The 70896-nt window shown below is 46.3% G+C and overlaps 4 protein-coding genes across 4 annotated transcripts; all 4 read right to left on the bottom strand.

The window, feature by feature from the left end:
- Window positions 1-6222: 6222 nt before the first annotated feature.
- LOC149271115 (cytochrome P450 2C8-like) lies at window positions 6223-15664 on the bottom strand. The gene is made up of 10 exons (XM_089507615.1): window positions 15660-15664; window positions 13214-13397; window positions 12163-12325; window positions 9391-9537; window positions 9097-9257; window positions 8070-8243; window positions 7478-7619; window positions 6898-7085; window positions 6560-6701; window positions 6223-6419 (listed from the first exon to the last, which is right to left on the bottom strand). Exons 1-10 carry the CDS (start codon window positions 15662-15664, stop codon window positions 6223-6225), a joined length of 1503 nt encoding a protein of 500 aa, XP_089363741.1.
- An 883-nt stretch (window positions 15665-16547) lies between these two features.
- LOC149271114 (cytochrome P450 2C20-like) lies at window positions 16548-27340 on the bottom strand. The gene is made up of 10 exons (XM_089507614.1): window positions 27336-27340; window positions 24890-25073; window positions 24570-24732; window positions 20347-20493; window positions 19867-20027; window positions 18540-18713; window positions 17922-18063; window positions 17342-17529; window positions 16986-17127; window positions 16548-16744 (listed from the first exon to the last, which is right to left on the bottom strand). Exons 1-10 carry the CDS (start codon window positions 27338-27340, stop codon window positions 16548-16550), a joined length of 1503 nt encoding a protein of 500 aa, XP_089363740.1.
- Window positions 27341-28223: 883 nt separating this feature from the next.
- LOC149271113 (cytochrome P450 2C20-like) lies at window positions 28224-37034 on the bottom strand. Its single transcript, XM_089507613.1, has 10 exons — window positions 36955-37034; window positions 36568-36751; window positions 36248-36410; window positions 32023-32169; window positions 31543-31703; window positions 30216-30389; window positions 29598-29739; window positions 29018-29205; window positions 28662-28803; window positions 28224-28420 (listed from the first exon to the last, which is right to left on the bottom strand). Exons 1-10 carry the CDS (start codon window positions 37032-37034, stop codon window positions 28224-28226), a joined length of 1578 nt encoding a protein of 525 aa, XP_089363739.1.
- Window positions 37035-60781: 23747 nt separating this feature from the next.
- Window positions 60782-66665, bottom strand: LOC149271112 (alanine aminotransferase 2). Its single transcript, XM_089507616.1, has 11 exons — window positions 66564-66665; window positions 64431-64520; window positions 64219-64327; window positions 63870-64003; window positions 62943-63186; window positions 62730-62809; window positions 62100-62236; window positions 61843-62017; window positions 61578-61733; window positions 61258-61370; window positions 60782-60872 (listed from the first exon to the last, which is right to left on the bottom strand). The coding sequence occupies exons 1-11, from the start codon at window positions 66648-66650 to the stop codon at window positions 60782-60784; spliced, it is 1416 nt and encodes a 471-aa protein (XP_089363742.1). The 5' UTR covers window positions 66651-66665.
- Window positions 66666-70896: the final 4231 nt, after the last annotated feature.

The raw sequence follows: 70896 nt of genomic DNA, 5'->3' as shown, positions 1-70896 counted from the left end.
ATGTGTTTGGTACATTAGTGTGTCTGAGTATTCTAGCGTATATTTGGGTATGTTAGCATGTATTTGGGTATGTTAGCGTGTGTTTGGGTATGTTAGCATTTGTTTGGCTATGTTAGTGTGTGTTTGAGTATGTTAGTTTGCCTGAGCATGTTAGCGTGTTCTTTGGTATGTTAGCATGTGTTTGGTACATTAGTGTGTCTGAGTATTCTAGCGTATATTTGGGTATGTTAGCATGTATTTGGGTATGTTAGCGTGTGTTTGGGTATGTTAGCGTGTGTTTGGGTATGTTAGCATGTGTTTGGTACATTAGTGTGTCTGAGTATTCTAGCGTATATTTGGGTATGTTAGCATGTATTTGGGTATGTTAGCGTGTGTTTGGGTATGTTAGCGTGTGTTTGGGTATGTTAGCGTGTGTGGATGTGTATCAATTACTCATCTATTAATTTGTGACACCTCATACACATTTTGCTTTCCACTATAACCATTAATACTATTATTTATTGAAATATATATCACCATCATACTCCGCAGCGCTGTACAATGTGTGTTATTATTATTTATATAGCGCCATCATATTCCGCAGCGATGTACAATGTGTGTTATTATTATTTATATAGCGCCATCATGCTCTGCAGCGCTGTACAATGTGTATTATTATTGATTTATATAGCTCCATCATATTCCGCAGCGATGTACAATGTGTGTTATTATTGATTTATATAGCTCCATCATATTCCGCAGCGATGTACAATGTGTGTTATTATTATTATTGATTTCTATAGTGCCATCATATTCTGCAGCGTTGTACAATGGGGTAAATACATATAAAACACTAAAAATATGTTCTCTCGCATTTGTGATTATGATACTTGCTGCAGATCACATATCTCTTTACACTGCGTGCTACATGGTTAGGGTGGCCACCTGGCCGGTATTTCACCAGCGCAGCCGGTATTTAGAGCATGATTGGCAGGAGGGGGAGCACCCATTACAGCGCTCCCCCTCCTGCCACTCTGTCTTTAGCGCAGCTGAGCGCTGGGGGAAAGTGATATTTCATTTCATGACGTCACTTCCCCCAGCGTTCTGGAGTCTGGCAGCATCCGCAAGCTCATGGCCTCCTGCCTGCACTGATAAAGGTGAACTAAGGTAGGTGCACATTATGTTTCTGTGACAGGAAATATTGGGGGGGTAGGTGCACATTATGTTTCTGTGACAGGAAATATTGGGGGGGTAGGTGCACATTATGTTTCTGTGACAGGAAATATTGGGGGGAAGGTAGGTGCACATTATGTTTCTGTGACAGGAAATATTGGGGGGGTAGGTGCACATTATGTTTCTGTGACAGGAAATATTGGGGAGGGGGTAGGTGCACATTATGTTTCTGTGACAGGAAATATTGGGGAGGGGGTAGGTGCACATTATGTTTCTGTGACAGGAAATATTGGGGAGGGGGTAGGTGCACATGAATGAAGTAGCGTCCAGTTTCGGTACCTCTTTTCAAATAAAACAAGAGACACTTCTTTATTCTTAAATTTTGGTCAGATATGCAATTATTTGTCCGCGGCGCGGACTTAAAATAACTTCAGCACCGCGACACTCAACCTTTATTAATATGTTACAAAGTGTCAAATATTATTACCACAACCAATTTGACACAATATATATATCAATAATTTATTGTAAAATGAAAGCAAACATAACCAATTGTAACCATTTAATAACCACTTAATAACCAAATAAGTAACCTGCTGGTATGGGCGTAACCACCTGTATCCTTGCTGAAACTGCCGGCGTCCCCTAGCGCGGCAGTCACATGACCATACGATTCACAGGGGCGCATGCCCCTGGAGTGTCCTGCACTTACACCTCTGTGCACCACAAGTAACCGTACCTAGAGGGTTAACTCCTGCACCGTACCAGCTTAAAAACCAGAGTACCCGGCAAATGCCAAAATTAGGGGAGGGATGGGCAGGAAAATTTTCTTTAAAATGATTGCCCCTATAGGCCACGACCCTTCCTTATATACCCCCCAGGCAGGGTAATTACCCCCTCCCTTCTGGCCCTGCACGTGCCACAATCCTTAACACTTTCAGTGCCAAAATTTCCGCTTAGTCATGCCTTAACCCCTTAAACAGGCATGACCATGGGTACCTCGTCCGCACTACATTCATGTGGCCCCTCTGTCCAATTCTTTCCCTCCGGGGCTGTTCTTTATGTTTCTGTGACAGGAAATATTGGGGGGAGGTAGGTGCACATTATGTTTCTGTGACAGGAAATATTGGGGGGGTAGGTGCACATTATGTTTCTGTGACAGGAAATATTGGGGGGTAGGTGCACATTATGTTTCTGTGACAGGAAATATTGGGGGGGAGGTAGGTGCGCATTATGTTTCTGTGACAGGAAATATTGGGGGGAGGGAAGGTAGGTGCACATTATGTTTCTGTGACAGGAAATTTTGGGGGGAAGGTAGGTGCACATTATGTTTCTGTGACAGGAAATATTGGGGGGGTAGGTACACATTATGTTTCTGTGACAGGAAATATTGGGGGAGGTAGGCAGTGGCGTCGGCAGGGGGGGGCCAGAGGGGGCCACGGCCCCCCCTACATCATGCTGTGCCCCCCGGTGTGCCCCCCCAATCGAAACGCCGTCTTTTTTTTTTTTTTTAATAGACCCGGAGGAGAGAGTGAGAGGCGCCGAGCGGTTGCTGAGGAATAAGTTCTCAGCAACCGTTCGGCGCCTCTCACTCTTCTCCGCGACCGAGAGGCCTCTTCCTGGTTCGCAGTGCCGGCATTTCAAGCCGAGCGCCGGTATATGTCGTCATATCCGGCGCCCAGCAGTGAAGCCGGCAGAACCAGGGATACAGAGACCTCGCAATCTCACCGCTGGACAAGCCCAAGGTAAGTGAACTTCAAAGGGGGGGTTAGAAAGTTAGGGGGGGGTTAGAGAGTCAGAAGAGGTAGATAGGAAGTGAGAAGGGGTAGATAAGGATAGATTGGGAGGGAGAGGGGGTAGATAGGATAGATTGGGAGGGAGAGGGGGTAGATAGGATAGATTGGGAGGGAGAGGGGGTAGATAGGATAGATTGGGAGGGAGAGGGGGGTAGATGGGATAGATTGGGAGGGAGAGGGGGGTAGATGGGATAGATTGGGAGGGAGAGGGGGGTAGATGGGATAGATTGGCAGGGAGAGGGGGGTAGATGGGATACATTGGGAGGGAGAGGGGGGTGGATGGGATACATTGGGAGGGAGAGGGGGGTAGATGGGATACATTGGTAGGGAGATGGGGGTGGATGGGATACATTGGGAGGGAGAGGGGATAGTTAGGATTGATTGGGAGGGAGAGGGGGTACATAGGATAGATTGGGAGGGAGAGGGGGGTACATAGGATAGATTGGGAAGCAGATGTGGTAGATAGAGAGGCAGATGTGGTAGATAGGGAAGGAGAGGGGGTAGATAGGATAGATTGGGAGGGAGAGGGGGTAGATAGGATAGATTGGGAGGGAGAGGGGGTAGATAGGATAGATTGGGAGGGAGAGGTCTTTATGGGACAAAAACGGCGTACGTTCAGCTGTTTGGGGACAAAGTTGACATAATGTGTAACTTAGGTGCTGGTCAGGTTCTATGTGGGCAGTGTGGACACCAGGGTTGGCTTTGGGGTGTGTGACCAGTGATCTATGCCTGTAATTTAGGGGGTTTTATCTATACCTTTAATGCAGAGTTTATATGTAATTTCCAATTGATTTATATCTGCAAAGCTGGGTTTTGTGTCATTCTGTTCATCTGTATAGGCTATATTTCCATACATTATTAATGTTTACCTGCAAATATAGGATTTGCATGTCTTATTCAGTTGATCAATACCTGGAGTGCTGTTTCCATGTGTTGATTATTTGATCTAAACCTTCAGTGCTGAGTGTACATGTGATTTCCAGTTGATATATACCTGCAATGCTGGGTTTGTGTGTTCTGTTGGTTTATACCTGCAATGCTATGTTTCCATACATTATTTATGTATACCTGCAAATACAAGTTTTTTTTTATTCTCATTCAGTTGCATGTGCTGTTTCCATGTGTTGTTTATTTGATCTATACCTGAACTACAGGGTGTAAGTAAAAGAGCGCTATGGTTTAGTGAATGAGGGGACAAAGGGACTCTGGGGATGATTACAGGGGAGAGGACCTCTCAATGTAACGGTGCAGTCAGAAGGAGGGAACAGTGCGCTGACTCTCACTGTCTTCCCCTGATCTGCAGTCAGTGTGGCAAATATATTGGCAGCAGGGTCTAATATTAATATATATTGGCTACAGGGGCTAATATTAATATATATCGGAAGCTGGGACTAATGTTTATATATATCGGCAGCAGGGGCTAATATTTATATATATTGGCTGCAGGGACTAATACTATATGTCGGCAGTAGGGGCTAATATTAATATATGTTGGCAGCAGGGTATAATTTCTATGTATATCGGCAGCAGGGTATAAGATAAGTATGTATCCGCAGCAGGGGCTAATATTAATATATATCCGCAGCAGGGGTTAATATTAATATATATCGGAAGCAGGGTGTAATATTCCTATATATCTGCAGCAGGGTCTAATATTTATATATATTGTCAGCAGGGGCTAATATTGAATGAAAAATAACTGTCACTTTAGCTGTTATTTTGAAATCATATTTTAATCACAGTCTTTACTTCAAAGAGATAAGTGCATATTATGTAGTTAAAAATGCACGTCTAGTGTGTGTGTGTATATATATATATATATATATATATATATATATAGTGTATATATATATATATAGTGTATATGTACCGTTTTATAATTGGCCCCCCTACTTTGGTCCCTGGCCCCCCATGTGCCCCCCCTAAATATGAAACCTGGAGACGCCACTGGAGGTAGGTGCACATTATGTTTCTGTGACAGGAAATATTGGGGGAGGTAGGTGCACATTATGTTTCTGTGACAGGAAATATTGGGGGGAGGGAAGGTAGGTGCACATTATGTTTCTGTGACAGGAAATATTGGGGGAAGTAGGTGCACATTATGTTTCTGTGACAGGAAATATTGGGGGGGTAGGTACACATTATGTTTCTGTGACAGGAAATATTGGGGGGTAGGTAGGTGCACATTATGTTTCTGTGACAGGAAATATTGGGGGGGTAGGTGCACATTATGTTTCTGTGACAGGAAATATTGGGGGGGTAGGTGCACATCATGTTTCTGTGACAGGAAATATTGGGGGTAGGTACACATTATGTTTCTGTGACAGGAAATATTGGGGGGTAGGTACACATTATGTTTCTGTGACAGGAAATATTGGGGGGTAGGTAGGTGCACGTTATGTTTCTGTGACAGGAAATATTGGGGGGTAGGTAGGTGCACGTTATGTTTCTGTGACAGGAAATATTGGGGGGTAGGTAGGTGCACATTATGTTTCTGTGACAGGAAATATTGGGGGGAGGTAGGTGCACATTATGTTTCTGTGACAGGAAATATTGGGGGGGGTGGGTGCACATTATGTTTCTGTGACAGGAAATATTGGGGGGGAGGTAGGTGCACATTATGTTTCTGTGACAGGAAATATTGGGGGGTAGGTACACATTATGTTTCTGTGTCAGGAAATTTTTTTTTGGGGGGGAGGTAGGTGCACATTATGTTTCTGCGATGTCACGCATATGTAATTAATTATGCACATCTGGATCAACACAGTAGGGACACAATATGTATATAGGTTGAACTTGATGGACTTTGGTCTTTTTTCAACCTTATGAACTATGTTACTATGTTACATTAGCACGGCCGGTATTTTTTTGCAAGAAAGATGGCAACCCTATGCATGGTACATAACGATAATAATGTATAGTGGTGATCATATATATATTGCATATTGTAGCATTTTACTGTTATTTTATTGTTATTATTTTGGGATCGTATGTTTGATGCAGGGCTAGGGTCCATATTCTGATAATTAGAGCCAGATGAGGGAAAAGAGACCAGTCCTGGCTACATCAGCTGCTTTGGACTACAACTTCTATCATCCACACCCAGAGGTCAGCTGGGTAAAATGTCAATTGTATTCCAAAACGGCTAGAGTATCAGAGGATGCCTTCTGCCATGGATTATAACTCCCATTAAGATTATCCAGCCTTTGTGGTTATCTGGCTGAGATCTTTGGGTGACGGTGGTCTCTGGTGAGCTGGGGGCCTGTGGACAAGGTCATTTCGAGACCACCGAGCGAGGGATGGCACAGAACTCGGAGGTCCCAATGAGCGCTGCTTTTTGGCTTTTCAGAGATTTCCAGTCTTGGGTCTCAGAACCCGGGGGCAGGCGGAAGGTGAATCTCTGGAGCAGAGTAGTGAAGAAAAGGAAGAGCTCCAGCCGAGCCAAGGGCTCCCCGAGACATGCGCGCTTCCCTGGAGAGAGAGAGGAGAGAAAAACCGAAACCGAGACATTGATGACGGGAAAGGAGCAGCAGTGGCACCGCGATTTACACACCTGAAACATGTACACAGCTCCCTGACGTGTCCACTGATGTCTCACACGTATGACTCACCTGCAGAGAACGCCATGAAAGCCGGATTTGCCTGGAACTGCCCCTTGCTATCCAGGAATTGCCCTGGGTTGAAATCCTCAGGGGTCTCCCACTGGGTGGGATCAGACAGCACTGAAGAGAAGAACGGGATGATTGTGGTCCCCTGTCAGGGAAGAATAAGCCAACGCGTCACTGATTATGTTTTATTATTTTGAGTTGATTTATTTAAAACAAAGAATAAACTCCGTGCCAGCCATAAGGCTCTGGGTGTCCTGGCCACGTGTGAGATGTGTCGGTACCTAGGCCACTGGTGGCTCTGTGAGCTGAAACTCCTTTACCAAAATAATGTAGACCTTTACCTTGGGGAGGGTGAACCCTCTAAACTGAGTGTCTGTTGTGGTTGCGCGGTAAAGACCAATTGGTGCCAGATCCAGCACCCTCTGACACTCATGGATCACGGCGTTGGTGTACGGAAGCTGGGCTCTATCCATGATCCCAGGAAGACGCTGGGGACCGATGACCTCATCAATCTCTCTCTGGACCTTTTCTAGAGAAATGTACAACAAATACACTTAGACCCATGGGAAGGGTGTGTAAGGTATAAGTGGATGTGCAGTCTAATATTGTATCTGCCCCATATAGCATTTCGTATATCCACTTCTTTCTTTATAAAATATTTTTTGTAAAAAATGTAATAATTTATTTTGGTGGATGGTATCCTGCGAGCTTAAGGCAAGGAACTGCATTAACATTGAACTCACATGCCCTCGTCGGTAACTTGCAAAACTGAAAGTCTCATGCCCTCACAGAGAACTCTCAGATTTAGTGATCTGCGAACATTAGCATGTGAGGTCATGTAGGATTGTCATTGTCAGGAATGTCATTTTAATCACCCCTCGCCAGCCATTCAGCTTCTAGTGAGTTTAGAGCACCCCTTACCTTGGATATCGGGATAATGGGTCATAAGAGATAGGCAGAACTTCAAGGTACTGGACGTGGTCTCGGTAGCAGCTGCAAAGAGGCTACCAGACAACGTTAGGATGCTGGTCTCATTGAAGGGGGTCTTGGGGTTTCCTTCTTCCTGGTGGGCAACAACAAGTATACCCTGAGAACAACTTCCACGAGAACCAACATGATTAAATGGCAAAAGATTCTCCCAAAACACTAAGCAAGACAAGGTTCAACAACACAGCTCCGACAGAGCATTCCTCATCATCAACAACACATATAACAGTAACACGGCAGAGGCTGATCTCTCTGTACAATGTCTGAGAGAAGTTTAAATCACAGTTATTTATAAAACATGAAAAATATGTGAAATATGTAAATGTTAGACAATATGATGCTATCTGTGAAAAGAGTAGCACGGAAAGGTCAGTTCATGATACAGAGGAGGCAGGAAGACAATGGCTCTCCAACTGCCCTCTTTATGTAGATATAATCTCCATCCATCTCTTATTTACAGATAGCCTTTTAAACCCCCTCTCCCCACTATCTACCGTGCTCGTTTAAGAGTAAGGATTGAGTTTACCTCTTTAATTTTTGCAAGGAAGCTATCGATTAGATCCCTGGGGGCTGTCAGGTCCACTTTTTCCCGGTGGTGATTAATTTCTTTTCTGACAAAGTCAAGTATGTCGAACGTGTCTTTGTATAACTTCTTCCTGATGACCGGAAGCTTCATCAGAATTGGAAACGAGTTACAGACCTGAAGGAGCGGGAAATACGGGAAAATCTCACAGAGTTTACAGAATGTTAAAAGTTCAGCCGTTCTATAATATAAATAGTTTTTATGGGAAACGGCGCATAGAGACACCCAATTATATAAAAGTTATGGCATTTGGGCTTCTCTGCCTCCTAAAGCAGAAAGAAGCCCAACGTTGTATAGAAAGCTGACCCATGTGTCCTCTGTCTTTGGGGAAGACGAGGTGTGACATCCTTGCCACCCCAGCCAGTACTGTGGAAGGGGTTCCTGAACATGTTCCTACCGAAAGTTCTCCACCATCTTATTCCATTACAGAACAAACATCATAAATTGAGCAGAACTTTTCCTGAACTCTATAGAATAATCTCATGTCCTGTAGAAATTCTTATTGAGGATCTGACCATCTAAAGAAACTCAGACATTCATTTACTCTCCTGGCCAATTTATATAGGAGAGCCGACCACCAGCGGAGGTATTTCTGCACACTTTGGGATATTTCTGCTCTTAATCCCATATGGCGGTGGAGGGAATGGGGATAATGACAGGTGATAAAGGATACCTAGGAATGACTCCGGTCACACAGTACAATGACACACGAACCATATGAGACCTAAATGTCTGGTCCTTCCCGTGGACAATGAACATAACGAGGTGCGACTGAACCCCGTGTCTGGTCCCCATGCTGCGTTGGTGCGTTTTACTTACCGAGTGCGTTCTAGAACCACGGAATACCAGTAAAACACATATAACCATTCTGTTAATTAACCTCACCCAGGTAAGACCCGCGTCCTGAATTAACTATAAATGCCAGTATCCGGCCACATGTTCCCAACGGGTATGGTGAAAAATGCCATACCTGATGAAAAAGGGACAGCAAGCTATTAGCATGTCTTCTTGCGGCCAGTATAAGTTCCTTTAGTCTCCGGTCGTGGTATTCAAACCTCTCCCCAAACAGGATCGAGCTCACAATGTTATTTACTGCAGATCCGAGGAGTCCGATGGAGTTGAAGGTTTTTCCTAAAGAGACAGAGAATAAATGGAAGAGACTTTAATAAAATAACCGCCTGCGCCTAACTGTCGAGAGATAAAGCGATATGAGAGATTCTGCTGAGATTCTTCTCCAGAGTTTCTTTACTAAAGATCTGCTCACCTTTAGTTAAAGACATTGCAGAGATCAGCTGCTCGGCCTCCTCCTGGACTATCTCCTCCATTATCCTCTTCCCCATCCCGAAATTCCTCAGTGAGGTCAGAAGGAAGCGTCTGAATGGGCGCCAGTACCCACTCCCACTCATAAAACCTGTGGGCAGCAGGGACAAGGATCAGTACAGAGATAACCACTCACTTCCCTCCCAGAGCCACTCAAACTCACATCTCCATCTCAAGCAGGGCCACAAACAGTGTATGACCATTAAGCCTCATGTCCAGTGTTTAAACTCCTGTCTTTTCCAATCACCATTTATCCCCCCCCCAGATTTACCCTGTCCTTTTTACCCCCCCTCATTCTGTTTTTGACCCCTTGTCGCTCCTTCGATCACGTCCCGTCGGTGATTAAATAGAGAACTTCTGTGGGATGCAGTATCGCGGCCGCTGCGGCTTTCAGAAGGAAATCATCAAGTGCTAAACGCGCTAAACCTCCTTTACAATAAGCTGACATTTCTGCTGACATTATTAAAACTGAACAACCGAGGAGCAGATATCAGGATCTCATCATTAACCCACTAACGACCGAAGCATTTTCAGCATCAGCTGTGTCGCTAGGATCCCCTCCTTCACCTTTAATTTTCCGCACAAGGTATAAAGGATTCATGTTTTATCCCCCATTAAGTCCTAAGGAGGACCAGGTAATGGAGAAGTTGGTGATGGCGGACACCAGCCGTAACCAATAGTACTTTTTGAGGCTGCTTGGCCCATTTTGGTCCCATATGCGGACCTGGAGAGAGCAATGAAAATACAAACTTAAATCTTTACCCACATGGAAACAATAAAAGTGGCATTCTCTGAGATTCATCAAGGAATCGTAGAATGAAAGAACCACAATCCACTGGTTCATGATTAAAGCTGATACTACATCAGGGAGGGAAGATAGAACGGCAAAAAGTACTGACTTGTACTTATGGAAAGCAAGAAAGAATCATGGGACAAGGCCTCCATATTCTATACATGTAATAGCCAGGGCCATCTTCAATGCGAGCCATTTCACATCACATTAGCCTTTGGGATACATTAAGAAGACTGAGGTCCTACAGAGGCATGGGATCTAATTGCTGGACACGATCAGGGGGCCCCCTGGACGGTTAGGAAGGGGGAACATGACTGCTGGCCCTTTGACCGGGGTCAGTAGTTCACGGTCCGGTCACAGGTGTGGGTAGCAACATTGTTGCTATAATGTTCTTTGGGGAATAAGGGTGGGCTTACCTGAGCAGGGTTTCAGTCATTCCTGACACTCTGTACGAGCTTCCCTCCCGCCCTCCCCTCTTATCTATGTGTTCTGTATTTTTTCCTGTGCCGGTGTTGGTTTCTTTTATTCTCTTTTAGTCACAGCGGGAAGTCTCGGCCAGCACCTTTTATGTGGAATATCCAGTGGATGGAGAAGGCTTGGGGAGACGAGTTCTGTGGAGGCTGACGGTACCCAGAACGAGAGCTCTTGGTAAAGTGTTGGGTTATCTGCCTGTCGGTAACGCGACAGCTGGCAGGATGGTTATGTTTATGTATGGTTATGATGTGCTGGTTCATGACGTTAATAAAGCTGTGGTCAACGCCCTTACCCACAATGTTGTGTTGTGTATTTCTTGGGTGGGATGGGTTTTTTTGTGCCATAATTAGGTCCTGTGGTCTTGGTTTAAGCAGTCAAGTATCCCGTTGTACAACAATGTGCTTACAATCACAAGAATCCTTGGTTCTTCAGGATCTGTATTTAAAAAGCGAGGCTGTCAAATCAGAGTGTCCTCCATTAGAAGAGGTCATCCTGAAGAGGAAGGTGCCAGATTGGCTGCACCTGCTCTGTAAACAAGACTTGTGATTTGGACTAATTTTTCGTTTTGTTTTTGGTCTATTTATTTTCAGACAACAAATTCCATTTACTTCCCTTTCGATTTTGATTAAATTCGGAGTGCTTTTACCACTCAGAAACTTACTTTGTTGTCATTTGCCCTTATTCACTCTTTCTCTTGTTCACTTCCGCCTTCATTCACTCTCTCTTATTCTCTCTCTTAATGTCACCGTACCTTCCCCTCTGACCGCTTCTGTGTCCTTGTTTCCCGCAGCACTGCTTCTTCTCTTTTAGTTCTTCTGTCTTCTGTCCTCTTTCCTGCAGAAATGCTTCTCTTTCTCAACGACTCTGTCTTCATCATCATTCTGGCCTTTTGGAGTACTTCTGCAAAAGGGTGAAGCACAGAGAAATCCTCTCCCTTGTTCCTCCAAGTGGGAGAGAGAGTTTGCTCAGAGACTTCACCCTTTTGCGGAAGCACCCCAGGAGACCTGGTTCACGGAGTCGAGACCAGGGAGGAGTGGACGAAGAAAAAAGAAGGTAGCGAGACACTGAGAGAGAGTATGAGAGAGACAGCATGACGACTGTGAAAGAGAGTGTCAGAGAGCATCAGTAAGGGTGAAAAAAACAACAAAAGACAAATGTGGCCAGTCAGAAACAACAGCCATTTCCTTCTCAAATGGACTTATGGAGAACCCAGGGCTGTAGTGGAATTGGTGGGTACGTGAATAACAGAGGAAACTTCAAGGGGCAAGCTAGGTAGCCCACGAACAAGACCCTGCGACGTGACTCTGTATCATGCAAGCTAAAAGTTTTGGCAAAAGATCATCTTCTGAATGATCTGATGTAAGATCTCCAGATGGAGAAATAAATTGTCTGGGTCATTATGGTGTCAGCTGAGACTCTCTCAAAGTGGAATAAACACGTTCTACGTACTGTATCCTTTGGTGTAATGCTCTACTGTTGGTCGCACTGGGCGGCCGCTGAATTCCTCGCTGTGATTCACAAGGGCGTCCTTCACCACCTCGTAACCACAGAGAACCACAATGGGCTCCGTCATCTTCCAAATGGTGAAAACGGGGCCATATTTCTTACTGAGCTGCAAACACAGAAACATGGAATTGTGATGGCAGATCAGCCCCATTCGGCCCCCGTCTAGTCGCCCGTTTCTCCTGTTGTAAAGACTCAAACCTTATTCAGTCCTTGGTCTCGTGTTAGAATTGGGAACCATATGCCTGTCCCATGTATGTTTAAATCCCCTCACTGTATCACCCTCTACCGCTTCTGCTGTGAAGCTCTTCAATTTATCTACCACCCTCTCAGTAAAAGAAACCTTCCATACATCACATGAAGGCCTCTCTCCTCTATCATGTGCTTCTCTAATTCCCCTTTCCTCGTCTCTGACCACCACTTCCTATCATGCTCTCTAACCTTGCCACCTACTTGCTCCCTTACACCCCAACCTCGCCTAACCAGAGACCCCAGCTCTATTAACCTTTGAAAATTCTCAACTGATTTACTCAGTCTCCTCTCTCCTATCTGAAACATGTACGTTTACCGACCACCATATTTGTTTATTCGGTTTGAACAACGAAAATGCACCATTTGTGTTCGTTTTCATGTTCTCCTAAATACCGATGCACATACCTGGGAACTTCTGGGATCCGGCTACCCGGACACGGCCAGGACTGCCCACTGATGGGAAACACTCCCATTTTCACTAAAGGGAAACGGAGGATTCGGGTCTTGGACCGGAGAAGCAGTGTTCACCCAGGTATGCGGATGCACAAGTCTAAGTCCTAGGGAAACTTTCTTAACCCCTTAATGACAAAACCCATACATGTACGAGCTCAAAATGCATTGTTTTCAATGGGTTTAGGAACCGCCTATTGTACTTAAGGTGTTAAAGACATCAAAATATATTGAGTACAGAAGAGTAGGTTCCGTCAAGGTGCATACTCTGTGTGGGCATTGCAGAGGTACCTACCTCGGGGTAGTATTTGCAGGCCGCAGCCCTCGTCACATAAATGGGGTTCCCCAGCAGGGGCAGCGGGGGCGGCCCCGGGGGCAGGGAGCGGGATCTTTTTTGCTGCTTCCAGAAAGAGTTGACAAAGAGGAGGATGAGGAGCACGGAGAGGAAGGAACTCAGGATGAGGAAGACTCCCATGGCTCTGTAAGGGGATAAAACACACGTGGTGGGTACCCCTGGTTATAGCAGGTTCCACACACACAGGGGCAACCCAGCAAGGGGCAACAAGAATGCACTGACGAAGAGTCCCCCAAAGCACAGGTTGTTCCAGGTGTCATCAGCATGAGCCTTTTCATAAAGTGAAACCGGTCCTTAAAGATTTGTAGGCATCTCACCAAGGGCCGTCCGATATACATGTTGGGACTGTGCAGCAGGGACTCGTGCCTGCCATTTGTATTTAAAGACAAAATCTCAGTGTAAGCTGGGACTATGTGTGTGGTTAAGCTGGGACTGGGTGTGGTTAGAGGTGTGGCTGGGTGGGGCCATTTCTGTAACTGGGTGGGGCATTTAGAAGAAGGATAATGGGGTTTATTTATCCCATTGAATTTATAAAGCCGTTTCCTGCTGTTTCTATACACATTATTAGGGCTTTTAGGGCTGTAGAACCCTGCGATCCCCTCATACCCAGCAAACATTCTGACCTCCTAGAAAAGAGGGGCATCAGGGGAGGAGAGGGGCATCAGGGGACAACTGACGGACTGGCTAGAATAAACAGGGACACTTGCCTCCCTGCTTCCCTTTCACCCAAAAATCTTGAATCTCTGCCAGGTTCGTATCGAACAATTCAGTCTAAAAGTCAGATAAACACCAAGTGCAACCAAGGGAAATAACCGTTTCATGGCCAGCCTGGGGAAGTTCCTCATTTCTTTCAAGGGTTAAAGAGGTTTATTGCCCATGGGGCATTGTAATCTAAACACATTAGAGTGACACACAGTAAGTTTTCATCACGGAAAGTGGTTACATGGGTAATTCCAGTGCAATCATCAGGAACACTCTCCCTGATCCATACACCCCCTGGGACTTTACACTCTCCCTGATCCATACACCCCCTGGGACTTCACACTCTCCCTGATCCATACACCTCCAGGGACTTCGCACTCTCCCTGATCCATACAACCCCTGGTGACTTCGCACTCTCCCTTATCCATACATCCCCTGGTGACTTCGCACTCTCCCTTATCCATACATCCCCTGGGGACATCGCATTCTCCCTGATCCACTCTCCCTGATCCATACATCCCCCGGGGACTTCGCACTCTCCCTGATTGTCACGCTCTTCCCAGGCTGCGGAGCTGCATGTCTTTTGTTTCCCTGTCTTGCTGTGATCCATTTCTGGATTTCTGTATGTTCTGTCCTGAACCTCTGTTTCCTTGATTCCAGTCTTGCTCTTTGCTTCAGCTCTGTTTCCTTTATAAGCTGCTCCCCACCCGTGTGTTCTGTTTGTCTCAGTCTGCTTACAGAGGTACGAAATAAACTGAACATTGAATCTATACACATATCAGAGAGACATACCTGTAGACTGAGACAAACAGAACACACGAGGGGGGCGCACCTTATAAAGGAAACAGAGCTGAAGCAAAGAGCAAGACTGGAATCAAGAAAACAGAGGTTCAGGACAGAACATACAGAAATCCAGAAAAAGATCACAGCAAGACAGGGAAACAAAAGACATGCAGCTCCGCAGCCTGGGTAGAGCGTGACACTGATCCATATGTCCCCCGGGGACTTCGCACTCTCCCTGATCCATACACCCCGGGGATTTTGCACTCTCCCTGATCCATACATTGGCTGTGTGATGTAGCTCTTTACCTGCGTATCCCGTACGGCTCGGAGTGACTGCTGTGTTCTGCGATCTCCCGGGGCAGCTTTTGGGAGGTAATTATTATCCCGTGTTTATAGATGACCGTGACCTGTGCACACGCGGCGTCTGGGAAGGACTTTATTCTCTCATGGAGGGACAGGCACTTTACACCAAACAAAGAAGTGGGCAATCTAGCCTGGCTGTCCAAACAGCAGCCCGTGGGCCAGGTGCCCCAACCCACGCATGGTTTTCTTTTTGGCCCCAGAACAATCTAGAAAATAAACCCTCAACCACTGAATCAAAATGTGAGAAATCTCCATAACTCCAGGCTGTCGGAGCTACAATTCAGCAGCTTCCATCCAGTCTATCATTAAGCTATTCGCATTTATTCTGATACCAGAGAAATAGAGTTTTATTGGCTGAGATACAAAGATAACCGGACATTCACTCAAACGCCACAGAGAATGGAGACAGTGCCCCATTATGCGATATTATTATTACCAAATATCTTCTTACCACCATAACTTTTTTACCCACCATAACTTTTGTTATTGGTATTTCTCGTGCGTCCCCAAGCCTAAAGTATTAAGCCAGAATCCCAACCTCATGCTGACGAGTCCCATTAAGGACAAAACAGGTGTCTGGTGTCTGTAGATGAGTGTTTAATAATACTTCTATTGTCAGTATTATTATTAGTAGTAATATTATTGGTATTAGTATTATTATTAGTATTAATGGTATTAGAAGTATTATTAGTAGTAGTAATATTATTGGTATTAATATTAGTATTATAAGTATTATTGGTATTAGTATTAATGGTATTAGAAGTATTATTATTAGTATTATTAGTATTAGTACTGGTGTCTGTAGATGAGTGTTTAATAATAATAACACTTCTACTACCCCTTAATTTTAAGTGGAAGGGTTTTCCATCACCTTTACCCACCATAACTTTTGTTACAAATATCTTCTTACAAATATATAAAACCCCTAAAAATATATACTCAAGGGTTGTGACAAGACTAGAATCGACAGAGTAAGACAAACCGATAAATTAGGTGGAGAGAGCCATAGAAATTGTCATAGTGGTGAGGCAAGAAGGCAACAGCAAAGAAAAAGAAAGTCTACAAAGAGTTCAATATTCCAAAGGGTTTTGTGACGATACACTGATTTAAAACCATCCATTGCCAACTAGATGAGCAGTTGTTATAAGTTATACTATATACAGTATCCTGTTTCGTCTTTATTTTTTTACTGAACTATACTAAGTGATAGATTTGTAGTTTTGATACAGTCTCTGGATTACAAAACCCAGGACTCTGCGTGAAAACGTTTACATTGTAAGATGCAAGTTACATATAAATAAGCAATGTATCCTCTCTCTTTAAGCTCATCCAGCCAGTGTAGCGGTGTACGGATATAATTATGCTGATGCCTATGTGATCTTTGGGTGACGGTGGTCTCTGGTGAGCTGGGGGCCTGTGGACAAGGTCATTTCGAGACCACCGAGCGAGGGATGGCACAGAACTCGGAGGTCCCAATGAGCGCTGCTTTTTGGCTTTTCAGAGATTTCCAGTCTTGGGTCTCAGAACCCGGGGGCAGGCGGAAGGTGAATCTCTGGAGCAGAGTAGTGAAGAAAAGGAAGAGCTCCAGCCGAGCCAAGGGCTCCCCGAGACATGCGCGCTTCCCTGGAGAGAGAGGGGAGAGAAAAACCGAGACATTGATGACAGGTTAAAGCCATTGTGCCATCTCCTCTGCCAGTGTGTTTAATCTGGAGTTGGAGCATAATACTGCGGGCAGCTCAGACCTTGATATAGACCCCTCACCCACCTGCATGGAAAGGAGCAGCAGTGGCACCGCGATTTACACACCTGAAACATGTACACAGCTCCCTGACGTGTCCACTGATGTCTCACACGTATGACTCACCTGCAGAGAACGGCATGAAAGCCGGATTTGCCTGGAACTGCCCCTTGCTATCCAGGAATTGCCCTGGGTTGAAATCCTCAGGGGTCTCCCACTGGGTGGGATCAGACAGCACTGACGAGAGGAACGGGATGATTGTGGTCCCCTGTCAGGGAAGAATAAGCCAACGCGTCACTGATTACGTTTTATTATTTTGATCAGTCCGCGGAGATAAAGTTGATTTATTTAAAACAAAGAATAAACTCCGTGCCAGCCATAAGGCTCTGGGTGTCCTGGCCACGTGTGAGATGTATCGGTACCTAGGCCACTGGTGGCTCTGTGAGCTGAAACTCCTTTACCAAAATAATATAGACCTTTACCTTGGGGAGGGTGAACCCTCTAAACTGAGTGTCTGTTGTGGTTGCGCGGTAAAGACCAATTGGTGCCAGATCCAGCACCCTCTGACACTCATGGATCACGGCGTTGGTGTATGGCAGCTGGGCTCTATCCATGATCCCAGGAAGACGCTGGGGACCGATGACCTCATCAATCTCTCTCTGGACCTTTTCTAGAGAAATGTACAACAAATACACTTAGACCCATGGGAAGGGTGTGTAAGGTATAAGTGGATGTGCAGTCTAATATTGTATCTGCCCCATATAGCATTTCGTATATCCACTTCTTTCTTTATAAAATATTTTTTGTAAAAAATGTAATAATTTATTTTGGTGGATGGTATCCTGCGAGCTTAAGGTAAGGAACTGCATTAACATTGAACTCACATGCCCTCGTCGGTAACTTGCAAAACTGAAAGTCTCATGCCCTCACAGAGAACTCACAGATTTAGTGATCTGCGAACATTAGCATGTGAGGTCATGTAGGATTGTCATTGTCAGGAATGTCATTTTAATCACCCCTCGCCAGCCATTCAGCTTCTAGTGAGTTTAGAGCACCCCTTACCTTGGATATCGGGATAATGGGTCATAAGAGATAGGCAGAACTTCAAGGTACTGGACGTGGTCTCGGTAGCAGCTATAAAGAGGCCACCAGACAATGTTAGGATGCTGGTCTCATTGAAGGGGGTCTTGGGGTTTCCTTCTTCCTGGTGGGCAACAACAAGTATACCCTGAGAACAACTTCCACGGGAACCAACATGATTAAATGGCAAAAGATTCTCCCAAAACACTAAGCAAGACAAGGTTCAACAACACAGCTCCGACAGAGCATTCCTCATCATCAACAACACATATAACAGTAACACGGCAGAGGCTGATCTCTCTGTACAATGTCTGAGAGAAGTTTAAATCACAGTTATTTATAAAACATGAAAAATATGTGAAATATGTAAATGTTAGACACAGTAGGATGTGTTTTAACATGTTATCTGTGAAAAAGAGAGAAAAAGAGTCACATGGCGAATTAAGTTAATGATACAGAGGTGGCAGGAAGACAATGGCTCTCCAACTGCCCTCTTCTATCTATGTAGGTTTAATTTTACATCTCTTTTTTACAGATACCCATCAAAACCCCTCTTCCCGCTATCTGCCGCGTTCGCCAAAGAGTTAGCGTTGGGTTTACCTCTTTAATCTTTGCAAGGAAGCTATCGATTAGATCCCTGGGGGACGTCAGGTCTACTTTTTCCTGGTGACGATTAACTTTTTTTCTGACGAAGTGATATATGTCGAACGTGGCTTTGTATAACTTCTTCCTGATGACCGGAAGCTTCATCAGAATTGGAAACGAGTTACAGACCTGAAGGAGCGGGAAATACGGGAAAATCTCACAGAGTTTACAGAATGTTAAAAGTTCAGCCGTTCTATAATATAAATAGTTTTTATGGGAAACGGCGCGTAGAGGCAGCCAGTTATTTAAAAGTTATGGCATTTGGGCTTCTCTGCCTCCAAGAGCAGCAAGAAGCCCAACGTTCTATAGAAAATAGGTCATCTACTGAGCAAAGAAACACAACAAAAGAATTGGAATGTTTTGGGAAACAAGATTAATTCTGATTAGATTTTTTGTTATTTGTAGCCAATCAGTCAGAAGATGAGTAGATTTGGAATTATGGTCACTGACCAAAAAATGAACCAATGACAAAAATCTGCCTGCTGTGAGTCTTCGCCGAACTGGAGCAGAATAAAGAGATACATTTCTTGGAGGAACCACATTTTTTCTTCCTCCTGTACATGCGACACTTGGGCAGCTGGTCTGTGGACGTTACTGGGGAGGGAGGTTTTTGGAGACCTGCTTGTCCTCTGTCTTTGGGGAAGACGAGGTGTGACATCCCTGCCACCAAAGCCAGTACTGTGGAAGGGGTTCCTGAACATGTTCCAACCCAAGGTTCTCCACCAACTTGTTCCGTTACAGAACAAACATCATAAAGTTGGCACAACTTTTCCTGAACTCTATAGAATAATCTCATGTCCTGTAGAAATTCTTATTGAGGATCTGACCATCTAAAGAAACTCAGACATTCATTTACTCTCCTGGCCAATTTATATAGGAGAGCCGACCACCAGCGGAGGTATTTCTGCACACTTTGGGATATTTCTGCTCTTAATCCCATATGGCGGTGGAGGGAATGGGGATAATGACAGGTGATAAAGGATACCTAGGAATGACTCCGGTCACACAGTACAATGACACACGAACCATATGAGACCTAAATGTCTGGTTCTTCCCGTGGAGAATGAACATAACGAGGTGCGACTGAACCCCGTGTCTGGTCCCCATGCTGCGTTGGTGCGTTTTACTTACCGAGTGCGTTCTAGAACCACGGAATACCAGTAAAACACATATAACCATTCTGTTAATTAACCTCACCCAGGTAAGACCCGCGTCCTGAATTAACTATAAATACCAGTATCCGGCCACATGTTCCCAACGGCTATGGTGAAAAATGCCATACCTGATGAAATAGGGACAGCAAGCCATTAGTATGTTTTCTCACGGCCAGTATAAGTTCCTTTAGTCTCCGGTCGTGGTATTCAAACCTCTCCCCAAACAGGATCGAGCTCACAATGTTATTTACTGCAGATCCGAGGAGTCCGATGGAGTTGAAGGCTTTTCCTAAAGAGACAGAGAATAAATGGAAGAGAGTTTAATAAAATAACCCGTCACGGCTGGCGGTGACAGTACAGGGTTGTGTGTCCTCCATGTAGGGTTTGTATGTTCTCCGTCTGTAACTGGATATAAAAGACTTGTTGGCTGCTGGTATGACATTCATCCAGACTTTGTATGTTACTTTGTACCCAATTTCTAACGGTTTGTGTTACTGATTGTATTTGGTGGATAGTGACTCCCCCGATCTAGAGCTGAGACGGCCAGAGCTGCACCTAACTTTCGAGAGATAAAGAGAGTTTCTTTACTATCCTGACGATCGGCTCACCTTTAGTTAAAGACATTGCAGAGATCAGCTGCTCGGCCTCCTCCTGGACTATCTCCTCCATTATCCTCTTCCCCATCCCGAAATTCCTCAGTGAGGTCAGAAGGAAGCGTCTGAATGGGCGCCAGTACCCACTCCCACTCATAAAACCTGTGGACGGCAGGGACAAGGATCAGCACAGAGATAACCACTCACTTCCCTCCCAGAGCCACTCAAACTCACATCTCCATCTCAAGCAGGGCCACAAACAGTGTATGACCATTAAGCCTCATGTCCAGTGTTTAAACTCCTGTCTTTTCCAATCACCATTTATCCCCCCCCAGATTTACCCTGTCCTTTTTACCCCCCCTCATTCTGTTTTTGACCCCTTGTCGCTCCTTCGATCACGTCCCGTCGGTGATTAAATAGAGAACTTCTGTGGGATGCAGTATCACGGCCGCTGCGGCTTTCAGAAGGAAATCATCAAGTGCTAAACGCGCTAAACCTCCTTTACAATAAGCTGACATTTCTGCTGACATTATTAAAACTGAACAACCGAGGAGCAGATATCAGGATCTCATCATTAACCCACTAACGACCGAAGCATTTTCAGCATCAGCTGTGTCGCTAGGATCCCCTCCTTCACCTTTCATTTTCCGCACAAGGTATAAAGGATTCATGTTTTATCCCCCATTAAGTCCTTGTCTTGTGGGTCTGTAGTATAGGATACCTTGGTCGGATCCCTGATCATCTCTGATGCCAAAACAAAAGAGGAACTTTTATTTACTCTTCCCTACCTAGAGATTTAATTATCTCTTTCTGGCAGGAACCTCAGCTGACACTTTTCCAAACCAACCATGGAAAACCCATGAACAACGGACATAAAGAAAGGCTTCCATCACTGGCGAAAGGCCTACGAGAAAAGGATTTAACAGTAAGTTATGAATCCCTTTTTCTCACAGCCCTAGTCAATGCAGAACAAATGGGACATTCTGGAGCTGCCGTTAATGAAGAGCAAAGGATGCAAGAAGGACGAGGTAATGGAGAAGCTGCCCTCTATTCTGCCCAAGATGTCTACACAACCCAGGTAGAGTTGGCTTGCAGAGGAAAGGGAGACACTGTGCCCTTAGAGAAGAAAATGTAAGTGATTGTCGACACAACCAATGTGCAACAGTGCTTTCCAGGCTGCTTGCCTAGCAGAACTGGACAGAACGATGAACTTACTAGCGTAATGCTTAGGAGCTACAATCCTGCAACTGTGAGGCATTTTTCAGAAAGATACGGATTTAGTGACTTTCAGAACCCGATAAACTTCTGCATTTTTTAAATCAATCTATTCAGCTCCAATGCTGCATAGACTCTGTGACAGTGTTTGTTTCTGTAGACGTGGCTGGCTGTTGTTTTCCCTTTGTGCTGCTTATGCCTGGATTTTGTTGCATGTATGATTTGTTCTTTCTGGGACATTTTCTTTTCTTTATATATTTGGTGGTTTACTCATTTCTACTGTATGCTTTTTTGATAGGATGTCACATAATAAAAGTACTGACTTTCCTACCTAGAAAAAGACGCTCCAAAGACAAAACATAGAGCCTGCTCCAACTGTAAGAAGACCTTAAGCGAGTCATGCACAAAAATTGTCCGGGCGGATGAAGAACCAGGCTGTTCGTCAGATTCCTCTCATACCACGCTCCAATTTTCTTTCTGGTAATTTTCTGCCATTAGATCATTCAGGGATATGGAGGAAGAAGATACGTCCAGGAAGATTGGCCCTTTCCATGGACATGGAAAACCAAAACCTTCCCAGTCCAGTCTTCTGTTATAGCTGAGCATTTGTGACACGAGAATTGTGAGAAGAGACTAACACTCTCCAAGAGGATTAAAAGTCTGTTTCGCTTTGACCCCAAGATCCTAAGATAGATGCCTTAGTTGCCAAGGCTGCAAGAAAGACAACTATACCGTTGGAAGACACCTCTCACTTCAAGGATCTAATGGATACGAAGGCTGAGGGTACGTTAAAAAGATCCTTTGAGGCAGCAGCGGCTAATTTTATCCCTTCTCTACCAATTGCCTCTGCCTCCTGTGCTTTGAGGTTATGGCTTCAATGGATCATTGAAGATCTGGCATCTACCCCAGAACAGGTGGCTAGAAATAAGTTTGACATTTATTTGGCAGGGTGACAGCCCTTTCACGAGTATCCAGAAGGGCTCTTCGGCTGAAGTCCTGGACCGCAGACGAAGCCTCTAAGAATAATAGCTGCGGAATCTCATTCAAGGAAAAAGAGTTCTTTGGCAGTGAGCTTGAATCCATTCTGGAATGAACTATGGGCAATTTGAATCCAATTTAAGGATAACAAAGGGTACAGGACACCACAAAGCACAGGGAAAAAGACAAGGAATACACAAGATCCGACATGAACAGGACAGGACTCCCCTCTATAGGGGTTCAAGACAGGACACCCCTCTACCAGGGGTTCAAGACAAGACACAAGACAGGACAACAAAGCACAGAGCTGACAAGACTGACCAGGCTACATATGACAAGAGTACACAGAAACCACAGGACCAAACAGGACTAGCCTTGGACTATAAGATAACAATAGGAGATTCTGTCACATCTTATGGCCATAGTATGCTTAGCCCACCACTACACCAAAGTACTCCAATATTCGGTGGGTCCTAACACTAAACCCTGCCTACAGAGGTACTAAACAAACTAAACATGGAATCTAAACACATATCAGAGAGACATACCTGTAGACTGCAGACTGAGACAAACATAACGGGTGCAGCACACCTTATAAAGGAAACAGAAGCTGAAGCCAAGAACAGGACTGGAATCCAGGAATCAGAGTTTCAGGACAGAACATACGGAAATCCAGAAATGGACCACAGCAAGACAGGGGAACATCAGCAAGACAGGAACACACAGAGACATGCAGCTCCACAGCCTGGGTAGAGTGTGACACAGTCATACTATTCCTTTCAAGATAAGCCATCCAACCCCCAGAGGTCGCCCTCAAAGAAGGGGATAGGGTAAGGAGGATATGTACCCTAGGAAGTTCTGACTAGATTACCACCGGTAGGAGGCAGACTGACATGAGATGCTTGGATCCTTCCAATATTACAACACAGTTATCTATTGGAATTAACTTCACCATCTCCCCAATAAATCATATCTTCTAAAGCAAACAGGACTCTCTGTTATCATAAACAAATGAATCCACAAAGCAATCCTTGTTCTAGTTCCTGCTTCAGAACTTTCTCAAGGGACTTATTTTCAAGTCTTCATCATCCCGAAGCCGTGAAGCTGAGATTTGGTATCAACCTCTGTCTCATCAACCACTACATTGTCTAGAACAGGTTCAGAAAGAAAATTTTAAAATCCACAGTGGAGATCCTTTCATTCAGGTACTTCATGGTTTTCATAGATCTTCAGGATGCATGTCTTCATATTCCAATAGGAAAAGACCAACAAAGATTTCTACGGATAGCCATTCCCACCAAGTCTGGCATTCAGCACCTCCAGTTTCAAGCCCTTACATTTTGCATATTTACAGAAGTGATGTAAGGAGGTATGGCATTCCTCAGACAGAAAGGCATAAAAGAAGGCAAGGAAGATTCAGCCATCAGCCAGTCATCTAGATAGGGAATAGCCACGTCTTCTATCAAGCTTCTTCAGTCTCATCTTGACAGAACCTTGTCTCTTTTGAGAAACCTGGGATTGTTGGTCAAAACAGAGAAATCCCAGTTATTCCATTTTAAACGAAGGATTTTTCCGAGCATGATCCGGAGAAGACCTTTCTTCCTATGGATAAATTCCAGAGGCTCAGAGAATTCATTATGTTGCTAAATCAGAAGGCCTTCATTTGATGCACCATGTATCTTCTGGGTTTGACGACTTCTTCCCATTTTGCTGTTCAATGGGAGAGTCTTCAAAAAAAACATAATGGGAGCTCTTCTCCAGTAAGCTTTATTACTCAACACCAAAGAATTGAGGCGGTGGAATGCCTCACTAACAAACAGCGGCTGCTAGAGAACTGTTACGCTCCATCAAAGTGACCAAGTGGAAAGAAAAAACTAATTAAATAAATAAAAACTCCTGCAGGTGGCTTAAAGGACTAGAGGGAGACCTACCAACCGTCCAGAGCACTATATATAATAAAAATAGGCAGCAGGAGACTAAAACAACAAATTCAGCTTCTAATGGAATTTCTCCCAAAGATAGTGGAATAAACACGTTCTACGTACTGTATCCTTTGGTGTAATGCTCTACTGTTGGTCGCACTGGGCGGTCGCTGAATTCCTCGCTGTGATTCACAAGGGCGTCCTTCACCACCTCGTAACCACAGAGAACCACAATGGGCTCCGTCATCTTCCAAATGGTGAAAACGGGGCCATATTTCTTACTGAGCTGCAAACACAGAAACATGGAATTGTGATGGCAGATCAGCCCCATTCGGCCCCCGTCTAGTCACCCGTTTCTCCTGTTGTAAAGACTCCTAATCAGTTGTTGGTCTCGTCTTAGAGTCAAGGTGCATACTCTGTGTGGGCATTGCAGAGGTACCTACCTCGGGGTAGTATTTGCAGGCCGCAGCCTTCGTCACATAAATGGGGTTCCCCAGCAGGGGTAGCGGGGGCGGCCCCGGGGGCAGGGAGCGGGATCTTTTTTGCTGCTTCCAGAAGGAGTTGACAAAGAGGAGGATGAGGAGCACGGAGAGGAAGGAACTCAGGATGAGGAAGACTCCCATGGCTCTGTAAGGGGATAAAACACACGTGGTGGGTACCCCTGGTTATAGCAGGTTCCACACACACAGGGGCAACCCAGCAAGGGGCAACAAGAATGCACTGACGAAGAGTCCCCCAAAGCACAGGTTGTTCCAGGTGTCATCAGCATGAGCCTTTTCATAAAGTGAAACCGGTCCTTAAAGATTTGTAGGCATCTCACCAAGGGCCGTCCGATATACATGTTGGGACTGTGCAGCAGGGACTCGTGCCTGCCATTTGTATTTAAAGACAAAATCTCAGTGTAAGCTGGGACTATGTGTGTGGTTAAGCTGGGACTGGGTGTGGTTAGAGGTGTGGCTGGGTGGGGCCATTTCTGTAACTGGGTGGGGCATTTAGAAGAAGGATAATGGGGTTTATTTATCCCATTGAATTTATAAAGCCGTTTCCTGCTGTTTCTATACACATTATTAGGGCTTTTAGGGCTGTAGAACCCTGCGATCCCCTCATACCCAGCAAACATTCTGACCTCCTAGAAAAGAGGGGCATCAGGGGAGGAGAGGGGCATCAGGGGACAACTGACGGACTGGCTAGAATAAACAGGGACACTTGCCTCCCTGCTTCCCTTTCACCCAAAAATCTTGAATCTCTGCCAGGTTCGTATCGAACAATTCAGTCTAAAAGTCAGATAAACACCAAGTGCAACCAAGGGAAATAACCGTTTCATGGCCAGCCTGGGGAAGTTCCTCATTTCTTTCAAGGGTTAAAGAGGTTTATTGCCCATGGGGCATTGTAATCTAAACACATTAGAGTGACACACAGTAAGTTTTCATCACGGAAAGTGGTTACATGGGTAATTCCAGTGCAATCATCAGGAACACTCTCCCTGATCCATACACCCCCTGGGACTTTACACTCTCCCTGATCCATACACCCCCTGGGACTTCACACTCTCCCTGATCCATACACCTCCAGGGACTTCGCACTCTCCCTGATCCATACAACCCCTGGTGACTTCGCACTCTCCCTTATCCATACATCCCCTGGTGACTTCGCACTCTCCCTTATCCATACATCCCCTGGGGACATCGCATTCTCCCTGATCCACTCTCCCTGATCCATACATCCCCCGGGGACTTCGCACTCTCCCTGATTGTCACGCTCTTCCCAGGCTGCGGAGCTGCATGTCTTTTGTTTCCCTGTCTTGCTGTGATCCATTTCTGGATTTCTGTATGTTCTGTCCTGAACCTCTGTTTCCTTGATTCCAGTCTTGCTCTTTGCTTCAGCTCTGTTTCCTTTATAAGCTGCTCCCCACCCGTGTGTTCTGTTTGTCTCAGTCTGCTTACAGAGGTACGAAATAAACTGAACATTGAATCTATACACATATCAGAGAGACATACCTGTAGACTGAGACAAACAGAACACACGAGGGGGGCGCACCTTATAAAGGAAACAGAGCTGAAGCAAAGAGCAAGACTGGAATCAAGAAAACAGAGGTTCAGGACAGAACATACAGAAATCCAGAAATGGATCACAGCAAGACAGGGAAACAAAAGACATGCAGCTCCGCAGCCTGGGTAGAGCGTGACACTGATCCATATGTCCCCCGGGGACTTCGCACTCTCCCTGATCCATACACCCCGGGGATTTTGCACTCTCCCTGATCCATACATTGGCTGTGTGATGTAGCTCTTTACCTGCGTATCCCGTACGGCTCGGAGTGACTGCTGTGTTCTGCGATCTCCCGGGGCAGCTTTTGGGAGGTAATTATTATCCCGTGTTTATAGATGACCGTGACCTGTGCACACGCGGCGTCTGGGAAGGACTTTATTCTCTCATGGAGGGACAGGCACTTTACACCAAACAAAGAAGTGGGCAATCTAGCCTGGCTGTCCAAACAGCAGCCCGTGGGCCAGGTGCCCCAACCCACGCATGGTTTTCTTTTTGGCCCCAGAACAATCTAGAAAATAAACCCTCAACCACTGAATCAAAATGTGAGAAATCTCCATAACTCCAGGCTGTCGGAGCTACAATTCAGCAGCTTCCATCCAGTCTATCATTAAGCTATTCGCATTTATTCTGATACCAGAGAAATAGAGTTTTATTGGCTGAGATACAAAGATAACCGGACATTCACTCAAACGCCACAGAGAATGGAGACAGTGCCCCATTATGCGATATTATTATTACCAAATATCTTCTTACCACCATAACTTTTTTACCCACCATAACTTTTGTTATTGGTATTTCTCGTGCGTCCCCAAGCCTAAAGTATTAAGCCAGAATCCCAACCTCATGCTGACGAGTCCCATTAAGGACAAAACAGGTGTCTGGTGTCTGTAGATGAGTGTTTAATAATACTTCTATTGTCAGTATTATTATTAGTAGTAATATTATTGGTATTAGTATTATTATTAGTATTAATGGTATTAGAAGTATTATTAGTAGTAGTAATATTATTGGTATTAATATTAGTATTATAAGTATTATTGGTATTAGTATTAATGGTATTAGAAGTATTATTATTAGTATTATTAGTATTAGTACTGGTGTCTGTAGATGAGTGTTTAATAATAATAACACTTCTACTACCCCTTAATTTTAAGTGGAAGGGTTTTCCATCACCTTTACCCACCATAACTTTTGTTACAAATATCTTCTTACAAATATATAAAACCCCTAAAAATATATACTCAAGGGTTGTGACAAGACTAGAATCGACAGAGTAAGACAAACCGATAAATTAGGTGGAGAGAGCCATAGAAATTGTCATAGTGGTGAGGCAAGAAGGCAACAGCAAAGAAAAAGAAAGTCTACAAAGAGTTCAATATTCCAAAGGGTTTTGTGACGATACACTGATTTAAAACCATCCATTGCCAACTAGATGAGCAGTTGTTATAAGTTATACTATATACAGTATCCTGTTTCGTCTTTATTTTTTTACTGAACTATACTAAGTGATAGATTTGTAGTTTTGATACAGTCTCTGGATTACAAAACCCAGGACTCTGCGTGAAAACGTTTACATTGTAAGATGCAAGTTACATATAAATAAGCAATGTATCCTCTCTCTTTAAGCTCATCCAGCCAGTGTAGCGGTGTACGGATATAATTATGCTGATGCCTATGTGATCTTTGGGTGACGGTGGTCTCTGGTGAGCTGGGGGCCTGTGGACAAGGTCATTTCGAGACCACCGAGCGAGGGATGGCACAGAACTCGGAGGTCCCAATGAGCGCTGCTTTTTGGCTTTTCAGAGATTTCCAGTCTTGGGTCTCAGAACCCGGGGGCAGGCGGAAGGTGAATCTCTGGAGCAGAGTAGTGAAGAAAAGGAAGAGCTCCAGCCGAGCCAAGGGCTCCCCGAGACATGCGCGCTTCCCTGGAGAGAGAGGGGAGAGAAAAACCGAGACATTGATGACAGGTTAAAGCCATTGTGCCATCTCCTCTGCCAGTGTGTTTAATCTGGAGTTGGAGCATAATACTGCGGGCAGCTCAGACCTTGATATAGACCCCTCACCCACCTGCATGGAAAGGAGCAGCAGTGGCACCGCGATTTACACACCTGAAACATGTACACAGCTCCCTGACGTGTCCACTGATGTCTCACACGTATGACTCACCTGCAGAGAACGGCATGAAAGCCGGATTTGCCTGGAACTGCCCCTTGCTATCCAGGAATTGCCCTGGGTTGAAATCCTCAGGGGTCTCCCACTGGGTGGGATCAGACAGCACTGACGAGAGGAACGGGATGATTGTGGTCCCCTGTCAGGGAAGAATAAGCCAACGCGTCACTGATTACGTTTTATTATTTTGATCAGTCCGCGGAGATAAAGTTGATTTATTTAAAACAAAGAATAAACTCCGTGCCAGCCATAAGGCTCTGGGTGTCCTGGCCACGTGTGAGATGTATCGGTACCTAGGCCACTGGTGGCTCTGTGAGCTGAAACTCCTTTACCAAAATAATATAGACCTTTACCTTGGGGAGGGTGAACCCTCTAAACTGAGTGTCTGTTGTGGTTGCGCGGTAAAGACCAATTGGTGCCAGATCCAGCACCCTCTGACACTCATGGATCACGGCGTTGGTGTATGGCAGCTGGGCTCTATCCATGATCCCAGGAAGACGCTGGGGACCGATGACCTCATCAATCTCTCTCTGGACCTTTTCTAGAGAAATGTACAACAAATACACTTAGACCCATGGGAAGGGTGTGTAAGGTATAAGTGGATGTGCAGTCTAATATTGTATCTGCCCCATATAGCATTTCGTATATCCACTTCTTTCTTTATAAAATATTTTTTGTAAAAAATGTAATAATTTATTTTGGTGGATGGTATCCTGCGAGCTTAAGGTAAGGAACTGCATTAACATTGAACTCACATGCCCTCGTCGGTAACTTGCAAAACTGAAAGTCTCATGCCCTCACAGAGAACTCACAGATTTAGTGATCTGCGAACATTAGCATGTGAGGTCATGTAGGATTGTCATTGTCAGGAATGTCATTTTAATCACCCCTCGCCAGCCATTCAGCTTCTAGTGAGTTTAGAGCACCCCTTACCTTGGATATCGGGATAATGGGTCATAAGAGATAGGCAGAACTTCAAGGTACTGGACGTGGTCTCGGTAGCAGCTATAAAGAGGCCACCAGACAATGTTAGGATGCTGGTCTCATTGAAGGGGGTCTTGGGGTTTCCTTCTTCCTGGTGGGCAACAACAAGTATACCCTGAGAACAACTTCCACGGGAACCAACATGATTAAATGGCAAAAGATTCTCCCAAAACACTAAGCAAGACAAGGTTCAACAACACAGCTCCGACAGAGCATTCCTCATCATCAACAACACATATAACAGTAACACGGCAGAGGCTGATCTCTCTGTACAATGTCTGAGAGAAGTTTAAATCACAGTTATTTATAAAACATGAAAAATATGTGAAATATGTAAATGTTAGACACAGTAGGATGTGTTTTAACATGTTATCTGTGAAAAAGAGAGAAAAAGAGTCACATGGCGAATTAAGTTAATGATACAGAGGTGGCAGGAAGACAATGGCTCTCCAACTGCCCTCTTCTATCTATGTAGGTTTAATTTTACATCTCTTTTTTACAGATACCCATCAAAACCCCTCTTCCCGCTATCTGCCGCGTTCGCCAAAGAGTTAGCGTTGGGTTTACCTCTTTAATCTTTGCAAGGAAGCTATCGATTAGATCCCTGGGGGACGTCAGGTCTACTTTTTCCTGGTGACGATTAACTTTTTTTCTGACGAAGTGATATATGTCGAACGTGGCTTTGTATAACTTCTTCCTGATGACCGGAAGCTTCATCAGAATTGGAAACGAGTTACAGACCTGAAGGAGCGGGAAATACGGGAAAATCTCACAGAGTTTACAGAATGTTAAAAGTTCAGCCGTTCTATAATATAAATAGTTTTTATGGGAAACGGCGCGTAGAGGCAGCCAGTTATTTAAAAGTTATGGCATTTGGGCTTCTCTGCCTCCAAGAGCAGCAAGAAGCCCAACGTTCTATAGAAAATAGGTCATCTACTGAGCAAAGAAACACAACAAAAGAATTGGAATGTTTTGGGAAACAAGATTAATTCTGATTAGATTTTTTGTTATTTGTAGCCAATCAGTCAGAAGATGAGTAGATTTGGAATTATGGTCACTGACCAAAAAATGAACCAATGACAAAAATCTGCCTGCTGTGAGTCTTCGCCGAACTGGAGCAGAATAAAGAGATACATTTCTTGGAGGAACCACATTTTTTCTTCCTCCTGTACATGCGACACTTGGGCAGCTGGTCTGTGGACGTTACTGGGGAGGGAGGTTTTTGGAGACCTGCTTGTCCTTTGTCTTTGGGGAAGACGAGGTGTGACATCCCTGCCACCAAAGCCAGTACTGTGGAAGGGGTTCCTGAACATGTTCCAACCCAAGGTTCTCCACCAACTTGTTCCGTTACAGAACAAACATCATAAAGTTGGCACAACTTTTCCTGAACTCTATAGAATAATCTCATGTCCTGTAGAAATTCTTATTGAGGATCTGACCATCTAAAGAAACTCAGACATTCATTTACTCTCCTGGCCAATTTATATAGGAGAGCCGACCACCAGCGGAGGTATTTCTGCACACTTTGGGATATTTCTGCTCTTAATCCCATATGGCGGTGGAGGGAATGGGGATAATGACAGGTGATAAAGGATACCTAGGAATGACTCCGGTCACACAGTACAATGACACACGAACCATATGAGACCTAAATGTCTGGTTCTTCCCGTGGAGAATGAACATAACGAGGTGCGACTGAACCCCGTGTCTGGTCCCCATGCTGCGTTGGTGCGTTTTACTTACCGAGTGCGTTCTAGAACCACGGAATACCAGTAAAACACATATAACCATTCTGTTAATTAACCTCACCCAGGTAAGACCCGCGTCCTGAATTAACTATAAATACCAGTATCCGGCCACATGTTCCCAACGGCTATGGTGAAAAATGCCATACCTGATGAAATAGGGACAGCAAGCCATTAGTATGTTTTCTCACGGCCAGTATAAGTTCCTTTAGTCTCCGGTCGTGGTATTCAAACCTCTCCCCAAACAGGATCGAGCTCACAATGTTATTTACTGCAGATCCGAGGAGTCCGATGGAGTTGAAGGCTTTTCCTAAAGAGACAGAGAATAAATGGAAGAGAGTTTAATAAAATAACCCGTCACGGCTGGCGGTGACAGTACAGGGTTGTGTGTCCTCCATGTAGGGTTTGTATGTTCTCCGTCTGTAACTGGATATAAAAGACTTGTTGGCTGCTGGTATGACATTCATCCAGACTTTGTATGTTACTTTGTACCCAATTTCTAACGGTTTGTGTTACTGATTGTATTTGGTGGATAGTGACTCCCCCGATCTAGAGCTGAGACGGCCAGAGCTGCACCTAACTTTCGAGAGATAAAGAGAGTTTCTTTACTATCCTGACGATCGGCTCACCTTTAGTTAAAGACATTGCAGAGATCAGCTGCTCGGCCTCCTCCTGGACTATCTCCTCCATTATCCTCTTCCCCATCCCGAAATTCCTCAGTGAGGTCAGAAGGAAGCGTCTGAATGGGCGCCAGTACCCACTCCCACTCATAAAACCTGTGGGCAGCAGGGACAAGGATCAGCACAGAGATAACCACTCACTTCCCTCCCAGAGCCACTCAAACTCACATCTCCATCTCAAGCAGGGCCACAAACAGTGTATGACCATTAAAGCCTCATGTCCAGTGTTTAAACTCCTGTCTTTTCCAATCACCATTTATCCCCCCCCCAGATTTACCCTGTCCTTTTTACCCCCCCTCATTCTGTTTTTGACCCCTTGTCGCTCCTTCGATCACGTCCCGTCGGTGATTAAATAGAGAACTTCTGTGGGATGCAGTGTCGCGGCCGCTGCGGCTTTCAGAAGGAAATCATCAAGTGCTAAACGCGCTAAACCTCCTTTACAATAAGCTGACATTTCTGCTGACATTATTAAAACTGAACAACCGAGGAGCAGATATCAGGATCTCATCATTAACCCACTAACGACCGAAGCATTTTCAGCATCAGCTGTGTCGCTAGGATCCCCTCCTTCACCTTTCATTTTCCGCACAAGGTATAAAGGATTCATGTTTTATCCCCCATTAAGTCCTTGTCTTGTGGGTCTGTAGTATAGGATACCTTGGTCGGATCCCTGATCATCTCTGATGCCAAAACAAAAGAGGAACTTTTATTTACTCTTCCCTACCTAGAGATTTAATTATCTCTTTCTGGCAGGAACCTCAGCTGACACTTTTCCAAACCAACCATGGAAAACCCATGAACAACGGACATAAAGAAAGGCTTCCATCACTGGCGAAAGGCCTACGAGAAAAGGATTTAACAGTAAGTTATGAATCCCTTTTTCTCACAGCCCTAGTCAATGCAGAACAAATGGGACATTCTGGAGCTGCCGTTAATGAAGAGCAAAGGATGCAAGAAGGACGAGGTAATGGAGAAGCTGCCCTCTATTCTGCCCAAGATGTCTACACAACCCAGGTAGAGTTGGCTTGCAGAGGAAAGGGAGACACTGTGCCCTTAGAGAAGAAAATGTAAGTGATTGTCGACACAACCAATGTGCAACAGTGCTTTCCAGGCTGCTTGCCTAGCAGAACTGGACAGAACGATGAACTTACTAGCGTAATGCTTAGGAGCTACAATCCTGCAACTGTGAGGCATTTTTCAGAAAGATACGGATTTAGTGACTTTCAGAACCCGATAAACTTCTGCATTTTTTAAATCAATCTATTCAGCTCCAATGCTGCATAGACTCTGTGACAGTGTTTGTTTCTGTAGACGTGGCTGGCTGTTGTTTTCCCTTTGTGCTGCTTATGCCTGGATTTTGTTGCATGTATGATTTGTTCTTTCTGGGACATTTTCTTTTCTTTATATATTTGGTGGTTTACTCATTTCTACTGTATGCTTTTTTGATAGGATGTCACATAATAAAAGTACTGACTTTCCTACCTAGAAAAAGACGCTCCAAAGACAAAACATAGAGCCTGCTCCAACTGTAAGAAGACCTTAAGCGAGTCATGCACAAAAATTGTCCGGGCGGATGAAGAACCAGGCTGTTCGTCAGATTCCTCTCATACCACGCTCCAATTTTCTTTCTGGTAATTTTCTGCCATTAGATCATTCAGGGATATGGAGGAAGAAGATACGTCCAGGAAGATTGGCCCTTTCCATGGACATGGAAAACCAAAACCTTCCCAGTCCAGTCTTCTGTTATAGCTGAGCAATTGTGACACGAGAATTGTGAGAAGAGACTAACACTCTCCAAGAGGATTAAAAGTCTGTTTCGCTTTGACCCCAAGATCCTAAGATAGATGCCTTAGTTGCCAAGGCTGCAAGAAAGACAACTATACCGTTGGAAGACACCTCTCACTTCAAGGATCTAATGGATACGAAGGCTGAGGGTACGTTAAAAAGATCCTTTGAGGCAGCAGCGGCTAATTTTATCCCTTCTCTACCAATTGCCTCTGCCTCCTGTGCTTTGAGGTTATGGCTTCAATGGATCATTGAAGATCTGGCATCTACCCCAGAACAGGTGGCTAGAAATAAGTTTGACATTTATTTGGCAGGGTGACAGCCCTTTCACGAGTATCCAGAAGGGCTCTTCGGCTGAAGTCCTGGACCGCAGACGAAGCCTCTAAGAATAATAGCTGCGGAATCTCATTCAAGGAAAAAGAGTTCTTTGGCAGTGAGCTTGAATCCATTCTGGAATGAACTATGGGCAATTTGAATCCAATTTAAGGATAACAAAGGGTACAGGACACCACAAAGCACAGGGAAAAAGACAAGGAATACACAAGATCCGACATGAACAGGACAGGACTCCCCTCTATAGGGGTTCAAGACAGGACACCCCTCTACCAGGGGTTCAAGACAAGACACAAGACAGGACAACAAAGCACAGAGCTGACAAGACTGACCAGGCTACATATGACAAGAGTACACAGAAACCACAGGACCAAACAGGACTAGCCTTGGACTATAAGATAACAATAGGAGATTCTGTCACATCTTATGGCCATAGTATGCTTAGCCCACCACTACACCAAAGTACTCCAATATTCGGTGGGTCCTAACACTAAACCCTGCCTACAGAGGTACTAAACAAACTAAACATGGAATCTAAACACATATCAGAGAGACATACCTGTAGACTGCAGACTGAGACAAACATAACGGGTGCAGCACACCTTATAAAGGAAACAGAAGCTGAAGCCAAGAACAGGACTGGAATCCAGGAATCAGAGTTTCAGGACAGAACATACGGAAATCCAGAAATGGACCACAGCAAGACAGGGGAACATCAGCAAGACAGGAACACACAGAGACATGCAGCTCCACAGCCTGGGTAGAGTGTGACACAGTCATACTATTCCTTTCAAGATAAGCCATCCAACCCCCAGAGGTCGCCCTCAAAGAAGGGGATAGGGTAAGGAGGATATGTACCCTAGGAAGTTCTGACTAGATTACCACCGGTAGGAGGCAGACTGACATGAGATGCTTGGATCCTTCCAATATTACAACACAGTTATCTATTGGAATTAACTTCACCATCTCCCCAATAAATCATATCTTCTAAAGCAAACAGGACTCTCTGTTATCATAAACAAATGAATCCACAAAGCAATCCTTGTTCTAGTTCCTGCTTCAGAACTTTCTCAAGGGACTTATTTTCAAGTCTTCATCATCCCGAAGCCGTGAAGCTGAGATTTGGTATCAACCTCTGTCTCATCAACCACTACATTGTCTAGAACAGGTTCAGAAAGAAAATTTTAAAATCCACAGTGGAGATCCTTTCATTCAGGTACTTCATGGTTTTCATAGATCTTCAGGATGCATGTCTTCATATTCCAATAGGAAAAGACCAACAAAGATTTCTACGGATAGCCATTCCCACCAAGTCTGGCATTCAGCACCTCCAGTTTCAAGCCCTTACATTTTGCATATTTACAGAAGTGATGTAAGGAGGTATGGCATTCCTCAGACAGAAAGGCATAAAAGAAGGCAAGGAAGATTCAGCCATCAGCCAGTCATCTAGATAGGGAATAGCCACGTCTTCTATCAAGCTTCTTCAGTCTCATCTTGACAGAACCTTGTCTCTTTTGAGAAACCTGGGATTGTTGGTCAAAACAGAGAAATCCCAGTTATTCCATTTTAAACGAAGGATTTTTCCGAGCATGATCCGGAGAAGACCTTTCTTCCTATGGATAAATTCCAGAGGCTCAGAGAATTCATTATGTTGCTAAATCAGAAGGCCTTCATTTGATGCACCATGTATCTTCTGGGTTTGACGACTTCTTCCCATTTTGCTGTTCAATGGGAGAGTCTTCAAAAAAAACATAATGGGAGCTCTTCTCCAGTAAGCTTTATTACTCAACACCAAAGAATTGAGGCGGTGGAATGCCTCACTAACAAACAGCGGCTGCTAGAGAACTGTTACGCTCCATCAAAGTGACCAAGTGGAAAGAAAAAACTAATTAAATAAATAAAAACTCCTGCAGGTGGCTTAAAGGACTAGAGGGAGACCTACCAACCGTCCAGAGCACTATATATAATAAAAATAGGCAGCAGGAGACTAAAACAACAAATTCAGCTTCTAATGGAATTTCTCCCAAAGATAGTGGAATAAACACGTTCTACGTACTGTATCCTTTGGTGTAATGCTCTACTGTTGGTAGCACTGGGCGGTCGCTGAATTCCTCGCTGTGATTCACAAGGGCGTCCTTCACCACCTCGTAACCACAGAGAACCACAATGGGCTCCGTCATCTTCCAAATGGTGAAAACGGGGCCATATTTCTTACTGAGCTGCAAACACAGAAACATGGAATTGTGATGGCAGATCAGCCCCATTCGGCCCCCGTCTAGTCACCCGTTTCTCCTGTTGTAAAGACTCCTAATCAGTTGTTGGTCTCGTCTTAGAGTCAAGGTGCATACTCTGTGTGGGCATTGCAGAGGTACCTACCTCGGGGTAGTATTTGCAGGCCGCAGCCTTCGTCACATAAATGGGGTTCCCCAGCAGGGGTAGCGGGGGCGGCCCCGGGGGCAGGGAGCGGGATCTTTTTTGCTGCTTCCAGAAGGAGTTGACAAAGAGGAGGATGAGGAGCACGGAGAGGAAGGAACTCAGGATGAGGAAGACTCCCATGGCTCTGTAAGGGGATAAAACACACGTGGTGGGTACCCCTGGTTATAGCAGGTTCCACACACACAGGGGCAACCCAGCAAGGGGCAACAAGAATGCACTGACGAAGAGTCCCCCAAAGCACAGGTTGTTCCAGGTGTCATCAGCATGAGCCTTTTCATAAAGTCTTTAAAGATTTTTAGGTATCTCACCAAGCGCCTTCCCACATACATGCAGGGACTGTGCAGCAGGGACTCGTGTCCGCCGTATGCTTTTAGAGGCAAAATCTGCTCAGTATAAGCCGGAACCATGTGTTTAACTGGGTGTGGTTAGAGGTGTGACTGGGTGTGGCCATTTCTGTAACTGGGTGGGGCATTTAGAAGAAGAATAATGGGTTTATTTACCACGTTTTATTTATAAAGCTGTTCCTGTTTTTTCTATACACATTATTGGGGCTTTTAGGGCTGTAGAACCCTGTGATACCCTTATAACGTAACGGAGCTCTTATACCCAGGAGAGGAGAGAGATAGACTGTCTAGACTAAGCAGGGACACTTGGCAGGCACTCTGAGGCTGCTATCCCTGTCTCCCTTTCATCCAAAAATTATGAATCTCTGCCAGGTCCGTATCAAAGACTTCAGTCCAAAAGTCAGATAAACACCAAGTCCAAGGGAAATAACCCTTTCATTGCCTGGGGAAGCCCTTCATTTCTTTAAAAGGTTAAATGTCATAACATTTATCACCCATGGGGCATTATAACCTCTCCCTTATCCATATCCCCCCCCCCCCCCGGGATTTCATACTTTCCCTGATCCATATCCCCCCCCCCCGATCCATACATCCCAGGTGACTTCACGCTCTCCCTGATCCATATACCCCCCGGGGATTTTGCACTCTCTCTGATCCATACACCCCGGGGATTTCACACGCTCCCTGATCCATATACCCCCTCTGGATTTTGCGTTCTCTCTGATCCATACACCCCGGGGATTTCACACTCTCCCTGATCCATATACCCCCCCGGGATTTTGCGTTCTCCCTGATCCATATACCCCCTCGGGATTTTGCGTTCTCTCTGATCCATACACCCCGGGGATTTTGCACTCTCCCTGATCCATACATTGGCTGTGTGATGTAGCTCTTTACCTGCGTATCCCGTACGGCTCGGAGTGACCGCTGTGTGCTGCGCTCTCCCGGGGCAGACAGGCTTTTGAAAGGTAATTGTTATCCCGTGTTTATATATAACCGTGACCTGTGCACACGCGGCTTCTGGGAAGGACTTTACACCAAAGAAAGAAGTGGTCAACCTAGCCTGGCTGTGCAAACAGCAGCCCATGGGCCAAGTGCCCCCCCCCCATCCCTGGTTTTCTTTTTGGGAAACAGATCAATCTAGAAATCAGAGCATTACCGAACCCCAAAAAAGAAGCCCTTGTTATTGATACAAAATGTGAGAAATCTCCATAACTCCAGGCTGTCGGAGCTACAATTCAGCAGCTTCCATCCAGTCTATCATCAAGCTAATCCCATGTATTCTGGTACCAGAGAAAGGGGGAGTTCTATTGGGCTGAGATACAAAGATAACCGGACAGACGCTGGAACGCAGAGAGCCACAAACATCCACCGAGATTGCACACACTAACACAACAAGATACTAACACTCCCAAACACACACACTAACGCAACCAGACACACTTACTCATATGCACACAGACACAAACTAAAATATCCACGCTAACATACACGCACACAGACATTCACACTAACACACACCTGGACACTAACACACATGCACAGAGACACACACTAGCACAGATGTAATTGTGCTGATGCCTTTGTGATTATTAAGCTGACATCTTTGGGTGCTGCCAGTCTCTGATAAGTGGGACGCCTATGTACAAGGACACAGTCATTTTGAGTCCACCGGTCAGGGGGGAGGTCCAATGAGCGCTGCTTTTTGGCTTTTCAGAGATTTCCAGTCTTGGGTCTCAGAACCCGGGGGCAGGCGGAAGGTGAATCTCTGGAGCAGAGCGGGGAAGAAAAGGAAGAGCTCCAGCCGAGCCAAGGGCTCCCCGAGACATGCGCGCTTCCCTGGAGAGAGAGAGGGGAGAGAAAAAACGAAACCTAGACATTGATGACGGGTAAAAGCCATTCGGCCATCTCCTCTGTCAGTGTGTTTAATCTGGAGTTGGAGCATAATACTGCGGGCAGCTCAGACCTTGATATAGACCCCTCACCCACCTGCATGGAAAGGAGCAGCAGACACACTGGATACATCGTTGTTATTAGTACTATTACAACAGAGTAGTATGGTGAGATTTATTTTGTTATCCTCCAATTCTTGCCGCTCGACGCGTTGTTGCTGTGTGGATTGGGAAAAGTTCACAGGTTGGGTGCTGTTGTGTAAATTTTGGATATCATGAACACATTTTGGTGAACCTCAGATGTTTATGCAATCTGATTCAATCTATAGGTTGCATCATAATATGTGCCAAACCCATAAAGCCAGTGATTTATACCCATACCTGGGAGCTTGTGGGCTCTGGCTATGTCAGGGAACTGGGTCCATACGGACGACTGTAATGACCCAGCGCACCCGAAGATGGAGTTCAGGAGTTCAGTATGCAGTAGCGGAGTCTCAGGACAGGGCCTGGTGCAGGACAAACGGCACTCACCCAGGAGTTGAGCATCTAGGGTTGTGCAGCCAGATACCAGCGCCCTAATATCGCAGCGGATATAAACCAGAATGAAGGTAATTCCTGCAGGCACCCTGGAACAGGCATGAGACATAGCACAAGACTCATGTGCGGGATGCTGCAGGCTGGGAGTGTGGAAGCTAAGCAGAGAATATGGCTGAAACATAACAAGCAAGGGATAGGGAGACCAGGCAAGAAACATAAGAGACAGACGCACATGGATACAGGAACTAGCCTAGAACTATGAGATAACAATTGGAGATTCCGTCACATCTTATGGCCATAGTATGCTTAGCCCACCACTACGCCAAAGTACTCCAATGACGGTGGGTCCTAACGCTAATCCCTGCTGACAGAGGTACGAAACAAATCAAACATGTAAACCAAACACATAGCACTGAGACATACCTTAGACTGCAGACTGAGACAAACAGAACACACAGGTGGGGCGCACCTTATAAAGGAAACAGAGCTGAAGCAAAGAGCTGAAGCAGAAGCAAGGAATGGAAGATCAGAACAGAGCAACAGGAAATCCAGGAATGGATCGAAGTAAAAGAAGGAAACTGAAACAAGACAGATATGCAGCTCCGCAGCCTGGGTAGGATCATGACAGGCTACCCGGAGCTTACACTCCCCGAAATGTGCGGGGAGTGGTTTGCGTTAGGACCCTGCTCCTGTAACCTGGGTGTTGCACCAGAGAACTAAAGAAGCGGCACCTCTCAGGGCTCCGTAAGTGGAGTGTGTGTTAGTGATTATGAGTAAAAGTGTGTGTTATTTATGTGTTTACATATGTTGTATGTTGGAAGGGGGGCAAAGAAGGCACAGGCAAGTTGTTTGGGGGCAATGATGGCACAGACGAGCTATTGAAGTTGATGGGCTCTGGGGCAATTTTTGCACAAGCACTCTGTGGTTTCTAGTTATGCCCCTGCTCTTCATTTGATTAAGCGGTGCTTCTTCCCGAGTTCTCTGGGTCAAACCGGAGAGTTCCCAGGTATGAGTAAATCCAGGCTGTGCTCAGGCTGGTCTGTGAAGACCTTGAGTCTTGGGTGACTTCTCTTTCTATGGTGCTCGGAGCCTCTGGTGTTGTTCCCAATGCCCTTCTGAGCTGTGCTCATGTACTGACCCTTGGGCTCCTGAAGCTTGGTGGTTTGATGTTGAAACACAAACACACAGAAGAAAGCCCTGCGCTCAAACTCCCATCATTCTTGGGCGGCAAAATAGTTACCTGCGCACTCTCCCAAACACCTGTGCTTATTTAGACAAATGGAGGTTTTTAGTTTCACTCCAATGGCCATTCACATCACGCCAAACCTCTTAGAGTCCTACACTAAACAATTCACCTCGCTGCTGTGAGCTAAAGGTAAAAGTCTCTAATGAGACAAAGAGGGGTATTCTCTAAACCCCTACACATTTATTAGCCCTAAATAGGGTGCCGCCCACCCCATGTGGTCCCTATTTAGGGCTAATAAATGTGTAGGGGTTTAGAGAATACCCCTCTTTGTCTCATTAGAGACTTTTACCTTTAGCTCACAGCAGCGAGGTGAATTGTGTAGGGGTTTGATGTTGGGCAGGACATTCAGTGCTGGACACAACGTATGAGCTTCATAGGGCTGCTTGTTGTTGCCTTCCCCCTGACCCCGTAGAGTTAAAAGTTACCGCTGGGGCAGTATAGCGCTGTATATGCTGTATCAGGAGTCAGCGCTTCAATACGTTCCAGTATTAAATAATAAAGGAATGAAGAAATTATTGAAATCATACATTCAGAAATGAAATGGAACTTTGTACGCGGCGCCAACCTTTCCCAAAGCAACTGGAGTAACAAACGATGCTGTTTATGGATTATACATCGATTCTGGCGCAGAGCTTGGAAACGGCTCTTATCGCTATAGCAACCAGTGCAACGGTCCAGCCAGGAGGAATATTTCATTGGTTGCTGACGCTGCGTCACATTTCATAAATAACCCTCTATGTTTGCAGCGCGTTTCAGTCTTTTCACTTTAGTATTTAGCGGCAGGCGGGAGAAGCGGGTGTGAATGTGTGCGCTCGGCTATCAAGAGAAAGCCACGTGTTTCCAATTGGCAGCAAACATTTCGGGGCAAAAGCCACATAAAGGGACAATCAAGTTTCTATAAAGCATTTACCTTAGAAACACGCATCTCATCCAGGAGGCCACGGAAAATGGACGCGGCTGCACCAAGATGGAGTTGGGGCTGAGGTAAGGTGGAGGGGGTTATATATTAAGGAAAGGGGCAACTGCAGGGGAAGAGATCGCTCTCAAAGCTGATGGAGAGCCGAGGACTCTGGCATAATAGAGCCCATTTGAAACGGTGCACAGGACTCGCTGGCATCTTAATCCAGTTTGGGACCCAAACTAAAGCACCTTCTTTATGTGACTAAAGGGTGAGCCTAATGCCCAAACATCCCACGGATTCCAATAATTCACACCCGCCAACATTTCAGGGATTAATGGGGACACCTGTGCTGAGGGATGTGGAGAGATGCGGGGAGGGCCGGTCCCACCTTACCGAATAACCCACCTTGCAAAGCCATGTGGGAGATGCAATGGAGGTTTGTGCTGCCCAGAATAATGTGATAGATTAGTACTTGAGAGCAGGGTCATTAATCATATCCCACACTGATGTCATTTTAAAAGCCTACAATTTACTAGTCACTAATAATTAAATAAAATATTATTATTACTGGAAAAGGTGCGATTGTTGTGTACAGTGTCACCCGGATTGTGTTAATTGGGAGGTACAGAAAGTAGATTTGTGACATTTAGTTTTATTTGGGACATTCTTGTCTCCATATTTCAGAGTGTATGAAACGTGTCACGGTGTATGATGTCACAAGGGCAGAAACTGTATTGTGAGGTCACACCCACTCACAGCTCCCGGTGAAAACGGCATCCAGAGTTCAATAGAATTGAAGAGACAAAAAACCAAAAGTGTGTTTTGTTTCCTTCATTTATTGTGATTGTCATTGGAAACGAGAGATCGGGAGTCACTTGGCCGGGGCTCAGTCCATCCTTCAATTCATCCAGTCTGGGGTTACAAAGGTAAAGCCAGACAGTTCCTTTCTATCGGATGAAGAGGAAAAGCCAGACAGTTCCTTTCTATCGGATGAAGAGGAAAAGTTCTCTGGGATCCGCAGAACCGATGGATACATGCAGCGTTTATTCCGGTGGAGATCTAATCTTACTGTCGGCCGGTACGGGGGGGTCGCACGTCGGCTCTCGATGTCGTCCCACTTGATCTTTCGAAAGAACGGATGCCGTCTGATATCTCCTTTCAGTCCGAGGCGACGCTCAGGATCTTTCTCCAAGAGTTGCTTCAAGATGTCACGTGCTTTCCTGCTCAGGTTCTTGCTAAGCCGGGGGCTGCCATGCACGATATCTCTGAAGCGAGCCTCCCTGCATTTGCCGGCAAAGAAAGGGTAATCTTCGGTCAGCATGCGGTTAAGCAACACCCCGAAGGACCACCAGTCCACGGCAACGCCATATGCTTTCTTGAGATGTACTTCTGGGGCCATGTACATAAATGTGCCGCAAGGTTCTGTGACCTCTGCAGTCCCGAAAACATTTTCTGCAACAATTCCAAAATCGCAGATCTTTGCATGGCCTTCTGCATCAAACAAGACGTTGTCCGCCTTCAGGTCGCGATGTATTATTCCCCGAGAGTGGAGGAACTGGACGCCGCACACGATTTCCGCTGAATAAAAGGCAGCTGCGGACTGAGTGAAGGAGCGGTAAATCTTCAGATAGAACTCAAAGCTCCCTCCAGCCATATACTCCATGACAAGGACTGCGCAGGTCTGTGTTTGGAAGGCTGCGTATCCATGGCACAGGAATGGGCTGTTCCGAGCCACCTCCAGGGTCCTCCTCTCCTTCATAATGCTCTCGGGTCTCATGGCATTCTTGCTGATGACCTTAAGCGCTACCGGGGAGTCCCTGGCAGGGACAGAAGCCAACACGACCTTTCCAAAGGCTCCTTTTCCCAGCACGGAATGGAAGGTGAAGTCAAAGATTGACATGGGGAGAAGACTCCTAAATCTTTTGGCAGGGACGATACTCTCCTGCTGACTCCTCTGTCTTTTGATGGGGACCATTCCCTTCATCAGCATGCATTGCTTCAGGTGTTGATGTCCTTTTTGTTCCCCCTGCTGCCCCAGATCCTGGCTGCCATCATCTTTGTTATTAGCAGTTACTCTTCTCCTCTCCTTCATAATGCTCTCAGGTCTCATGGCGTTCTTGCTGATGACCTTAACCGCTACCGGGGAGTCCCTGGCAGGGACGGAAGCCAACACGGCCTTTCCAAAGGCTCCTTGTCCCAGCACGGAATGGAAGGTGAAGCCGGATTCTGACACGGGGAGAAGGATGCGAAATCTTTTAGCAGGAACGATACTCTCCTCCTGACTCCTGCGTCTTTTGATGGGAACCTTTCCCTTCATCAGCTTGCGTTGCTTCCGGTGTTCAGGTCTTTTTTGTTCCCCCTGCTGCCCCAGATCCTGGCTGCCATCATCTCTGTCATTAGCAGTTACTCTTCTCCTCTTCCTTCCTCTACATCTTTCTTCCTCTGAACTGCTACTCTCTCTCTTTCTTTTGAGTATGACTCTACTGGCCAAGTGCTCCGTGCTGTCATCTCTCCTCCTCGGCCGCCTTACAGCGTGTCTGAAAGCTTTTCTTACTCGTTTGCAGAATGTTCTCAGTTTTTTGGGGCAGCATCTCTTTAAACTCCACCGAAGTCCAGAAAGGAGGCAGCAATCCTCCACAGCGCTTACTTCGCTTTTCTCCTCCATAATGGTTTGAAATAGTTGGTAGCAACACTTTAAGTTCGCTATGGAATAGCACCTTAAGTGTCGAGCGCCCAACTGCACTAAAGGGAAAGAGGAGCGGCTTGCAGCTTTATAGGCTCACACCGATGATGTCACAGAGATCTATGATGTCACAGAGACCTATGATGTCACAGAGACCTATGATGTCACAGAGACTGATGATGTCACGGAACACTGAGGCTGCTGTGCTGCTGGTTTGCCAACAGTGACCATGAATAACCGAGAATTGCGTTTCACGCACAGATTTCAGTTTATTATTAGTTTTCATTTATTATTTGATGTATTTACACATTCATGTTTCACCTTGATAAGGGCGTTTGTTCACCCGAAAACGGTCGGTATTTCCAGAAATAAAAAAAGAACAGCTTTGACTGTTATCCTGGCTGATGTTGCTACTTTCTCCTCATTTATGATTGAGGGTGATACATTTGTATCCGGTGAGTACCCACTCACTCCTCTGTGTCCCCCGTCTCTCTCACTGAGTGCCTTCTTGTATATTCATTGTTGCTGCCTACAGAGTGGAGTCCGCTTTATAAGCAGCTCCGGTGATCCTTTGCTATTTATTATTTTATGTATTTCACCAGAAGCACAAACACCGCGTAGGTTGGGTAACCGCTGATATCCGCTGTTTATTAAAACTGTTATTAATTATTAATTCAGACAAATTAATCACAAAAGAAGAAAACTGACAATATGGAGAAAATCTTCAGAAAAAACAATCCTAAATTTCATAAAAAAAACTGATGATGAAATCTCAAACTGTCATTCCTAAAATCACTTGAAAGAAATAAAGAGAAATCCTGTTTAGATGCTAAATAACTAAATTATGTAAAATCTGGCTAAATATCCTGTTTTCTTTGATTTATGATGATATTTAAAAATGGAAATGCATTCTGTCACACAGCGCATGATTGTAAATGGAGATATGCATTATGCTGTATCAGGGCCGCTCTGATTACCCGGCGGCCAAGGCAGCCGTCTGGGGCTCTCAATCAGGCGGCAGCGGGCGAGGGCAGAGCGGGCCGGTTGGGGGGTCACAGAATGAAGGGAGCGCGAGGTATGGGGTTGCGCGTAGATGGGCATCACGCTGAATATCTCGTTTCCAACAATGTCGGGTTTTAGCAGAATTTCCGTTGGATGAAATGGAGCGTCTCTGAACACGGACTATTTATCTATAGCTATATCTGGAATGGGGTAATCTGATTGACTGGGGTAGTCTGACTGGGGTAATCTGACTGAATGGGGTAATCTGATCGAATGGGGTAATCTGACTGAATGGGGTAATCTGACTGAATGGGGTAATCTGACTGATTGGGGTAATCTGACTGACTGGGGTAATCTGATTGAATGGGGTAATCTGACTGAATGGGGTAATCTGAATGGGGTAATCTGACTGAATGGGGTAATCTGACTGATTGGGGTAATCTGACTGATTGGGGTAATCTGACTGAATGGGTTAATCTGACTGAATGGGTTAATCTGACTGAATGGGTTAATCTGACTGAATGGGGTAATCTGAATGGGGTAATCTGACTGAATGGGTTAATCTGACTGAATGGGTTAATCTGACTGAATGGGGTAATCTGAATGGGGTAATCTGATTGACTGGGGTAATCTGACTGAATGGGGTAATCTGAATGGGGTAATCTGACTGAATGGGGTAATCTGAATTATTTGCCTTTTTGGGGCAAAACAAATTCTCCCTCTAATGGGTTTATCTGCTCAGGCTAACCGTTAGGGCCACAGCATGATAAAGAGAACTGATGCAGCTGCGCAGGTCCGAGAGAACATGAAGTCTCCGGCCGTCAGCGATAACGTTTATTGCATCGACGTAGAGAAAGATGTAGAGTCGCAGAATGTTTTGGGGCCTCAGAGGTCTCTTGTTCAGTTGCAGTTAAATGCAGATGAATGGAAGGTGTTGACTTGAGGTATCCTATTCTATTTAATGTATTCGCGCGCCCGCCGGGAAGCAGCGTTATTTTCGTTTGTTACTCTTAGTGCTGATAAATGGATTTGTGTAATTGACAGACAGACAAATAATTGGCTTTTTTTAAAGGTGACAGTAATGGCAGAATATATGGCTGGAAAAAAATAACCTCTGTGAAAACAGGTGGGGGAGGGGAAATTTTCCGTTCTTTCCTCGTGCTTAAAAGGAGCAAGCTGCAGATCTGGGGCGCGCCGGCTCCTGGGCTGCTCCACTCGCCCTACTGGGTGACTGGGCTTACTGGGGGCTCTACGGCTCCCAATTGGCTCGTTGGGGAGATTAGAAATCTCCTTTCACACCAGACCAGATTCACTACCAAGGTCTGCGCAGACCTCCAATAGTATTGTTTGGGTGTGAAGTAATACAGAGCACCGGGGTATGACATCATACAGGACCTCTGCACAAGTAGATGATGAATAAAGGAGAAGGTCATCCTTGGTTTGGCTGGAATATTTCTTAAATGGGGAGAAATAATAGAGCTCATGATTTCAGATGTCTGTTTCCATGGTGAATATATATATGATTTCTGTGTTAATTCTGTAAATACGGTTTTGTTGGTTCCTATAGTGTACGGGTCTGTAAAAAGTGACGGATCTGCTGTAATTGAGCCACCGTTTCCATGTAACCTGAAAATACCGTAATGACTCCTGTAATCGTGGCTATAGTTTTAGAATACCGGATGTCATAGAGTTTGGATTTCTAAAGATTGCAAATTTAACATTTTCCAATTTCATCAATTCATATGAATCTATTGGACGGCCAGGGCCGAGGAGGACGTCCCATCTCCTGATTAAAGAATTGGGGAGAGGTTGTCACTAGAAGCTTCGTCATCTTGCTCTATGATAGCTGACATAACTTCCCGGCGAACTTCCACCAAAATGATGGAACATCTGGTGATCTTCTCTCCCATGATTGGAGGATGGGGAGGGAGTAGAGGAAGTGATGCTCCGCCATTTTGGCAGAAGTTTGACAGGAAGTTAAGTCAGTTTTGATGAGGATGAAGAAAGAAGGAAGAAAAGAGGAGAGAGGAGAACAAGAAGACATGGAGGCAGAAGTGTTCGGCAGAGAAGGTGGGAGACGCTCTGTCAGGACCCCAGTGGAACTCACCTTTTTTTTTTTTATTTATATTTTTTATTATTTCCGTATTTTCACAACAATTAGAATCCATCTCGAAAACATCATCTACTGATGAAAAGATGGATGAACTACAGAACCAATTCATTCTGGGATGCATTCAATTTATCCTAACACATAATTATTTTTTGTTACATCTGGTCAAATAATCCTTTTGGTGCAAATCTGGTTCTCTGGAAACGCTATATAGACGACGTTCTTATTATTTGGCAAGGTTCTATGGAAGAACTGAATGCTTTCATCTCTTATTTAAACCACAATACTTACAATTTGAAATTCACTTCGAATACTGATCCCTATTCTATCGATTTTCTGGATCTAACTTTAAGGGGGACAATGAAAAAATCAATACGAAAACGTATTTTAAACCTACAGATGCGGACGGGTTTATACATTACTCCAGTCGCCATCATTCACAATGGCTGAATAATATCCCTAAGGGTCAGTTAGCCCGTATTCGCAAAGTGAACACCTTATAAGTAAGTTTAAGGAAAGACATTATCCCGAAAATCTTTTAACAAATAGCTTTCGGGAAATTAAGAACAAAAAAAGAGATGATTTTTTAAACGGAAATAAGAGACAAAAAAGAAATGAGGATTTTAATTTTGCTTTTTTTTGTTTAATGACAAAGCGTACCATATAAAAAAAAGCAATAAATAAGTGTTGGCCTATACTTCAGGGTGATGTCATACTCCAAGACCACCTCCCACAAAAAACAAAAATAATTTATAAGAAACTACATAATTTGAAAACCATTTTAGCTCCCAGTGCTCTTCCAAAAGAAAATCCTACCAGAGACGAATCTTTTTTACCATATAAACCCTCTGGTTTTTTCAGATGTGGTAGATGCAAATTTTGTAATACATGTGCTCTACAGAAGAAAAAAACAAATTCTATGGAACGTGATATTCTTGGCTTTTTATTTAACCAAACAAATGAAAAAAAACATTTTTTCAAATTGATTTAAAATTTTTATAGGCACTAAGAGTGGGATAGTTCTAAACAAATAAATTAATCTAGGTATGACTTATGATTTTAATATATTTAGTCTTCCAAGCCATGAAATTTCTAGTCTTTGCCAAGCCAATAAATGGATTTTCAAATCTTCAAGAAGACTAATATAGTTGTTTTTTATTAAGTCAGGAAGATTGTTATAAATTTTAATTCCTAGATAATTAATATAAGTTTGCGTTCCAAAGAATGCTATCTTATTTTTTAAGTTTTGTAATTGAGGTATTTCCATATTGAAGTTGATAATTTGTGTCTTGTCTATATTTAGTTTATAATTAGAATATAGACCATATTCCTTTATACGTTCTATCGCTTCCGGAATTGAAGACTCTGGGGAGGTAAGAATAAGGAGAATATCATCCGCATATAATGCAATCTTGTGTTCCAGTGGACCTGTTATTACTCCTTTAATTTTTATGGATTGGCGAATTATTACTGCCAAAGGTTCAATCGAGAGAATATAAAGCAGAGGAGCTAGTGGGCATCCTTGTCTCGTACCATTGTTAATATTGAAAATATTGGAGTCTGAGTTAGCTCCTGATATATCGAAGGCCTTTTCAGCGTCTAAAGCTATTAAAGTGGCGGATGATTTGGTATTTTGTAATTCGTAGATAAGGTTTAAAATTCTACGCGTATTATCTTCCCCATTCCTCCCCTTAAGGAATCCCGTTGGGTCTGGGTGTATTAATTCCCGCATTACATCGTTTAATCTCTCGGCTAAGCTTTTAGAGAAGATTTTAATGTCTAAATTTATTAGTGAAATGGGGCGATAGTTTGTAACTTTAGTTAAATCTTTACCTGGTTTGGGGATGGGGGTTATCGTAGCCTGTAACATTTTGCTTGGAAATGTTTTCTTTATTGGTATCTCTATAAACATTCTTAACAGAAGTGGGGAAATAACTTGGTCCAGGAGCTGGTAAAAAGGGGCGGAAAACCCATCTGGGCCCGGAGCTTTGGATTTAGGTAAATTGCGTATCGTATTCCTTATTTCTGAGAGTTGAATAGGAGAATTTAATCTTGTCAATTTCGTTACAGAGAGTTTAGGTAAATTCAACCCATCCAGAAAAGAATTTATCTGAGTTGTTTTTGGTTGTATCTGGTAAATTATACAGTGAAGTGTAATATGACCTAAAAGCTTCTCCGATTTGTTTTGGAGTTGAATAAATTTTACTACTAAACACAATTTTGTTTATTCTGTTTCTATTCGTTCGATTTTCTATTTTATTTGTCAAATTCTTACTAGCTCTATTGCTGCTGTAATGCCAGTCTTGTTTAAGTCTTAATAAGCATCTATTAGTCTTCTCAATTAAATTTTCTTTAATCTTAGATTGAATAGATCTAATCTCTCCAGAGAGCGAAACCGACGGATTTTGTTTATTACTAGCTTCAAGTTTCGCTAATTTGATACAGAGGTCTGATAGGGTTGAACCCTTTAATTTCTTCACCCCTGCTCCATGTTTTATAAGAAACCCTCGCATAGTGCATTTGAAAGAGCACCATAGGATTGTGTCGGAAACTTCTCCGTTATCGTTCATTTCTATAAACTCTTTAGCTAGATTAGATTCTTTAAATGTTGGAGATCATAATAAAGATTCATTAAATCTCCAATTGGATCTTGTTCTAAATTTGTCTTTATTTTTAATTTCTATAATAATTGGAGCATGATCCGACCATGCTTCTATTCTATTGATTTGCTATCTGTAAAAAATTTATCAATTCTGGAATAGGATTGGTGAACCGATGAGTAAAAAGTAAAATCTTTCACAAAGGGATTATTTGTTCTCCAAATATCATATAAATTATTGCGAGCAAGGCATAATGCGAAAGATTTAGCTAGAAATTTCAATTTTGTATCGGGGTATAAACCATATCTTAATCCTTTTATCTAATTTGACGTCTTGAATGCAATTCATATCACCTCCTATCACAAGAAAACCTTTTGTCATTTCATGGACCCGGTCGAAAACTTTATCTAGGAATTTGACTGTAGACGTATTTGGGGCATATATATTTATTAAAGTATAACTTACGTCGTTCACCTTGCATATTAATATCCCATATCGACCTTCACGATCACACTCGTAATGTAATTTTTCCAATGAGTTTCTTGTGAGAAACATATATCGATTTGTTCTCGCTTCATCGTGTCATATAAAAACGCCCTTTTGTGTGGAGAGTTCAAGCCTTGACAATTAATAGACATCAGTCTAAGTGTCATTTAATTGAGTTACCAACAAATCCTTTCCACCTCAGTTTGCCGTCTAAACATACTTTAACATACACAAAAGACCCATTCATACAACTTGTACATGAAAATAGATCATGCACCATTTGCCCTGACTCTATATAGGGCCAAATCAAGCGTAGGTGCCGAATTAGAACCTCAAGAAAAAAGCTGAATCTCCAAAGAGAGAAAAAAAAGAGAAAAGGCCGTTCCATGTTGGTGAAGTGGCTTCTTGTAGTGGTCACTCGTATTGTGCTTCCAATGTGATTTGTGAAGAGGAAGTCTTCTTAAAAATTAATATTGTAAATCTATCAGATGTTAATAAGTTATGTATGTGATATGTGGATTCAGCGCTGTGGAATATGATGGAGCTATATAAATAATAATAATAACACATTGTACAGCGCTGCGGAGTATGACGGTGATATATAAATAATAATAATAATAACATTGTACAGCGCTGCGGAGTATGATGGTGATATATAAATCAATAATAACACATTGTACAGCGCTGCGGAGTATGATGGTGCTATATAAATAATAATAACACACATTGTACAGCGCTGAGGAGTATGACGGCGATATATAAATAATAATAACACATTGTACAGCGCTGCGGAGTATGACGGCGATATATAAATAATAACACACATTGTACAGCGCTGTGGAGTATGATGGCGATATATAAATAATAATAACACATTGTACAGCGCTGCAGAGTATGATGGCGATATATAAATCAATAATAATAACACACATTGTACACCCCTGCAGAGTATGATGGCGATATATAAATCAATAATAATAACTAGACTTGTGCATTCATATTCGGGCGAACGTGAATAGTGCGTTTTCATTGTTCAAAACAAAAAACAAGGAAACGAAGAAGGCGGCGACAAAACGTACACGAAGACGCACAAAATCTTCATTTCTTCATTTTCGTCTTCGCGGCGCGCCTGCCGATTTTTCAAAGAAGAGGAGGACACAGATTGAGTGAGCTGATCTCCGTTTGTCCAATCAGCTCAGTCTCGTGACATCATGCTGAGGGCTCGTCCAATGGCTGTGCTGTTTTTTTTTAAATAGGAAGCAGTCTATATAAGAGCAGAGCTTGCATGGAATCCATTTGTTTTCGCTGTGACTGCTGCGTGCGAGCGTTACAGAGAGAGAGACTGTTCTGCGTGAGACGGGTAATCCTCCGCCTGCCTACTCTTACTGAAGTTGGATTTCTTTCAGTACTCGTGTCAGCTGTGTAGTGTGTAGTGCTGTCGAGCTGGCAGTTTGCTGCACTGCGGTGCCTGTTAATTTTTTTAACTGGATTTTGTAATTTCAGGACAGTCAGCCAGTCAATAATTTAGTTGAACTGTTGAGCTGAACTGTATTAGTAATGAAATAATATAATTTATAAATGTAATAGTAATAATATAATAATATTGTCACATAGTATACTAGTGTAGACGACCACTAGTGTGTTATTATAATCATTCATATTTAATAATAATATTATTATAATTTATTTTAGCTAAATTAGCTATTTTATATTAGCTTATTTAGCTTGAGACAGTCTGTCAGATTAACCAGTCCACTGCTACCCCTAAGCCTAACCTAGAAGTTGATCAGTCATGTAATTATTAATTAAATTAATATAAGAAATCCCTAATAATTATTTGCTTAGTTAATTATTATTTATTTTTTTTATAAATCTTTTTATTGAGTTTTCTGTGTTTCGTTTACAACAAAATCAAAAGCAACAAAGACGTGACCCCACAAGTACATCCCCCAGAGAAAACCAAAGGACAACATTGCTACAAAGCAGGTAGAGGCCGTTAAAGACAATGGGTGAAGTCACAGAATTGAGATCTAGCAAAACTTTGCAATTGGAGATACGCAAACAATGAAATGGGTACACGTCGAAGTCGTTCCCTAGCAGACACCAAAGAGAGAATTTTAGGGGTATGAAAGTCGATGAAAGGAACCAGGCTATAGATTCCCCTGTCCGCCCACCTTTTAAAGACACCAAGCGCAACCCCCTCCTGAAAGGCAGGATTATTACAAAGAAAAAGAAAATCTCCAATGCAACCCCATACGAATCCTGACTAATTTCCACGCCCTTATAGTTGGAAAAAGGAGAGGATCAGTCCTGACCTGCGAGGAGAGTTGAGTAAAAGGAGTGTGGAGAAGCGCCTGTGAAGCAGCTTGGGGATGGAGCTGTTGTTCGAGGCCGGTGTCAGCGTGTGTGTCGAGCGCGAGACCCAGTCCGCCGTATAACGGTACAAAGCAGCTAGATTATAATCACGCACCCTGGGCCCAAGCTGCTTTTATTCTTTTATGGAGAGTTGGAATATTGACATACGGGGTCTTTTGTCCTTCCAAATAAATTTCCTGAAAGCCCTGGTCAACAAGTGATCATCTTTTTTTTTGATGAACAATGGAAGTGATTGGATAAGATACAAAAGTTTAGGGAATGAAAGCATCTTAATAAGAGCCACCCTGCCCGAGAACGATAAAGGCAAATGCGGCCAAGCATGCAGTTCACCAATGAGCTTAGCTAAAAGGGGGCTATACTTTAAGACGTAAAGGTCATCGGGATCTTAACACCCAAATACGAGAGGGACCTCGAATCCCACTGTATACCCAAATCAGGCATATGTGGTGGTTGCTTATGTCCAGTGAGGCACAAAGCCCGTGATTTATGTTTATTGATAAAGAATCCGTGACCCGTCCGCACTCGTCCAGAAGGCCAAAGATTCGAGAAAGAGAGTGATTTGCGGATTACAAAAGGACATCATCCGCAAATGCATATACTTTTACAGTACAGGAGCCTATCGGTATGCCCGGGAGATCACGAGTCAAGAAGCACCCTCAATATCGGGTTAAAAAGTAGCGGCGAAAGAGGGCAACCCTGTCTCACCCCGCGGTGCAGAGTGATTGGTGGAGAGTCGAGCCCGTTAGAGCAAACGATAGTAGTTGGAGTATTATAAAGCTGGCGAATTAAAGTAAAAAAAGTACGACCAAAATGCTGAATCCTAAACAAATGCGCCCAGGACACCTGGTCAAAAGCTTTCTCCGCATCTAGGTTTAATAGCGTATATAAAGTATGGGAGGGATGCGACCGAGCAGCCAAAGTCGCCGCGATCGCAGATCTGATCCCCCTCACAGGATGCCGCCCTCTCAAGAATCCCAGTTATTGGGCGCATAACACGTCAGGGAGTATGCGTTGCAGACGCATAGCAAAGATTTTTGATGAAGTCTTCGTGTCTTGATTTAATAAGGTTACGGGTTTATAGGAATCTATCTGTGTCGGATCTTTATTCGGCTTGTTAATCAATATCGTTCTGGCACCCGTCAGCCCTTTAATGTCAGGATCATCCCGCAAAATGCTATCGTAGAGCGACGTGAGAGTGTCTGTGGTACGTGGTTGCAGGATTTCGTAAAAGTCAGCTGAATAGCCATCAGGACCAGGAGCCTTTTTATTATGTAGAGTAGATATAACAGATCTAACCTCAGACACCGAGATATCAGCGTCTAAGATATCACGTTGTGACGGACTCAATTGGGGGAGAGCCGCCTTTTTAAGTAACGCCAAACCCGACTCAAAATCATCAGGGGCAGCGGTGTAAAGTGGGGTAAAGTGACTCTGGAAGGCCTTATTAATAAGCAGAGGGGATGTTTCCAATCTGCCAGGGGCCGTTTCAATGTGTGATATTATGTCTCGGTCTCCGTGGGTGCGCTATAGTCTATAGTCAAAAGTTTGCTAGCTTTGTTACCCCATTTAAAAGACTTGGCCTGTGTGTGTTCCGATTGGGAGTGAGCTCTGGCCTGTAAGAAAGTGTCGAGGACCTGTTTATTTTGTTCATATTTAAGTTTAGATGCTGGCGACGGGTCAGTCGTGTAATCTAAATAAGCAGAACTGGTATCCGCGCTCAGGTGCCTAAACCGCTCGTTTAGCAGTATATGAAATGATATGACCTCGAATAACCACCCTAGCCGTTTCCCAAAACAACACAGGGGTATCAACATGTGCTATATTATAATCAACAGTTACCCCAAGTAGCCTCCAAGAACGACTTAAAGCCGTCGCTCACAAGGTGCTGAGGGAACCTCCAAGAACAGGTATGGAAACTCGTAACTTGCAAATCAAGGAGCAGAGTTACTGGGGCATGATCCGAGATTATGATATCTTCAATGGAACTATTTCTAATTTGAGGAATAAGGGAGGGCGTAACCAGGGCCGGCCGAAGACTTAACGCCGCCTGGGGCGAAGTTTAAAATGCCGCCCCCCGCCGACGCCGGGGGGGGCGGCATTATCTACCCCCCCCGGTACTTACTCTTAAACAGTCCTGCGGCGAGTCTCCCTGTGCTGCCACGGTGCCGGCTTGTAATGCTGAGCGCCGGAAATTCGCGTCACTTCCGGCGCTCTGCATTCCAAGCCGGCACCGAGACCGAACAGGGAAACTCGCCGCAGAGGAGAGAGAGAGGGGCGCCGGGCGGGTAAGCGAAAACCACTCGGTGCCCCTCTCTCTCTCCTCCGCTTCAAAAAAACCAAAAAAAAAACGCTTGGGGCGGCAAAGTGCCGCCCCTTCTGAAGTGCCGCCTGGGGCAATTGCCCCAGTCGGCCCCATTGTAGGGCCGGCCCTGGGCGTAACTAAAAAAAAGTCTATCCTAGATGATGAACAGTGGGCTCTCGAGACATGCGTGTAATCTCGGGTAGTAGGGTGAGCAGCCCTCTGGGGTGTCAGTCCGGGCAGGCCGACTCGGTCCCAGTCTGTCTAGGTTACCATCTAACACCGCATTGAAATCCCCGCCCAGAAGAACATCAGCAAAACAGTTTATCAAAGAAATGGTCATTAGGGACATTAGGAGCATAGAAATTAACCAATAGAAGCCATTTGCGGTCTATGGTGATATCCAACAATATGTATCTGCCCTCTGGATCTAAGACAGTAGAATGTTTAACGTAATTCAGGGATTTATGCAAAAGAATAGCAACCCCTCTGGAGTTAGATTTATCCGAGGCAGAGATACGCTCGCCTATCCAAGTATCCCTAAGGCTAGGTTTCCACTTGGGTTTTTGTCCTGCGTTTTTTTCTTGATGAAAAACGCCAGGAAAAACACTAAGAAAACTCCCACTGCATTCTCCTGCGTTTTGGCGTTTTTTCTGGAGTTTTTTCTGGCGTTTTAGCCTTTCTGTGAAAATTGCTTTTTTTGACCTTAGGCAGTTTTGCCAGCCTTTACACGTTGGGATTTCCCCCCAGCTAAAAGGGATTCGGATAAATGGCAAGTATCTGCCCCCTCCTGATGTCATTTCCTTGGTAGAGTTCTACGCCCCGGCGGACCCTTCTGTCTCTTTTCTGTGGTTTGTAAGGCCTGCTTTATTCCGAATGTCTGCTCCTCGAGGAAGATTGGCCCCAAATGATGCTGCAAATTGTTTGCTGTTGCTTTTGGCACGCAGGATCCCGTTGGTTTGTTTGTATTGGATGTTTGTTCCAAATGGTGTAAAATTCAATATGAACTTTGTTTTGCGTGAAACTGTTTGTTTCCCGCCTATTTCTCGTAGGTCACACAGATACCGGGTCCATCCTCTGCATTGTAACTGTGGAAAAAAACGCCATAAAAAACGCCAAGGCAATAAACCCACATGGATTTTTCATGGCGTTTTTTCTCTCCCATAGACTTCTATTGGAGAAAAACGCCAAGATTTCCTCGCAAAAAACGCCAGAGTGTCAGCAACCTGCGATTCTGAAAAACTGCCACAGAGCCCAAAAAAGCAGAAAAACGCCAAAGAGGACAGAAAAAACGCCAAGCAGAAAAACGCCAAGTGGATATGGCATTGTGAGAACCAATGAAACCATGAACCAAACATATATAACCTGGAAACATGTGTGTCACCAGAGGAGATATTCGGCCACCGGACCCGACCCCCCGCCGAGGAAGAAAAAGAAAAGCGTTAAGCGCCAACCATCTCGCTGTCATCTCCCCACGCCAAGTAAACAGCAGTGCGGACAATGCCAACAGTCAAGCGCTCCCAAGCCCACAAACCAATGTTCATGAGTCACTAGGAATCCGCAGAGATTGAGTCAGAAAGTCCTTAGCATGCGCTGGCGTAGTAAAGACGTGGGTATGACCATCATAGACAATACGTAGTTTCGCTGGATATAACAGGCTGAACTTCACCTTTGCCTCATAAAGCTGTCTACGTAATGGAGTAAACTCCCTATGCCTCTCCGAACCCATCCTGTGCGCTCTCTCAATTATCAGAGGTTTCTCCGCGGAGTACGGGAGATTCAAAGAAGTTGTCAGCCAGTCCTGAAGAGTGCTGAGAAGTTGATGAGGTTTAATAGATTCCGGAATATTAATGAGGCGTAAGTTGTTCCTGCGACTGCCATTTTCCAGATCCTCAATCCTGTCCAGCAGTCTTTGAATGGTCAGCGAATTTTGCGTTGCAGTTTCCTGCGTTTGGAGGAAGGCGTCATCGGTATCACTAATCCTTTGCTCCAGGGTAACAATTTTAGCTGAATTGGCCGAGATTTGGCCCAAGGTAGAATCTATCCTGGAAGAGAGTTCCTGGAGTCCAGCAGTGGCCACAACGCCTTCGCCACCTCCGCAGCAGTTTCTGCCGCATCTCGGGGGGCAGAGGGTGTCGGAGAGGATGGTGACTCCCCATGTGATGGCGAAGAAGGTGGAGATGCCTCAGACGGGCTCTCCCTTAACTTTGATCTAGAACCATGAGAATCCTTGGACGGTTTTTGAGTGGCCTTACCGGCGGTCTGTATCCATTCCGCAATAAAGACGCAGATGCGAGACAACTCAGCGTATAGGGAGTAGTATGAAGTCAGCGGGTAACGAGTCAGAGTAGTCTCAGCCTAACGAGGCATGATGCTGAAGAGCTTGATGAAAAGACAGGAGGAAGCCTGACGGCTAACTGTGGAAGAAACAATTGTGCTGGAGCAACTGGAAAAAACGTCTACAAGACTGTAGTAATCGCTGATGAGTATATGGCAGAGACATCCAGCTCACAAAATTGTAGTAGAGTAGGTAAGCTGAGGGTAAAACTGGAAAGTGTCCACAAGATGGCGGTATCCGCTGGTGAGTATATGGCAGACACAGCCAGCACACAAAGTAATATGGAAGCTGAAGGTGGAACTGACAGAGCACTGTCCAAAAAAGAAAAGAATCCGCGTCAGTCCACGGAGCCTGCCACTCACCCACACCGTCGGGAGCAAGGCAGGGAGCGGGAACAGCCTCCCCATCGAGCACTCGCCGGACCAGGCAGGCAGCCCTCTGGAACCATGGCAGTTAAGCTAATCTTACTAGCACTGGTGCTGTTTGCACTTTGTTTTAGCAACATCAAGAGACAAAGTCAAATTTTCTTCTTAATAGTATTAATTAATAATTTTGTTACATATAATTATTTTTAATTTCATTTGTTTTGCTCACCTCAGTCCATCAGTGGAGTGAACTTGTTGGGCTAGTGAGTGCAGCCGCATAAGTGCCGAGAGTGTTTTTGTTCAGCAAGCAGTGAAGCTGCTTCTGTATCTGATTTAAAGTAAAAATAAAATACTGCTAGTTAAACTTGAGTTAATAACACCATTTAGTGGCTTTTTAAATAACTTAGCCCTGTGGCAGACCGCACGGTGCCGTTGTGCATAGTTTTTCAGCAGTAGGACAAGCAGGCCAAGCTCTCTGTTATTATTTGGGGAATCATCCAGTAAAGGAAAGGCACCGGTAGCAGGCAGTAGTAGGGCTGCTAGGCCCACCAGCTCTATGTTTATTTACGGAAAACCTAAAGCACCAGAAGCACCTTCAAAGTTAAAGGGTAGCACAACTAGAACTTCTACTAGCCCAGTGAGTAAAAAGAAGTGCCTTTGCCCCCAGCAGCATCTTCCCCATCCACGAGCAGCGTGCAAGGTACCAAGCAGAGCAGCAAGAGAGCGGCGTTCCCAATCCAAAGCGATCTCGTTCTTTCTCACGGAGGCTTTTTGTAGATAATCCGCCTCCCAAGATCGCCGCCTCGACCACCACTAGTGCTGCATCTGCTGTTCCCACCGGTACCCGCCACACCATTTCCTCCTAGCACCACCTCTAGCAATCCACCAAGTCCTATATAAATATATACATTTAAAGACACAGAGAGGGCTGCACAGAGGCCACGTGCAGAGTTAGGCTCTGTTCTTCCTGCTCGCACTACTACTAGTGGTGGTCACGATATCAGTTTTAGCTCCAGCCTAGCAGGAATTCCATTTGATTTGGCTAATGAAGAACTAGACTATGAGCCAGAGGAAGTAGAGGAGATGAGTGGTCAGGAATGAGATTCCTCAGGGAGCAGTGTATGAGCGACTAGTGCACAATTTTCCCCTGAGCCTCCACCTTCTCCGCTACTACGATCATCCTCACCACCAGCAGTAAAACCTAGCAAATCAGGTAGTATTAAAAAAATTAGCAGTCCCACTGGCATTTCTATGGCCAGTACTCCTGTTTGCACTGGCACAGTTACCAGTGCCACCACCAGTAATGTAACTGTGCCAATAAAAAGAACAACCACTGTTAGTAGCAGTGTAGAGAGCCTAGAGACGGAGAGTGAGATTAATGTGCCATCTCCCAGTGTTCTCAGAACTAGTCCTGCTGCTGCTCATCCACTCATACGACCGTGGAATAGACTGCTGTAATTTATGACCGGATTAAACATGAATTCTGCCGGAATGTTTAATGTTGATAAATGTAAAATAACGCACTTGGGTGTTAAAATCCCAACACAGAATACAGCGGCGGGGACACGGATCTGTCAGCGACAACGGAAGAGAGACTTAGGAGTCCTTATTTCTGATAGCTTAAAGGTAAGCATCGCAAAATGCACGCAGGGCGTGGGGTATATAGCGAGGGGCATTAATGGCAGGAAGAGGGAGAGGGTTCTGCCACTTCACAGACCTCTGGTCAGACCTCACCTAGAGTAGTGGGTACAGTGCTGGAGACCCCATCTCCAGGAATACAAGAGATAAAGTTATTTGAAAGGAAGAGCAACCTCAAGATTGTCTCTCCACCGAATGTATCGCTTCGTCTCAGTCTCTCACTTCTCGTCTTGTCAGACCCCTTGAATTTATGTATTAAGCGCTGCGTAGATTGTTGGCGCTATATAAATAAAAAGAATAATAATAATGTTAGAAAAAGAGGTCATGGTCTAAAACTAGAGCTTAGATGTAATGGAAGTTCTTCTTTACACAGAGGGCAGCAGATAAGTGGAACAGCCTCCCAGCAGCAGTGGTGAAGGTTAATAGAGTAAGGGGACATGGGATAGACATAAAGCTTCCCTCACTATAGGACCCGACCTGAGCCTTATTGGGTTTAACCCCCTTACAAAAAACGGGCAACTGCCGTCACGTGGCAGACGGGGGCCGACACATGCCGGACGGCTCTGAGTTTCTATACGTTGTGTTCTCCCAAGCTCCCGCTCACTGTTCGTTTTGTAGCCTGCAGGGGGCGCCAGCGGCAAATGGCTGATATTAAGGCTGGGAACGGCTCATGGGCTGTCGGCTAATCCACAACCCCCTCCGGTTAGTAAGGCATAGAAGGCATCGAGCGGAATCACAAAGGCTTCGTATCCACACGACAAAAACATTCCCTCGGAAGTCTGGGGAGGAATAAATAAAAACTGGGACAACAAGTAAAATGATTACAATCTTTACTGATTTATTGTAAGACTTTAGCCCTTTTTATATCAAGGAAGAGGACTGCTGAAGAGCCGGTACTTTACATCATGGTTCAAAAAAGTGGAATTGTGCAGCTGTTTACCAAAAGTTAAGATTTTCTGCTTCTAAAGTTGTTCGTGTGACCGAGCCGGGGAGGGGGGGTGATAACGTGACATGCGCCGGGCCTCACGTGTTACACCCCCCGGAGAGGGTCCGGGCCGGCCGAGAGCTTCCGGGAAGGCAGAGGCGTGTTAAGGCCGGGGTTAGTAGATTCACAAGAAGAGGCCAATATTTCAGCCTCCGGCTGATGTCTTGGGGGTTAGTCGGCGGCTGCGCGCCTCAGGGTTAGTCGGCGGCCAGGATCCGGGGAGAGGACGTTCCCGGGAGCGGGGGTTTGGCACGTGTCTACAAACAAGGGGGATTGGGGGGGGGATCTCTACGCTCTCCGCGATCGTCCAATCAGGACAGCGGATGCAGGGAGGACGGTGCGGATCGGCTGTCTAGGAATATTCCCGGGTGAATTTCTGGTGGAAGTCCTTCAGCCGCTCCAGGAGAGCCTTCAGCTTGTCGGCCGGCGGCAGGATGGTCATTCTGTTGGGGGAGAAAGGAGAGATCGTACAGAGCGACACACGCCATGGCGGGGTACAGAGCGACATACGCCATGGCCGGGTACAGAGCGACATACGCCATGGCCGGGTACAGAGCGACATACGCCATGGCCGGGTACAGAGCGACATACGCCATGGCCGGGTACAGAGCGACATACGCCATGGCGGGGTACAGAGCGACATACGCCATGGCGGGGTACAGAGCGACATACGCCATGGCGGGGTACAGAGCGTCTGCACCGAACGTTCAGCAGGTCAGTAACATACAGGGCCGGCTGCCCAGCCGGGTGGGTTACGGCCAGTGGTGGCCCAGGCTGGGTGAAGGCTAGCAGTAGCGTGGAGCCCACCCACCGTTTTGCCCCACGTACCTGAAGTGGTGGGTTCCCTCTCTCTGGCCGAAGCCGCTGCCGGGTACCACGCAGATGCCCGTCTCTTCCAGCAGCTTCATGCAGAAGAACATGTCCGGGGCCTGACCCTCTGCCTGTGGACGAGACGCACCTTATTACGTGGCTCGCTCTGGGGAGCTGACACTCTACACCTTTTACCCCTTTAGTCCTAGGACTGGGGCGTCAGAAGTAGGTGGATGTGGGGCAGCAGGGGGCGCCGTTCCCCATCACACTATATACAGCCTTTGAATGGGGGGGCAGTAGGGTTAAATCATTCTATAATGCCCCGTCCCTCTCTCTACCTCCGCCAGTTTGATGGCCTTGTCCGGGATCTCGATCCTGGGGAAGGAGTACATGGCTCCCTGGACTGGATTACAGCAGATCCCCGGGGCCCGGTTCAGGATCTCCTCGGTCAGACGCGCTTTCTCCGCCAGATTTCCCAGCACCTCCTGTTTTTCCTGAGGAGACAAGAGACTCGTTACCACCATGGAGATGGCTGGGGCACGGCCGACTAAACATCGCCAAGAAGCCTGGGGGGAGCGGAGAGCAGACCCCCGGCTCACTTACTGCCGCAAACTGTTTGTAGGAAGGATCTCCAGGCTGAGGGGGGCTCACGACTACATCCAGCACGGCCTGCCCTGGCACCGGGGGGCACAGACGGACAGACACCAGTTTGGTCAGCTGATTCTTTACGGCGGGGTCCATATTAATCACCTCCATGTAACCGCCTCGGAATCCACACCTGGCGAGACAGGAAGTTTCCGTTAAAGGGCGGCATTGGAGGCGGGAAGCCCCGGATCGCCCGTCTCGCCCGCTGCACTTACTCGCCCATGAAGCCCTTGGAGGTGGAGTGGAAGGACGCCAGCTCCACCACGTCGGAGTACTTGGGCCCCATCTCAAAAAGAACCTTCTTGAAGGAATGGAAGGCGCAGCCCTTGGCGTAGACGTTATCTTGGTAAACCTGGAATCAAGGAACAGAAAATCGTGAAAGCCTCGGCGATGGGGTCACCCAACGCGGGTCACCCGGGGTATCCAGCACGCCCGCTGCCCTCCCTGGTAACACATGAGCATAACCTGGAGCCCTTAAATCAGTCGTCGGCCATATGTCTATCCCACGCATGTTTCAATTCCTTCACTGCATTACCCTCTACTACTTCTGCTGGGAGGCTGCTCCGCTTATCTACCCCCCTCTCAGTAAAGAAAACTAACTGCTGCTCTCTCCCTGTCTCGGGTCTCGTGGAGGGTCGTTCCACACTCGGTTCTCTACATGAGGTTCTCACGCACGCTCCTGATCACTAACCGTACCAACAAAACCACCAGAGCCCGAGGCATCCCCTCCAAGCCGTCGCATTGGGGGCATATTCACTAAACGGTGAACCTCTAACCTCAGGCATCATCCCGCTAACAGGGCCGGATAATGCAGAGGGAGGGCCGGCCTGGACAGACGCACGTACCTCGTCAGCCATCAGGAACAAGTTCTCTTCAGCAGCGAATCGGATCACGTCTTCTATACACTTCCTGCTCTGCACCTGACCTGCCGGGAAACAGCGCAGGGGGTGAAGCCGCCGCCGGCAGATTCATTTTACATCGGACACCACCAACAATATTCACGATGTGTGGAGGGGGGGCCCCGGCTGTGGGGACCCCGTCGTGGAGGCCACACGTACCTGTGGGGTTCCCGGGGTTAATGATACAAAGCACTTTGGGGTCGCAGTGTTTCCTGGCCTCCTCCAGCGCCCTCCTTAACTCCTTAATGTCCAGAGCCCAGCAGTTCTCCTCGTCCAGGTAATAATTCACCTGCACGGCGTCCAGCTCGGCGATGGCTGCCGAATAGAGCGGGTACTGCGGGATCGGGATGAGGACGCCGGTGCGAGTCGCCCCGTTACCCGAAACCAGCAGCTTCAGCATCGTCTGGACGGGGCGGAAACAGAAGGGGAGCCTTTAAAGCGGGAAGCAGACATACAGGCCCCGCCGGCAGATCGGCCCCATCCGGCCCCTGTAACGACTCAAACCATAACCAGCCGTGGGATTAGATTCAGAGCCATATGCCTACCCCATGCATGTTTAATCCCCTCACTGTATTACCCTCTACCACCTCTGCTGGGGGGCTGTTCCTCTCATCTACCACCCTCTCAGTAAAGTGGGGTTAAAGGAAACCGGATAAGCATGAAGGTAAAGGGATGTGGGGCTGTAAGAACAGTTGGCGGCATTAGCGTAGGGTTACGCAACACCCAGGGACAGGGCCGAGCACAGGACTCAACAGGCCTCCAGACGATGCGTTATTTGTTGCCCCCGAGATGTTAGGAGGAGAGACAGACGGACAAAGGACTAAAAGAATAAACAGAGCGGCAGGAATCTGGCAGCGAGACGCCGGGAGACGCCGCGAGGAACGTCCCGAACCCGAGACAAAGACAGTAAGAAAGAACAGAGCAGAGTCAGCGGTGCGGCCGTGCCAAGCCACGGGACAGACGGCACGTGTGCCCACCCCGCGAGTGACCCATTTAACGCGGAACGCAGCGCTACACCACCCGTTACTGGCCCCAGCTCCTGCCCCGCCGGGGTAACTGATCCGTTCAGTGGATGAGGAAACTCACCACGATGGAGTCGCTGGCCCCGGTGGACAGGTAGATGTTCTCCGGGTCGGACGGGATTCCACCGTCTCGCTTCTCGATGTATTTGGCCACATCCTGCCGAACGACTTCCACCCCTTGGCTGGCGCTGTACGACCCTGGGGGGGGGGTTGGGGTCACATCATTAGAGAACTGCCCCTCAGCCGGGCAGCACGGGGCAGATAGCGAGGCGTCAGGGGTAACGGGAAGGAAAGACACGGAGCAGCTGCCCCCCGGACCTGCAGAGGAGACCCCGGTGACCTCCAACCCGATGGCGTCGGCAGCCCGCCAAACCCAAGTCCCCGCAAACCCCGTGGCCCCCCGTCGCACCCACCTATGCTGTGGCCCCCGCACGCCTGCAGGATCCGCGCCGCTTTCCGCTTCACGTCTTCCGGGATCTTGTTATCGTTCAGGAGCTCGGGGTACAGACAGGCGGCCGTGACCTGGACAAAAGGGAACACGCGTCAGGCGTGACCAGAGGGGGAGCGAACACGCAGCCCCCGGGAGGGTCCCCGTCACCGCGTCCAATGCCGGGCAGGCGCTTACCTGGCGAAGGAACGTGATTGGCTTCTGGCCCATGGCATGCGCGTCTCCAATGTTGGCTTTGATGACCTCCGTGAACGGCTTCTTCACACCCTGCGGGGCAGAAAAGTTCATTAAAGAGGCAACAATGGCTTCCACCCCAGGGGGGTCCAAACTTTTAATAAGGGCAAATCACCCCCCCAGGACACCGTATAGACTCAGGTAACGGAGGGGCCCGGGGCCCCGCAGGATATATATCATGCAGAAGGATTTAAAGTGCAGTGCTGAATGGGTTAACGGCGGGGGGTGGCACAGGGGTGGTAACGGGTACAGAGGGCAAAACAACAACCCCGGATCCGGAGCCGCCTGTGTCAGCAGAATCGTCACCTGCGCAGGAACGTCTTATCTCCGAGCCAAGGTCAAGTTCACTTATTAACGAAACACAAACAGCCGGGGGCCGGTGCGGACAGCGCCCGAGGCTGGGATAATAGCCAAAGGGTAACGTGTTATACCAGACCCACCGGGCGGAGGATCCTGTCTGTACCACTCAACTCCGCAGTGGGCACCCGCATTGTGACAACCTAACTTTAACCCTTTCCACTCGGACCTGCGGCCAACGCCTGCTGCTGGCACTCCGGGGGTTAAAGCCCCGGCGGCGACCTCAGCCTTTAACACCTTCCGTGTTACTCAGATAAAAGCCACCGAGCAAACACTTTCACTGGGGGGGGGGGTACCCATGATTACATGGGCAACACGGCAAATCCCACCCGGGCCGACCCCCCCACCAGGAGGGGCCCCGCTCCTGTAAACGCAGGATAATCGGAGCCGGTGGGAAAAGTCTACCCCACAAATGATGCCTGGCAGAGGAAGGGTTAATGGTTCGAGACCCCCAGTGGGGCCCCTTGGTACAATGGGGCAGATTCTGGTTCCTCTTGGTTGCCATGGTGATGAATGGGTGCAGAAAAGGCACTGAAAGTGCTGCATGGGGGAGCAGAGGGGGCAAAAGCGAGGGGGCCAGGGGCTCCCAGAGGTCAGCTGGGGCATTACCCACCGCTCGCGAAGGGTACAAACCCCGGGGCACGCGGTGACATCACATGGACAGCGACTCCGGACGGCCCCCGGACACTCCTTACAGACATTAGGTGTCAACACATCGCCTGCAGAGCTTACACTCCAGCATCACGTGTTACATGTAAAGCTGGGAACCGGTTCCACCGGCCGGGGCAGATAATCCGGCAGCCGCTCCAGGATACAGGGCAGCCTGCCTAACCACATGTGACTTATCTATCTATACATTATACAGGGCCGGCTCGCTGATCTATACATTATACAGGGGCCGGTCACTGATTTACCTATACATTATACAGGGGCCGGTCACTGATTTATCTATACATTATACAGGGGGCCGGTCACTGATTTATCTATACATTATACAGGGGCCGGTCACTGATTTACCTATACATTATACAGGGGCCGGTCACTGATTTATCTATACATTATACAGGGCCTGTGACTGTTATAAACTGGCGGGTCTCGGGGGGGTAAAAGCAGAAGTCACCGCAGGACGGCGAGTTTTGCAGAAAAGTTAAAATTGGGGAAGGAGGAAAAGCCGGATCTGTATAATTTGAACCCAAATTTAGTGCATTGTGTGTGATTTCTGTGTGAAGGCGGCCGGGGGAGGGGATGGATAAATTCTGACTTTTCAGCCGTTTCCATAGCAACACAGAACTCTATTCCTCTGTAAGAATTTGTTGGTCCTGTTCTGCATGGCTACGAAAAGTCACCCCGGCCACAGGCGTTACCCCTGAACTTACCCCACGACTGACACAACCCACCCCTCGGGCTCCGGACCGAGACGTTAGGGGTTAATATACCCTGTAACACCCCGGCCTCTGTCACACAGTTTAGCAGACAGAGCCCTGAGCACAGAAACTCAATCCGACCCCGACATGAAAGAGTTAACACCCCGGAGCCGAACATCTGGAAGTGGGCGGAGCCTCAAAGATACACGTGTGCTTAACCCTCTCAGTGCCGGCGCGCGGGGGGTGTTTTACCCTCTCGTTGCCGGGGGGGTATTTAACCCTCTCGGTACCGGCGCGGGGGGGTGTTTAACCCTCTCGGGGGTAAGGGGGGGGGTTGCCCCGGTCCGGGTATTACCTGCTGCAGCTCCTTCTCCAGCTCCACGGCCCGGGTGACTATGGGGCCCCGCACGGCGTACTCCACCCGCCGGATGCTGGGGTTCATGGTGTCCGCGGTGAGGATGCGCGGCGCTGTACCGTTCTCACACATCCTGGGCTTCCGCTCCCGATCCGCCAGCAGCGACCCCGACACCGACCTGGCGAGGGACACAAGGGGGGCACTTAGTGGAATCTGCAGCCCGGGGCCCAGCGCGGAGCCCCGCACCCACACCGAGTACATAGCGGCGGCACGGACAGCAGATGCCCTCCGACTGGGGAGGAAAAACTTCAGAAACAAACTTTCCAGGAGCCTCACGAGGCCACGCGTGACACAACCACGATCCACAGATACCGCGCCTGCAAACCGCGAGAGAGAGAGAGAGAGAGGGAGGGGAATAGAGACAGCCCCGGGGGACACAGAGACACAGCCCCGGGGGACACAGAGAGACAGCCCCGGGGGACACAGAGAGACAGCCCCGGGGGACACAGAGAGACAGCCCCGGGGGACACAGAGAGACAGCCCCGGGGGACACAGAGAGACAGCCCCGGGGGACACAGAGAGACAGCCCCGGGGGACACAGAGAGATTGCTGCGGGGTGGATGTGCGGATCTCCCCCGGCGGTCTCTCTGCGCTCCTCACCCTGACTGTACCGGAGGGTGAGTGACAGCCCGCGGCACACGGGGAGGGACCAGTCCCGTTCAGCAAGGAGCTAAGGGGAGGAATAAGAACCCTAATAGCAAATTAACCAGAGAACACACCTGCCGGGTACGGAGCCAACAGCCTCTGTCTGACCAGTCCTGATAACGCATTATATCCCCTACATTACATACAGACCCGCCGCTGTCTGACCAGTCCTGATAACGCATTACATCCCCTACATTACATACAGACCCGCCGCTGTCTGACCAGTCCTGATAACGCATTACATCCCCTACATTACATACAGACCCGCCGCTGTCTGACCAGTCCTGATAACGCATTATATCCCCTACATTACATACAGACCCGCCGCTGTCTGACCAGTCCTGATAACGCATTATATCTCCTACATTACATGCAGACCCGCCGCTGTCTGACCAGTCCTGATAACGCATTATATCCCCTACATTACATACAGACCCGCCGCTGTCTGACCAGTCCTGATAATGCGGTCACATCCCCTACATTACATACAGACCCGCCGCTGTCTGACCAGCCCTGATAATGCAGGCACATCCCCTACATTACATACAGACCCGCCGCTGTCTGACCAGTCCTGATAACGCAGTCACATCCCCTACATTACATACAGACCCGCCGCTGTCTGACCAGTCCTGATAACGCAGTCACATCCCCTACATTACATACAGACCCGCCGCTGTCTGACCAGTCCTGATAACGCAGTCACATCCCCTACATTACATACAGACCCGCCGCTGTCTGACCAGTCCTGATAACGCAGTCACATCCCCTACATTACATACAGACCCGCCGCTGTCTGACCAGTCCTGATAACGCAGTCACATCCCCTATATTACATACAGACCCGCCGCTGTCTGACCAGTCCTGATAACGCACCCCCTAGGTTATTCCTTGCCCCCCCTGTTGCCCCCCCGCGGAATTTGAAACTACCCAACGGATTGCCCAGGACAGTCCCGCAATGAGACTAAGTCCCGGGCAGGCTCAACCGCTTTTTCTTTTTTTTGACGTGGAGGAGAGAGAGGGTCGCCTAGCAACCGCTCGGCGCCCCTCATTCTCCTCCACGAGGCCTCTACCTCCGTCGCGGTGCCGGCGTTTCATGCTGAGCGCTGGAATATGACGTCACTACCGGCGCCCAGCAGCGAAGCAGCGCGCGCCGCAGCAGAGCAGGAAGACGGAAGCCTCGTTCCCCGGCCGCAGGACTTAAAGGTGAGTGAACTACAACGGGGGAGAGGGTAGATAGTGAGTAGGGAAAGAGGAGTGAGAGGGGTTAGAAAGTGATAAGGGAGGGAGAAGGGGTAGAACGTGATAAGGGAGGGAGAAGGGGTAGAGTGTAAGAAAGGGTAGTAAGAATATTGAAATAAGTAAAGTCTGAATGAGTGAGAGTATGAGTTAATGTGTGGATGAATTGTCTGAATGAGTGAGGGTATGAGTTAATGTGTGGATGAATTGTCTGAATGAGTGAGAGTATGAGTTAATGTGTGGATGAATTGTCTGAGTGAGAGTATGAGTTAATGTGTGGATGAATTGTCTGAATGAGTGAGAGTATGAGTTAATGTGTGGATGAATTGTCTGAATGAGTGAGAGTATGAGTTAATGTGTTTGTGTGAATCATAGGTGTATAATTGATTTGTGGAAGGGGAATGATGGCACAAGCAGGGTGTTTATGGCACAGAGATGGGCTGTTTGGGGACAAAGATGGCAAATCTTATGTGTGTTACAGGGGTGCTGGCCAGGTTCTACGTGGGCAGTGAGGACGACAGGGCTGGCTTAGGGGTGCAGCCTGTGATCTATGCCTGTAATTTAGGGGTTTTCTATACCTTTAATCCAGAGTTTTTATGTGAATTCCAGTTGATCTATACCCGCAAAGCTGGGTTTGTGTGTTATTCTGTAGATCCATATCTGCTATGCTATGTTTCCATACATTATTTATGTATACCTGCAAATACAGGGTTAATATGTCTTGTTCAGTTGATTAATACCTGCAATGCTGTTTCCATGTATTTATTTGATCTATACCTGCGATGCTACGTTTCATATATTATTATTGTATACCTGCAAATACAGGAGTTGTATGTCTGATTCTGTTTATTTGATCTATACCTTCAGTGCTGAGATCACAAGTGAATTTCAATTGATCTATACATGTAAAGCTGGGTTTGTGTGTTAATGTGTTGATCTATACCTGCTATCGGCAGCAGGGTCTAATAATATATATATCGGCAACTGGGGCTAATATTAATATATATGGGCAGCAGGGGCTAATATTAACGAAACTGCCAGTTCATCTGTAATTTTGAAATCATGTTTCAATCAGTCTGTACTTTAAGGAGATAAGTACTCATAATGCAGATAAAAATGCATGTCTAACGCGTATATGCGATGGGCCATCACATAAATCAATAATAAAGGGAGGGGCTTGCTGGGGGCATTAATAAAAATTGTGGTGGCTGGAGGCGATCATACAAGGGTGTGGGGGCACCACATTAATCTATACTAAGAGGGTACTGGCTGGGGCATCAATACACAAGGGGCAAAAACACTAAGGGGGTATAAACGACAATGCAGTGTGAAAAATCCATCCTGATGTAGATGTCAGTGACGTAGATTGTGTCCTGCTGTTTGTGTATTTTTTGTGTACACCTGTCCTGGGGTGTGTATGTCGATGTGACAGAGCCTGTCCTGGTGTGTATGTGTGTTTGGCTGTCAGTGTGGCAGAGCTTGTCCTGGTGTGTGTTTGGGTGTTGGTGTGGCTGAGCCTGTCCTAGTATGTGTGTGTGTGTGTCGCAGAGCCTGTCCTGGTGTGTGTGTGTTTGGGTGTCAGTGTGGCAGAGCCTGTCCTAGTATGTGTGTGTGTGTTTGGGTGTCAGCGTGGCAGAGCCTGTCCTAGTGTGTATGTTTGGGTGTCAGCGTGGCAGAGTCTGTCCTAGCATGTGTGTGTGTGTGTGTGTTTCGGTGTTGGTGTGGCAGAGCCTGTCCTAGTGTGTATGTTTGGGTGTCGGTGTGACGGAGCCTGTGTTGGTGTGTATGTTTGGGTGTTGGTGTGGCAGAGCCTGTCCTGGTGTGTGTTTGGTTGTCGGTGTGGCAGAGCCTGTCCTGGTGTGTGTGTGTTTGGGTGTTGGTGTGGCAGAGCCTGTCCTGGTGTGTGTGTCTGGGTGTCAGCGTGGCAGAGTCTGTCCTAGTATGTGTGTGTGTGTGTCGCAGAGCCTGTCCTAGTATGTGTGTGTGTGGGTGTCGCAGAGCCTGTCCTGGTGTGTGTGTGTGTGTGTCTGGGTGTCAGTGTGACAGAGGCTGTGTTAGTGTGTGTGTCTAGGTGTCGGTGTGGCAGAGCCTGTCCTGGTGTGTGTGTCTGGGTGTCTGTGTGGCAGAGCCTGTCCTGGTGTGTGTGTGTGTCTGGGTGTTGGTGTGGCAGAGCCTGTCCTGGTGTGTGTGTGTGTCTGGGTGTTGGTGTGACAGAGCCTGTGTTGGTGTGTGTGTCTGGGTGTCTGTGTGGCAGAGCCTGTCCTGGTGTGTGTGTGTCTGGGTGTCGGTGTGGCAGAGCCTGTCCTGGTGTGTGTGTGTCTGGGTGTCGGTGTGGCAGAGCCTGTCCTGGTGTGTGTGTGTCTGGGTGTCGGTGTGGCAGAGCCTGTCCTGG

This window comes from Sceloporus occidentalis, unplaced genomic scaffold, assembly GCF_023333645.1.
Source record: "Sceloporus occidentalis isolate IW3139 unplaced genomic scaffold, rSceOcc1.0.p SCAF_561, whole genome shotgun sequence".
Lineage (NCBI taxonomy): Eukaryota > Metazoa > Chordata > Lepidosauria > Squamata > Phrynosomatidae > Sceloporus > Sceloporus occidentalis.
The sequence above is the reverse complement of the archived record's forward strand: the minus strand, read 5'-3'. Positions and strand labels throughout refer to the sequence as shown.

What these genes read in the sequence shown, in the direction of transcription:
- LOC149271115 (XM_089507615.1), bottom strand. An exon ending in TGCTGTCCCTTTTTCATCAG is followed by an intron (nt 8,244 to 9,096) that starts GTATGGCATTTT and finishes CCGCTCCTTCAG; the next exon opens with GTCTGTAACTCGTTTCCAAT. An exon ending in CCATTATCCCGATATCCAAG is followed by an intron (nt 7,086 to 7,477) that starts GTAAGGGGTGCT and finishes ACATTTCTCTAG; the next exon opens with AAAAGGTCCAGAGAGAGATT.
- LOC149271113 (XM_089507613.1), bottom strand. Translation starts at nt 37,034, where the DNA reads ATGGTTCCGGCTTATACTGAGCAGATTTTGCCTCTAAAAGCATACGGC. An exon ending in GCATTACACCAAAGGATACA is followed by an intron (nt 32,170 to 36,247) that starts GTACGTAGAACG and finishes TGCTGCCCACAG; the next exon opens with GTTTTATGAGTGGGAGTGGG. An exon ending in CCATTATCCCGATATCCAAG is followed by an intron (nt 29,206 to 29,597) that starts GTAAGGGGTGCT and finishes ACATTTCTCTAG; the next exon opens with AAAAGGTCCAGAGAGAGATT.
- LOC149271112 (XM_089507616.1), bottom strand. Translation starts at nt 66,650, where the DNA reads ATGAACCCCAGCATCCGGCGGGTGGAGTACGCCGTGCGGGGCCCCATA. An exon ending in TCCAAGGGCTTCATGGGCGA is followed by an intron (nt 62,018 to 62,099) that starts GTAAGTGCAGCG and finishes CTGTCTCGCCAG; the next exon opens with GTGTGGATTCCGAGGCGGTT. An exon ending in CCTACAAACAGTTTGCGGCA is followed by an intron (nt 61,734 to 61,842) that starts GTAAGTGAGCCG and finishes TTGTCTCCTCAG; the next exon opens with GAAAAACAGGAGGTGCTGGG.
- LOC149271114 (XM_089507614.1), bottom strand. An exon ending in CCATTATCCCGATATCCAAG is followed by an intron (nt 17,530 to 17,921) that starts GTAAGGGGTGCT and finishes ACATTTCTCTAG; the next exon opens with AAAAGGTCCAGAGAGAGATT. An exon ending in GAGGGTTCACCCTCCCCAAG is followed by an intron (nt 17,128 to 17,341) that starts GTAAAGGTCTAT and finishes CTTCCCTGACAG; the next exon opens with GGGACCACAATCATCCCGTT.